Here is a 72,089-nt window from a genome sequence, read left to right on the forward strand (position 1 = left end):
AGGTTGATGAAGGGACTAAGAAAAGTCACCATTGTCAGGAAGGCAGAAGAAGTTGATTGCCAATGATGGAGGTTGATGAAGGACTAAGAAAAGACACCATTGTCAGGAAGGCAGAAGAAGTTGATTGCCAATGATGAAGGTTGATGAAGGGACTAAGAAAATAAAACCAACACTGTAATGAAGGCAGAGTAAGTTGAGTGCCAATGAGGGAGCTTGATCAAGGGAGTCAGAAGAAACGATTGTAAGGAAGGCCAAAAGTTGCTTGCTGATGAAGGAAATTGAAGGGAGTCTGGACTAAGAAGACAATCAAAGGGTGATGAAGGGACTAACAAGAAAGACTGTAAAAGCAGAATTTTATTGCCAATCTTTATGAAGGGACTCGGAATAAACATGACTGTAGGGAAGCCAGAAGTAGCAGTTAACAAAGGGACACAGACGAAACACAACTGCAAGCAAGGCAGATGATGATTGCCTATGAGAGCGACTGATAAAAAGTCAAATGACAATGAGGGAGATTGATGAACTTACTCAGAAAAAGTAAGCAAAGACTGTAAGCAAGGCAGAGGTAGTCAACTGCCTATGAGGCAAATGAACAAAAGGAGTCCAAAGAATCTGATTCCAACATCATTTGAAGGGTGGCAGAAGAAGTTGACTGCCCACAACTTCAATTGTTGATTAGGGAGGTTTGAGATGGTTAGAATGAATGGCAGCCAAAGTCGATTTTCATCTTTGGCTGTGAGAAAAGTATTGGAATAACTTACCAGATATAGTCGATGGCCAATGAGCATGATAAAGGTGGCTGACAAAGAGAACAGATGAATCGCAAGTGGCATCATATCATAAAAAAGGATGAGAGAATAAATGCAACTGGTTGATAAAGTAAAACCTCCAGTGAATATGACATCGTCATTATAAAGAATGATGGCTACAAGAAGTTGATCGCTGATGAAGGAGCTTGGAAGGTGAAGGTATGCCCTAGTTGACTGGCCTGCAGAATGTCTTCAAACAAACGCTTGGTTGATAGTGCAGTCCTGTGAAATAGAGAAGATACTGTGTATTTTTTGAAAAAGTTTGGTTCTTCAAATTACATTGTGTCTCGATACGTATTATGTATTATAACTAAAGATTATTTCTCATCCTATATTCTTTTCCTGCTCCTTCTCCATCATTTTCTTCCTTTTAAAAAGAACTTTGTCTATATCTATTCTTCTATTAAGCATATTGGACTGACACTGTCAATGTGTATTTATTCAACATCAATTATAATCATATTTATGAAACTTCTACAAAATATTTAAGGCAGAAATTAATAATATCACACAGACCCTCAAAATATAATTGAATAGATTGTGAACTTACCCAAAAAATTAATTTGATAGAGTCCGAGCGGAGAATGCTCTATCACCCATGACGAAATATTGTTTTTCATATGCAGCAAGCAGGAAACAATTGCCAAACGAATATAAATGAATGGATGGCCGACTGATGATGGGATGAACGAATGGCTCCAAGACAAACATGATAACACAAACCAATAATGGTTTTCATCATACAGTGCGTCCCACAAAAAACGATACCGAGATTTATCGATGATTTATCATAACTTAATCGCAAATATAATAGACAAATGACCTACCATTTTAAAGCTTAGAATCTCCTCTTTCATCTGAAATTAATTAGATTATTTCTCATTCACGCATGAGTGAACAAAAACAATTTGAAAAGGGGATACCAAAAAGTCACTTGGCGGGCCGTATCTGGGTTTTAAAAAGAAAACCACATTTTTAAAAAGTTCAATATCTGTTCTTTAATTTGATACCTCAATTACAGAAAATGGTCAAGAAATAACAAAGTTCTGGTTATTTGAAATAAGGCTTGAATTTCAATAATTTCATAAAATGAAGAGGTTTTACAGGCAAGCGTTCAAACTCACTCGACACTCCGTTTTGTTGACGCTCAGCCATGCATTAAGTCTTTTGTTACCGTGCGATAGCTTCAGTGGGAAACCGGTGAAAACACGTTTATTTAATGAAATTATGGAAATACAAGCATTGTTTCGAGGGATCATAACTTTTTTACTACTTGACCATTTTTTGTGATTTAGGTATCAAAGAAAAAAGATATTGAACTTTTTAGTCATGTGATTTTCTTTTTGAAATTCAGATACCCCCCGCCAAATGAGTTTTTGGCATCCTTTCTTCAAAATGTTTTTGCTCAATCATGCGTGAATGAGGAATAATCTAAGTAATACCAGATGAAAGAGGAGATTCTAAGCTTTACATTGGTAGGTCATTTGTCTATTTTATTTATGATTAAGTTATGATAAATCATCGCTAAATCTCGGTTTCGTTTTTTCTGGGACGCACTGTATAATGGTACCTGAAACAGTCTCCTTATTACTTACGGCAGAAAAAATGCACTAAGGATCTTAAATTGTCAGTTTACAATCTCTCCTGCTTTTCAATTGAGTCAAATAAAGAAATACCCTCAAGAAAACAATTCAGCAATCCTCCTGATATGAAATAGTAAATTTCACCGAGACAGGCTTAGATCAAGCTTACGGCCAGGCGCCTACCTACTGGGGACCTATATGTGAATTTTTCCTAAGAATCCTGACAATAAACCTAACCTCACAACCTGTCACAATAAAATTAAAAATTTCATTAAGATCATAAGGTGATGTTGCTGTATTGTTCTATGGGTTAGGCTTAATTAATAACTCACATCACCATAAAGGTGGATTGTCATTGAACATGGTGAAGATGGCAGCAAAAGGCAAACAGCTGATCACATCTGACATCATTGTTAGAAAGGATGAGAAGAAGTTGATTGCTGATGAGGACAGATGACAAAATGGAGTCCAAGAAGGAACTTGGGTGGTACTAGGTTGCCATGTTTAGTTGGCTGGCCTGCAGATTGTCTCTATATGAATGCTGGGAATTTGTAGTAGTTCAGACCTGTAAAATAAAGATACTGCATCAACAAAATGTTTGGTTCTTAAAATTGAGTCTTGATGTATAAATTACTAGAACTAGAATTCTTCCTCATCTTTTCTTCTTCTTGTCTTCCTCCTTGGTTTCTTCTTATCTTAAAAGAAATTTTGTCTACATCTACTCCTTTATTATGCATACTATACTGTAAATCTGACTTGTTTCAACATTGTCAATCACAATGACGAAACTTATAACAAATGCTTCAGGCAGAAAGTAATTACATGAAGAACTTTCTAAACAGAACTATTGACAAGATTATGAACTTACCGAAAAAATTCAATCGTATGAGGCCGAGCGAATATGCTGCATTACCCATGATGACGGAATATGCAGCAAGCGACAGGCAGGAAACAGTAGTGAACGAACGGACTGCTGAGAATGATCAAACAGCTGCAGGTCTAACGATTATATGGACGAATATTACAAACCAGCAATGGTTTTATCTGCAAAAAGACTTCTGATTATCATTTAAAAATGTCTAAGTAAATGATTGTTAATCACTAGGTACAACCTCTGCTACTCAAGACTACCCCTTAGAACACAATGCAGCAATCCTCCTGATATGAAATAATAAATCTTACTGAGACAGGCTAAGATCAAGCTTACGGCCAGGTGCCTACCTAGTGGGACCTATATGTGAATTTTTCCTACCAATCCTGACAATAAATCTAACCTCACAACCTGTCACAGTAAATTCAAAATTTCATTAAGATCATAAGGTGATGTTGCTGTATTGTTCCATGAGTTACGCTTAATTAATAACTCACATCACCATAAAGGTTGATTGTCATTGAACATGGTGAAGATGGCAGCAAAAGGCAAACAGTTGATCACATCTGACATAATTTTTAGACAGGATGAGAAGTTGATTGCTGATGAGGGCAGATGACAAAATGGTGTTAAAGAAGGAACTTGGGTGGTACTAGAAGGTTGCCATAGTTAGCTGGCTGGCCTACAGATGGTCTTCATTGGCTGGCCTGCAAATAATTGTCTTCATATGAATGCTGGGAACTTAGTTCAGATCTGCAAAATAAAGATACTGCATCAACAAAGTGTTTGGTTCTTAAAATTGAGTCTTGATGTATAAATTACTAGAACTAGAATTTTTCCTCATCTTCTATTCTTCTTCTCATCTTTCTCCTCGATTTTCTTCTTATCTTAAAAGAAATCTTGTCTCCAGCATCCACTCCTTTATTATACATACTAGACTGTAAATCTGACTTGTTTTTACATTGTCAATCATAATGATGAAACTTATAACGAATGCTTCAGGCAGAAAGTAATTACAGGAAGAACATTGTAAACAGATCAATTGTTGACAAGATTGTTAACTTACCAAAATAATTCAATCGAATGAGGCCGAGCGAATATACTGCATTACCCACGATGACGGAATTTGCAGCAAACGACAGGCAGGAAACGCTGGCGAATGAATGGACTGCTGAGAATGACCTCACAGCTGCAGGTCTAACGATTATATGGACGAATATATTACAAACCAGTAATGGTTTTATCTGCAAAAGACTTCTGATTATCATAAAAAATAATATGATAGTTAATCACAAAGTACATCCTCTGCTACTCAAGACTATCCCTTAGAAAACAATACAGCAATCCTCCTGACATGAAATATTAAATCTTACCGAGACAGGCTAAGATCAAGCTTACGGCCAGGCGCCTACCTAATGGGGACTAGCTATATGGGATTTTTTCCCTACCAATCCTGACAATAAAACTAACCTCATAACCTGTCACAGTAAAATTCAAGATTTAATTAAGATCATAAAGTGATGTTGCTGTATTGTTCTATGGGTTAGGCTTAATTAGTAACTCACATCAACAAGGTCGATTGTCATTGAACATGGTGAAGATGGCAGCAAAAGGCAAACAGCTGATCACATCTGACATCATTTTTAGAAAGGTTGACAGAAGAAGCTAATTGCTGATGAGGGCAGATGACAAAATGGAGTTCAAAAAAGAACTTGGGTGGTACTAGAAGAATGCCATAGTTAGTTGGCTGGCCTGCAGATTGTCTATGAATGCTGGGAGTGTGTTGTAGTTTAGACCTGTGAAATAGAGAAGATACCGTATCAAAAAATTGTTTGCTTCTTAAAATTGTCAGAATCTTGATGTATAAATTACTAGAAATAGAATTCTTCCTCATCTTCTATTCTTGTTGTCTTCCTCCTTTGTTTTCTTTGTATCTTAAAAAGAAATAGTGTCTACATCTACTCCTTTATTACACATACTGGACAGTCAATCTGACTTGTTGCAAGATTATCAATCATAATAAAAAAAATTATACAAAATGTCTCAGGCAGAAAATAATTACATAAAGAACATTGTAAACAGATCAATAAGAGATCAATTTTTGACAAGAGTGTTAACTTACCAAAATAATTCAATCGAATGAGGCCGAGCGAATATGCTGCATTACCCACGATGACGGAATATCCAGCAAGGGACAGGCAGGAAACAGTAGCGAATGGATGGACTACTGAGAATGATCGAACAGCTGCAGGTCCAACGATTATATGGACGAATATTACAAACCAGTAATGGTTTTATCTGCAAAAAGACTTCTGATTATCATTAAAAAATGTCTTAGTAAATGATTGTTAATCCCTAGGTACAACCTCTGTTACTCAAGAATATCCCGTAGAAAACAATGCAGCAATCCTCCTGACATGAAATGATAAATCTTACAGAGACAGGCAAAGATCAAGCTTACGGCCAGGCGCCTACCTAATGGGGACCTATATGTGAGTTTTTTCCTACCAATCCTGACAATAAACCTAACCTCATAACCTGTCACAGTAAAATTCAAGATTTCATTAAGATCATAAAGTGATGTTGCTGTATTGTTCTATGGGTTACGCTTAATTAATAACTCACATCAACAAGGTCGATTGTCATTGAACATGGTGAAGACGGCAGCAAAAGGCAAACAGCCCATCACATCTGACATCATTGCTAGAAAGGATGAGAAGAAGTTGATTGCTGATGAGGGAAGATGACAAAATGGAGTCCAAGAAGGAACTTGGGTGGTACTACGTTGCCATGTTTAGTTGGCTGGCCTGCAGATTGTCTTTATATGAATGCTGGGAATTTGTAGTAGTTCAGACCTGTAAAATAAAGATACTGCATCAACAAAATGTTTGGTTCTTAAAATTGAGTCTTGATGTATAAATTACTAGAACTAGAATTCTTCCTCATCTTCTTTTCTTCTTCTTGTCTTCCTCCTTGGTTTCTTCTTATCTTAAAAGAAATTTTGTCTACATCTACTCCTTTATTATGCATACTAGACTGTAAATCTGACTTGTTTCAACATTGTCAATCATAATGACAAAACTTATAACAAATGTTTCAGGCAGAAATTACATGAAGAACTTTCTAAACAGAACTATTGACAAGATTATGAACTTACCAAAATAATTCAATCGAATGAGGCCGAGCGAATATGCTGCATACCCATGACGACGGAATATCCAGCAAACGACAGGCAGGAAACGGTAGTGAACGAACGGACTGCTGAGAATGATCAAACAGCTGCAGGTCTAACGATTATATGGACGAATATTACAAACCAGCAATGGTTTTATCTGCAAAAAGACTTCTGATTATCATTAAAAAATGTCTAAGTAAATGATTGTTAATCACTAGGTACAACCTCTGCTACTCAAGACTACCCCTTAGAACACAATGCAGCAATCCTCCTGATATGAAATAATAAATCTTACTGAGACAGGCTAAGATCAAGCTTACGGCCAGGTGCCTACCTAGTGGGACCTATATGTGAATTTTTCCTACCAATCCTGACAATAAATCTAACCTCACAACCTGTCACAGTAAATTCAAAATTTCATTAAGATCATAAGGTGATGTTGCTGTATTGTTCCATGAGTTACGCTTAATTAATAACTCACATCACCATAAAGGTTGATTGTCATTGAACATGGTGAAGATGGCAGCAAAAGGCAAACAGTTGATCACATCTGACATCATTTTTAGACAGGATGAGAAGTTGATTGCTGATGAGGGCAGATGACAAAATGGTGTTCAAGAAGGAACTTGGGTGGTACTAGAAGGTTGCCATAGTTAGCTGGCTGGCCTACAGATGGTCTTCATTGGCTGGCCTGCAAATAATTGTCTTCATATGAATGCTGGGAACTTAGTTCAGATCTGCAAAATAAAGATACTGCATCAACAAAGTGTTTGGTTCTTAAAATTGAGTCTTGATGTATAAATTACTAGAACTAGAATTTTTCCTCATCTTCTATTCTTCTTCTCATCTTTCTCCTCGGTTTTCTTCTTATCTTAAAAGAAATCTTGTCTCCAGCATCCACTCCTTTATTATACATACTAGACTGTAAATCTGACTTGTTTTTACATTGTCAATCATAATGATGAAACTTATAACGAATGCTTCAGGCAGAAAGTAATTACAGGAAGAACATTGTAAACAGATCAATTGTTGACAAGATTGTTAACTTACCAAAATAATTCAATCGAATGAGGCCGAGCGAATATACTGCATTACCCACGATGACGGAATTTGCAGCAAACGACAGGCAGGAAACGCTGGCGAATGAATGGACTGCTGAGAATGACCTCACAGCTGCAGGTCTAACGATTATATGGACGAATATATTACAAACCAGTAATGGTTTTATCTGCAAAAGACTTCTGATTATCATAAAAAATAATATGATAGTTAATCACAAAGTACATCCTCTGCTACTCAAGACTATCCCTTAGAAAACAATACAGCAATCCTCCTGACATGAAATATTAAATCTTACCGAGACAGGCTAAGATCAAGCTTACGGCCAGGCGCCTACCTAATGGGGACCTATATGTGAATTTTTTCCTACCAATCCTGACAATAAACCTAACCTCATAACCTGTCACAGTAAAATTCAAGATTTCATTAAGATCATAAGGTGATGTTGCTGTATTGTTCCATGGGTTAGGCTTAATTAATAACTCACATCACCATAAAGCTGGATTGTCATTGAACATGGTGAAGATGGCAGCAGAAGGCAAACAGCCCATCACATCTGACATCATTGTTAGAAAGGAGGAGAAGAAGTTGATTGCTGCTGAGGGAAGATGACAAAATGGAGTCCAAGAAGGAACTTGGGTGGTACTAGGTTGCCATGTTTAGTTGGCTGGCCTGCAGATTGTCTCTATATGAATGCTGGGAATTTGTAGTAGTTCAGACCTGTAAAATAAAGATACTGCATCAACAAAATGTTTGGTTCTTAAAATTTAGTCTTGATGTATAAATTACTAAAACTTGAATTCTTCCTCATCTTCTATTCTTCTTGTCTTCCTCCTTGGTTTCTTCTTATCTTAAAAGATATTTTGTCTACATCTACTCCTTTATTATGCATACTAGACTGTAAATCTGACTTGTTTCAACATTATCAATCATAATGACAAAACTTATAACAAATGTTTCAGGCAGAAATTACATGAAGAACTTTCTAAATGGAACTATTGACAAGATTATGAACTTACCGTAATAATTCAATCGAATGAGGCCGAGCGAATATGTTGCATTACCAATGACGGAATATCCAGCAAGCAACAGGCAGGAAACAGTAGAGAACGAACAGACTGCTGAGAATGATCGAACAGCTGCAGGTCTACCGATTATATGGACGAATATTACAAACCAGTAATAGTTTTATCTGCAAAAGACTTCTGATTATCATAAAAAATGTTGTACTATAATATGATTGTTAATCACTAGGTACAACCTCTGCTACTCAAGAATATCCCTTAGAAAACAATGCAGCAATCCTCCTGACAAGAAATAATAAATCTTACCGTGACAGGCTAAGATCAAGCTTACGGCCAGGTGCCTACCTAATGGGGACCTATCTGTGATTTTTTTCCTACCAATCCTGACAATAAACCTAACCTCATAACCTGTCACAGTAAAATTCAAAATTTCATTAAGATCATAAGGTGATGTTGCTGTATTGTTCCATGGGATAGGCTTAATAACTCACATCAACAAGGTAGATTGTCATTGAACATGGTGAAGATGGCAGCAAAAGGCAAACAAAGGAATCACATCTGACATCATTGTTAGAAAGGTTGACAGAAGAAGTCGATTGCTGATGAAGGCAGATGACAAAATGGAGTTCAAGAAGGAACTTGGGTGGTACTAGAAGGTTAATTGCCACAGTTAGCTGGCTGGCCTACAGATGGTCTTCATTGGCTGGCCTGCAGATAACTGTCTTTATATGAATGCTGGGAATTTGTAGTAGTTCAGATCTGCAAAATAAAGATACTGCATCAACAAAGTGTTTGGTTCTTAAAATTGAGTCTTGATGTATAAATTACTAGAACTAGAATTTTTCCTCATCTTCTATCCTTCTTCTCATCTTTCTTCTTATCTTAAAAGAAATCTTGTCTCCAGCATCCACTCCTTTATTATACATACTAGACTGTAAATCTGACTTGTTTTGACATTGTCAATCATAATAAAAGTAATTACAGGAAGAACATTGTAAACACATCAATTGTTGACAAGATTGTTACCTTACCAAAATAATTCAATCGAATGAGGCCGAGCGAATATGCTGCATTACCCACGATGACGGAATTTGCAGCAATCGACAGGCAGGAAACGCTGGCGAACGAACGGACTGCTGAGAATGACCACACAGCTGCAGGTCTAACGATTATATTGACGAATATTACAATCCAGCAATGGTTTTATCTGCAAAAAGTCTTCTGATTATCATAAAAAAAATTCTTAGTAAATGATTGCTAATCACGAGGTACAACCTCTGCTACTTAAGAATATCCCGTAGAAAACAATGCAGCAATCCTCCTGACATGAAATAGTAAATCTTACCGAGACAGGCAAAGATCAAGCTTACGGCCAGGTGCCTACCTACTGGGGACCTATCTGAATTTTTCCTACCAATCCCGACAATAAACCTAACCTCACAACCTGTCACAATAAAATTTAAAATTTCATTAAGATCATAAGGTGATGTTGCTGTATTGTTCCATGGGTAATTAGGCTTAATTAATAACTCACATCACCATAAAGTTGAATTGTCATTGAACATGGTGAAGATGGCAGCAAAAGGCAAACAGCCCATCACATCTGACATCATTGTTAGAAAGGATGAAAAGTTGATTGCTGATGAAAACAGATGACAAAATGTAGTTCAAGAAGGAACTTGGGTGGTACTAGAAGCTTGCCGCAGTTGCATTAGTTGCGATGGCTGGCCTGCAAATCGTCTTCATAGGAATGCTGGGAATTTGTTTAGTTCAGACCTGTAAAATAAAGATACCGTATTAACAAAATGTTCAATTGCTTCTTAAAATTGTCAGAATCTTGATGTACAAATTACTAGAACTAGAATTCTTTCTCATCTCCTTTTCTTCTTCACGCTTCCTCCTTGGTTATCTTGTATTATCAATCATAAGGAAAATATTATACAAAATGTTTCAAGCAAAAAAAGTTACATAAAGAACATTGTAAACAGATCAATTGTTGTCAAGAGGGTTAACTTACCAAAATAATTCAATCGAATGAGGCCGAGCGAATATGCTGCATTACCCACGACGACAGAATATCCAGCAAGCGATCAACAGGCAGGAAACAGTAGCGAACAAACTAGACTAGCTGCTAAGAATGATTAGACAGCTGCAGGAAAGACTTAATGATATACAGACGAATATTACAAACCAGTAAGAGTTTTATCTGCAAACAGTCTTATGGTCATCATCAAAAAGAAAAAAAAAAGTTTTAGTAAATGATTGTAAATCACTAGGTACAACCTCTGTTACTCAAGACTATATCCCTTAGAAAACAATACAGCAATCCTCCTGACATGAAATAGTAAATCTTACCGAGACAGGCAAAGATCAAGCTTACGGCCAGGCGCCTACCTACTGGGGACCTATGTTAATTTTTCCTACCAATCCTGACAATAAACCTAACCTCACAACCTGTCACAATAAAATTCAAAATTTCATTAAGATCATAAAGTAATATTGCTGTATTGTTCTACTGGGTGAAGGATGACTCACATAAAAAATGTTGAGATCGTTGAGCGTGATGAAAGTGGTTGATGCATGGAGACGAGCGAAACACAATTGACATCGTTGCAAAAGATGACAGAAGAAGTCGATTGCTGATGAGAACAGGTGACAAAAGGGAGTTCAAGGGACTTGGATGGTAGTGGTATTCCTTACTTGGACGGGCTGCAGAATACCTTCATACAAACGCTGCGTAGATATTCAGAGAAGTTCAGACCTGGGAAATAAAGAAGGTACCATGTCAATCAAAAGGTTTAGATTTTAAAATTATCTTTAATCAAGATACCCAAAACATACTAGAACTAGGTAGGATTCTTCTTCTAAACTAGATAGGATTCTTCCTTTTCTTTTCTTCTTCTCCTCCACTTTTGTTTTCTCCCTTTTATTAGAAGCAACCTTGTCTACATCTATTCCTTTATTATTAAACTTATTGAACGATCAATCTGAATAGTTCCAACACTGTCAATCATAATTACGAAACTTATAAAAAAATATCTAAAGCAGAAATAAATAATATTAAATAAAATATGTTTAAAAAATGTAAACTTACCAAAATAATTCAATCGAATGAGGCGGAGAGAATATGCTGTAGGAATCGACCATGATGATGGAACAAAGCGAATGAATAAGTGAACGGACGGCTGACTGACCCAAAAAATGACCGAATGGCTCCATGATGGACTAAATGATTATACCGACAAATATTGAAAACCAATCATGGTTTTTATAGTATAAATGGTACTTTAAAAAATCAATAAGACAAACGCCTTAACAATTGTAGATTGTTAGGAACAACCTTCAATGCTTTTGGAAGGAGTCAATTAGAGGACTATTCTTTAGAAAACAATGCAGCAATCCTCCTGACATGAAATAGTAAATCTTACCGAGACAGGCTAAGATCAAGCTTACGGCCAGGCGCCTACCTACTGGGGACCTATATGTGAGTTTTTCCCTATCAATCCTGACAATAAACCTAACCTCACAACCTGTCACAATAAAATTCAAAATTTCATTAAGATCATCAAGTGATATTGCTGTATTGTTCTAAAGGTTGCAGACTCACATCTAAAAGGCCATTGAAGGTGATGAAGCTCAATGGTAACAGCAGATAGGAGAAAGATGAATGACATTATCGTTACAAAGGACATCAAGGATGGGAGATGAAGTTGATTGTTCCAATGGTTTACAATCCGCGCATTGCTAAAGAATACGAATCGTCTTCCCTTTTCTTGAGGGTTGGTCTGTTCGACAAGCAGCAGTACACACCTGTAAATTCAACAAGATAAAATGCATGTTATTCAAGAGAAATAGTATGGTTCTGAAGTGAAAGTGTACCTATAGATTTTTTTTCTCCCCCCCCCCGCCTACTCCCAGGCACCATCTGCTTCTATTATCACACTTCTACTTTTTCTACACTTCTTTCTTTTCTTTCTTTCATTTTTCTTCTTCTTCTTCTTTACTTCCATCTGCTTCTCCTTACTACTTCTACTACTACTACTATACTACTACTACTTCTACTACTACAACAACTACTACTACTTCTACTACAACAACTACTACTACCACTACTGCTCAAACTACTACAACTACCACTACTACAACCATTATCTATTCCTAATCCTATATTTTCTCTCCTTTCTTTTGTTTTCTTCCTATAATTTCCCCCCCTTCTGAGTATATGATCATGATATAGGCTATTAACACAAGTAGGCTCTACTGCTTAAAATTGCATAGGTCTAAGTGTGGGACTGAGTGTCGAGTATTTGCAATATTTTCATACAATTTTCATACTACTACTGCTGCTGCTACTACTACTACTTCTACTAAATAATACTAGCACTACTTGCACTGCAGCCACATGTTCCCACTGCTACTATCTACTTATATTTTTTTTCTTCTTCCTGTTCTACTACTACTACTACTAATACTACTACTACTACAACAACAACAACTACTATTACTACAATTACTACTACTACTACTACTACAGCAACTACTACTTCTACTACAATACCAAACCTAATTTATTTTCTCCTTTTTCTTCTTCTTTCCTTCTTTTTCTTCATTTCTTCTTATATTCCTCCTGAGTTACAACTTGTATGGCAGCAATCTGTTCCCACTGCTACTAGTCTACTACATGTACCTAAGTACTCTATTCTATTCTTCTTTATGTTCCTCTCTCCATCATCACCTCGTCATTTTTTCTACTACTACTACTACTACTACTACAACTTTTCCTTCTTCCCGCTACTACTTTTACAGTTTTCTTTCTTTTCTTCTTTTCTTTTTCTTCTTCTCTTCCACCTATATTTGTAGTAGTACTACTGCTGCTACTACTACTATCACTATCTTTACTTCTTCTTTGCTTCTTTTTCTTCTTGTTCTGCTTCTTCTTCACCTCCTCCTCCTTATTCAACTACTACCGCCACACACTACTTATATTGTTTTTTCCCTTCTTCTTACTACTACTATCTATTTCTACTGAATGATCACAATCTTTATAGTGCTCTTCATTCTTCATTATTCTTCTTTATCATCATCTTCACCTTCTCCTTAATCTACTTCCACTACTTCTTCTACCACTACTAATTATAATAATAATAATATACCAAACAATTAATTTTCTCCTTTTTCTTTTCTTCTTTTTCTTCATTTCTTCATATATTCCTCCTGAGTTACTATTACTTGTACGACAGTAATCTGTTCCCACTGCTACTATCTAACTACTTACATAATTCTTCTTCTTTTCTTCTTCATGTTCTTTTCTCCTTCATCACCTCATTTTCTACTACTACTACTACTACTACTTCTACTAATATACCAAACATAATTTGTTCATTTTCTTCTTTCCTTCTTTTTCTTCCATTTCTTCTTATATTCCTCCCAAGTTACTACTACTTATACGGCAGCCATCTGTTCCCACTGCTACTATCTAACTACTTATATCATTCTTCTTCTTTTCTTCATGTTCTTCTCTCCTTCACCTAATTTTTCTACTACTACTACTACTACTACTGCTGCTGCTACTACTAATTCTACTTATATATATTTTTTTACTTTTCTTTTATTATTTTCTCCCTACCGCTCCTCCCCTCCTTATTCCAATACTAGTACTACTAGAACTACATTCCTAATATCACACTTTTTTTTCTTCTTCTTTTTTCTTCTCCTTTTTCTTCTTCTTTTCCTTCTCCTCCACATTTTAATTTTCAACTTAATAATAAAGAAAATAAAGTGTGCATTTAATTCTGATAACTAATGTCTACACAAATATACCTACTGTTGACAATGTCATATACAGTAAGGATTTATAACAATGGGACTTATTGTGAATACTTAATTTCAATTTCAAACAATGAATGAAGTATACTGTCTTACAATGCAGAAATATCTTTGGATATCAAAACAAATGATACAAAAATTACAGAAAAGTAAATGTTCTAAAACTCACCATGTTCAATGTACGGAATGGATGCTTCGACGATTTCATGTAGCCGGATTGAAACAGAAACGTTTGAGCGATCGATATCAGTCGTTACAATAATTCTACTTGATTTTCAAATTTGTCGACATTGGCCATTTAGCGATTGTGCGAATAGAACCGAACATTCAACGACGAAATAAGAGTTTTACCACCTTTTTGTATTTAAAAAAGTTGTAAAACTCTTGGCAAACAAAAAAGAATTCAAGGAAAAAATATATTATCCATAGATCACAATGCAGCAACCTTCTTGACATGACACAGTGAATCTTACAGACAAAGGTCAAGTTAAGGCTTAACTTCAGGCCCCTAATGTGTAAATTTTGCCTGACTTAAACTACAAATCCTGTCATTAAACCTGGAACTTTACGACCCTTTTCTGTAAATTTCATAGTTTCATTAAAATCAATAATATTGCTGTATTGTTCTATGAATAAAATGACTCACTCATACAGGAACCTTTTGTTCAGTCGATCTCGGCATTGCCATCTGATCCCATTGACATCCTTGCCATACATTCAGGCTCACTGATGACACAGAAAATGGACCAATCCGGCACCAATCAAAAAATGATCATCAGTTCCAAACAATTGTTCATTGAGATCCATTGGCATTGCAAAAGCTTTACAAACATTCCTTCATCCGCAGGTAAATGTTCAGGAAATATGAAGTTCATATTGATGAGCTATGCATGGAAAGTAACGAGAAATATTCAAATGTTCGGAGCTCCACCATCAAACTTTTCGCGAAGTTCGGATCAAAGTTATAGGACTACTGTAGTTGATTGCGGTAACTCAACAGGTGGAAGAGAGGTCTCCCGGTCAAGCTCTGGCGTGAACATTTTTCCTTACTCGCTGAGCCGGCCCGCTGAACCTGCTGACGATGAATTGTAAAAGTTTCTGTCAATGAAATTTCTCAAACTTATTCCGTTTTTCAAGTTCTCCGTCTGAGTGGATCCCACTGTCGAATAGAAGGCTTCTCAATATGGTAATCATCATAACATTGTCTGCAACACCAATTTTCCCCGCTAAATTTCAGAGATTTTGATGGATGTAAAAGCTCTCTAATCTCAAGCGCCGCGGCTTGGAAGAAAAGGATGCGTCAGTTCGCTCATGTGACGTATTAATTTTGTTCAACACACAGTCGTCTGCCGCAGTCAACACTGGCGCCAATTTACATTGCGATGCACCTGCTGGAACCAATGCAAAAGATGCACACAAGCTCGAAAAGATTGTTGAAGTCCATTCGATGATGTTGATTTTAAATATTTTTTGTCAATCGAAGATTTATTTCAACAAGATATTTGCGAGGCTAATTTCTTGGTGATATAGAGTAGCTGTCCTCCGGCTTTAGTGCGAGTGGGATATGAGAAGGGCGCGGATCCTAGGGGTTGGCGGGCATCCCCTTCACCTCAACAGAACCCTAAACAAAATGGGAAAGATGATAAAAGGGGGGTGGGAGAGAAAATTAAAACGGGAAGAAGAGCCCGCGGTGGAAGGGTGTATTCCCCCTCAAAAATGAAAAAAGTGGCCGGGAAGGGCGGGCTTTTTTTTTGGGGGGGGGGGGGGGTTGTAAGGGTGAAAAAGAGCTGGGCCGAAACGGCCATCCCATATTGTTGCTCAACCTCCCCAGTAAGTGGCGTAATGAGCCAAAATTTTAAGGGGCCGGATATGGCGTATCGGGCTAAAATTTATAAGGAAATTAAATTGCAACATTGAAAAATGCAATTTTATCATAGATTTTGACAGAATATTAAAAAAATAATATATTTCACCATTCTCTCTTTCCTCCTTTTCTTTCCATTTGCTTTTTTTCCTTGGGGGCGACCATCTGTACGCCACTGTCCCCAGCAATAAAGAGATTCAAAGCAAAACGAAAACAAAGGAAACGAAATCAGCTTGTATTGAAAGTTAAAGTTCACATCAAAACACACATAAAATACTATCTAAAATATATCATGTCTTAATTATCAACATGAGCAAAAGTCTCTTTAAATTGTACCCTTTAAAATCCCCTAATCTAAATCCATCCGTGAGAATATAAATCGTATTTTGCAATGACAACCCAGGATTTGTTTTACCAAAAATTATCACCACGAATTCCCATCAATGGATAACTCATCTGACATGAATATCAAGCTAACATTCTCACATCACTTCTTAAAATATCAGCACATTGATAATCCCAATGTAAATATAAAAATAACAAAGACTTACGCTTGGTTTCTTGATTATTCGAAAATTAAACCGCCATTCGACATATTAAACCTGGCCATAAAACAAAACTCGGAGTAACTGTTCTTGTGATGAGGGTCTAATGACGAATGGTCGCAATTTTCTGGGTCGACCGGCCTTCTGCAAGCACATACCCAACATAGCTCCACATGCCAGCTGTGCACTCAAGCAACATGACTAAATGGTGGGGGATAATTTGCATAATAAAAGACCAAGTACAGCTCGCTCCTGACTATCAAACGGAGGAAAAGAATTTAGAGCGGCTGAAAAGGAATGTAAAATACTTCAAGTGATTGTGACAATAGGGAAGAGAGAGGGGGAGAGGGGGTGGGAGAGGAAAAATAAAGAAATGATAAGAAGAAAATAAAAGGATTTGATATGATTTATTTGTTTCACATTCTTTTTATCAATTAACAGCATTAAAAAAATTAGAAATACAAAAATACCAATCAACAAGAGAAAATCCCTGTGAATTCATTGTTATATTTTAGTAATACCGACACAAACAGAATGCATTTATTATTGGGCAATTTTGCCACTCGTAGATGCGCTTCTGATGATGAAGTTAAATACCATTACAACAACAACACAACAACAACAAATACTACTGCTACTACAACTTCTACTACTAAATGATGATGATGATAATGATGGTGATGATGTTGATGATGATGATAATGATGTAGGATTGTAGGAAGGTTAATTGTTCATTTTGGTTTGCTTTTGCTTGACATCTGCACAGTACAGCCAAGCATTTAATTCAGTTCAGTTGGGTTTTTAGTTCACTTTGGTATGTATTTCAGTTAGCTTTCAATAGATACTTGTGCATTGTGTTATTCATCGCATCAGTCACTATCCAATTTCTCTAGTCATCTTCATTCCTTTCCTATTCAGATGTGCTCAAGAATCCCATCCTCATTATCTGGTTCTTTTGTCGAACATTCTTCATTACATGATCACCCTTGTCATTTACCCATCCTCATCCCAGTGCTTTCTCATTGGCTATTTTTTATGAATTGGGTTACTACATTTTAGTTGGGTTCTTCCATTTCATTTTCTTTCATTGGTTATAGCCTTAGGTTAATTTAGATAATGTTATGTTACCGTGGATATACTATTTTGATGTGGGCCAGGAAGGCCAAGTGTATAAGAAGGCATATATTTTTTAACGAAGATACAGATACACAATTCAGATCTTTTCGTTTACTTTATCCTTCGTCTCCGTTATGTTCATGTTGAGTTTCTGTTGTATTATTTTGAACTGATATTATTTCTTTTCATCGACAGTCAAACCTCCCCTACAAGTAGGTGTTTACTTTCAAACCCTACAATAAGAATAAGAAAATTAGTAGAAAAAATATTGAAAATAACAATAAGAGTAATAACAATAACATTATTATCAATTAAAAAAATAATGTGACCCGGTTTCCCCTTTTAATTGGACCTACTTCGACGAGCTCTCTACTGGTTGATTGTGGCTTGATAAATATTGTTCAGAAACTGTGTCCTTATGAACAAATTGTAAATGTCGTTTTCATCTGGGAATTTCCCCCAGTGGCAATAAAAGTTGAGAAACGGCAATTTCATGCTTGTCTGTATTTATTATCGCAATATAATAATAATGATGATGATGATAATAATAATAATAATAATGATAATCAATAATTACTAACAAAAGGGGATCGAGTTTCTAGTCGGGGATGTGGGGGTGGGGTGGTGCATCACCATCAGCACCTGGCCGGCACCCCTCTACTGGGTAACTGAGTTATAAGTGTCCCTAGGGCAGCGCTTCTCAACCTTTTTCCCTCGAGGACCACTTTGACTCTCATATTTTTTTCGAGCCCCACCTACCAAAATTTTAAGAAAACGTCCATTTTGATAAAAACAAATGTTTCGTAAAACTTGAAGGCACAGCTTTGAAGCCCATTCGTAACAAACAGTTTGAGAACTAATCTGCATTCCAAATGTCCGGCGGTAAATGGGCGACAATTAACTATACATACACATTAAGCATGAACATGAGCACCACATCAAAGTTAGATCGAATCCATCATAGCTAATGAAATATCTTGCACAAACAGTGTTGATGTTAAAATCGCGATGATTCGGTTAATCAAAACTTTTATCAAACTAAGATTTGTAACTTGACATTCCGCGCTTTTGGGATAAGGGAATACCTTTCAATTTTTCCTTTGCCATAATATGGTAAATGGTTACCCTGGGTATGCTGGGTAAACAAAATTGTATTTTCTTTAAATATTCTATTCTCATTTTGTCATTTATAACATATAGTTATTACTGATTCGTTATGTATGTGTAAAATGTTATATGTTTGTTAATGATAACCAAAATTAAGCCCAATGATGCAATTAAAGCTAAACCCTGAAAATCATGTAAAAATGCACTCCAGATAACACGATGTCCAAATAGGAAGTGACCAGAAATACCAGATCTTTCTGATAGACTGTTATTGCACTGTAATGGCACCATGCAGAGAATCGCTTACTTGATGGAACTTTTCGACCTTAGATATTTCGATGATAATTCGATTCATAATCATAATCTGGTTATTCATCTTTTATTTTATAATCATACAATTCATTCATTCGAGGGATCAACTTTCGATATTTCTAAGTAGGGCTACATCAGCAAAAATGTGCAAGTTATGATATCTTAGGCGGTTATCTTCTTTAGATCGATGGAAATTGAACAACCTATTGTTTTAACCATGATGGTTAAGGAATGCAAGCTCGAATTCATAGCACGATTTTTTTTTAATACACAAAAAGTTATACCGTATTAACACACAGTAAAACGCTGTTTAAGATTTTATACAACGCTGTTTACTATATGAACCTTACAGTATTTGTTTAACCGTTTAAACAATCATGTTTAATTTATTGAAAATTAGATATTGAAAATTAAACTTTGTTGCTTAAGATTTAAACAGTTGTTTACAGTTGTTTAAACTGTTTAAACAATTGCTGTAAGGTTCATATATTAAACAGCGTTGTATATTTTTTTTTGCTGTGCATAAAAGACACAAATGTACGCACAATGATTAAATGCACGGCAGAAGTAGATCTCTTGACTCTCACCATTTCTCATGCTCATGCATGTTCCCTAAAAAAAGTAATAAGATTAAAGAATATGGGCACACAAGACTAAGAATGTATGATTATGAGAGAGAGAGAAAGAGAGAGAGAGAGGGGGGAGGAGGGGGAGGCATGCAGGGACAGAGGGGAGAGAGAGGAGGAGAGGGGTGCAATTAGAGAATTAGAAATAAAGATGCAGAGGGGGGGGGGGGCGGTAGAGGAATGAATGGGATGGAGTTGTAGAATGGCAGAGATAAAAAAAAAAAAAAAGAATAATAAAAGCTTTTAGGGCCTGCACAGTATAATTTCTTGGTGTAATAACAAATAATCAAATTTATATATATACTCAAATTATATGAATAAAGACAACTCATAAAATATGCCTATACTTGAAACCGACGTAATATGCAAAAATTAAAACATAAAATTAATAATGCCCTATCATAGTTTGACCTTCATCCTCATCGAATTCCAGTCAGTCAGATGGACTCTAAATGAGCTATGCCTCTTCGTTAAGATCTATACAATCGATAACTGTTTTGATTCTTAGTATACAATGATAGAAGGGAAATCACAATACAAGATATCGACTACATTAACTTTGTGGTCGTTCTACAATAGAAATCATTAACGAGAATACTAGATATTATACTTTTTTACCTGGAGGGGGAGTATGGAGTCTTGAGTATTTCGTCTACTTAAGTACCCTTACCCGGGGTAAACCTTTTTAAAGTGTACTTGCGCCATCTAAACTATACAGCAGTCAACTGGTCCTATATCAGGGGCGGATCTAGGATTTTCCAAAGGGGGCCGGGGCACTAGCGTACCTACGGGGGGGGGGGGGCAGGGGGGACAGTCTGCCCCCCTGACGAGGCACAACCCTTGCAAAGGACGTATCCTTGCCCCCCCTGACGAGCTTGAAATACATTTTTTGCCCCCCCCCCCTGACGAGCTTGAAGACCTTTATTGCCCCCCTGACGATCTTGAAGACCTTTTTTTTTTTTTTTTTTTTTTGCTTGTCAATTTTTTTTGTGGTACGAAATCCTTTATTTGTGATTGAAGACCTTTTTTTTTTTTTTTTTTTTTTTGCTTGTCAAATTTTTTGGCGGACGGTTTTGCCCCCCCCCCATTGTGAAAAATCCTAGGTACGCCACTGGGCCGGGGGCACATTTTCGCGAGGAAGATGTAAAAATTTGACAAGCCAAGCAAAAAAAAAAGGGGGGGGGAGGTCACCAAAAATTGAAGATAATTTCGTTCACTTAAAATATGACAAGCCCAAAAACAATTAATTTTGTTTTGTCTACGTAAAATTGGACAAGCAAAAAGACAAACAGGGGCCTCACTTGAGTATGAACAACATATTCCAATTAAAAAATATAATGCTCAGATTACCAGATACCATTGTTGATCTTGTAGTAATCTACATCAAAAAAAAATATCCAAAATAATGCCAATCAATTTCAAAGTAATTTGTTTGGGAAAATCCCATTTTCAGTATCATTTTCAGGCTTACATGGTCAAAAGCTATAGTCAGCGATAATTTTTCATGCAGAGTTTCTAAACTTGAGTAAAAACTTATCAAAGTAGAATTGTCTCAGTTAACCTTCTATGTGACACGTACTCTCTTAAAACACTGAGTAAAATTTTACCTATTATAATGGTATTCCGTTTTTATATAGCGCTTAATACATCGGAACGACGTGTCTTATATTGGTAAAAAGTGTACATGCATGTTTGCTGGGTATTTTTATTACCCCATATTGGGCTATTTCAACGCAATATTGCGTACAATTTACAAAATATCTTTTACCCAATCAACATGCATGCATGTTCCCATTTTACCCAATATTGGGTAAAGCTTTTTTAGAGTGTATTTTGATAACGAGGGTCGTACTGCCCTTTGTCCCCATTAGAAATATATTATCAAAGCCTATCTATCTGTCTCAGACAAATGAACAAATATTTGTAGTCAGACTAGGCATGTATATAGACATGCAATTTCCCGATTGAGAATCAATTATCCATACCCCCATCTCGTGTGATTTCAAGACCCTCTCTCCCTCTCCATGTTCACCAATGGAATAAATTGATTACCGCCGTTATAGAAATAATGTATAACTAACATCAATATTCTTTAAAATTCAGCTCTGGAGAAGTTGAAGAAGACCTCGGTTCAGTTTGATGCATTTTATTTCCATTTAAAACCACATTGTTGAATGTGATAAAATGCAAATCACCTTGAAAAAAACTACAAAGGTGTTCCACATAGAATGTATACATGTAAATATGTTTGAAATCAAAGAGATACAGGAATGAAGTTCGAAAAAAAAATATCCAAATTGCAGAAAGGTGTGTTAATGTGTCTGTATTGATTATTCATGTAACGTATAATAATAATAATAATAATATAGGGTATTTATATTGCGCACATATCCACCTTGTTAGGTGCTCAAGGCGCTCCTATATTACCCGGCTAAGCTAGGCGTTCATAGCGCACACAGCTTTTTAAGGAATTACTTCCTACCGGTACCCATTTACCTCACCTGGGTTGAGTGCAGCACACTGTGGATCAGTTTCTTGCTGAAGGAAATTACGTCATGGCTGGGATTCGAACCCACGACCCTCTGTTTCAAAGTCCGAAGACTAATCCACTGGGCCACAACGCTCCACATATAATATAACACATGATAACATAATCAAATGGAGACCGTTTGTACATTTTTTGTTTGTATCTATTATGTAAATAAATGTTTACATTCACTGTATATAATTTTGAATTTAATAAGAGTTTTATATATTATACTGTTTTTGGTTTTTTGTGTTTTATACTGTTTTCTGTTTTTTAATTTTACGAATTAAGAATGCTCGTCTGTAAAATTGTATTGTTTTGAATGGAAATGGTATAAAGAATTGAATCGAATTGAAATATATACTTTAATTTGGTATAAGGATGTTCTTTCTCGAAGATGCAAACGAAACAAATTTCCGATTTGGACACCGTCGCTTTAAAACATGAGTATATACAATTACAGAGCTTTATTCAATGTTATCATTTCTTTGACATAATGATGGCAAATTATGCCCTTCGGGATATTCCCATTATAACATTTCAGCATAATTACCACGCTTGGAAGGAGATATAGCGGAACAAAGTAGACAGTATCTATCGATTTTTTTTTCTTGCAACCAAACGATAATCCTTTGAGCAAAGCTAGCCGGCATATATCAATTATTGACTCTCCCCCGTCGCGTCTTCGGCGTATAATACACTCTCGAACTTATCGGCGCGTAGCAACCAAAGACGCTATGATATTATACTGGCATGCAAGGAATTTTTTATAATATACAATCATCGCAGACGAGATATTCCATAAGTTCAGGGATCAGAAGTTTTTGAACTTTTTAAAACGTTTAACCCGGGCCCCGAGCTCTCGTTTTTCACAGCAATGTAGGCCTAGAGCATGCCAAACTTTACTACCGTTCAGCGATCTTGTGCAGTAATTTTGTACGGTTTCGAGGCGGTTGACGATTAAAAGCTTCAGTCTTCATTCGTAAATCCAAAGAGTTGGCCGTGGTATATCAATGGTAATATCATGGTATAATACACACTGTCGAGATGGATATCTACGGCTGAGTTGTATGAAGGAGATATAAACCGGGAGATAGTAAAAAATAACACACGGACGCCACAATGTGCCGCTGGGGATGCCCTACTGTCGACACGGTAAGTTTATTTATATCATGCTTTTGTTTGATGGTATGATAATTAAATCATTGCAACTGTCTTATTGTAGAGCATACGGTTGCACCATGCAATTGTATATGTTAATCGTGAGGGGTAAACGGTTCAGTGTTTGATAACATTGTAATTCTAAATACCTGTACGTTTGTCAACACCGAATAATACGGCGTTTGTTTGATTCAATTCACGAGCCTGTGTTATAATATAGGAGCGCCTTGAGCAGTATTTTCAAGGTGAATATGTGCGCAATATTCTTCTTCTCCTTCTTTTCCTTTTCATTCTTCTTCTTCTTCTTCCTCTTCTTCTTCTCCTTCTCATCCTCCTTCGTCTTCTTCTTCTTCTTCTCCTTCTTCTTTTTTTCTTCTTCTTCTAACTCCTCCTAGCATTGGCGGCGGAAGCCAAAAATTTTAGGGGGGACCACAAATTTTTTTTGACAAGCAAAAAAAAAAAAGTTATCAACAACAACACATTTTAGGGGGGACGCAAGAAAAAAATTTGACAAGCAAAAAAAAAAAAAAAAAAAAAAAAAAGTTATCAACAAAAAATTTAGGGGGGGGGGGACCGTCCCCCCACCTAAAATTTAGGGGGGACACGTCCCCCCCGCTTCCGCCGCCTATGCCTCCTAGTGTCTATTTTCTTTGCAGCTTGGAATTATTCTTTTATATTCAACAAGAAACATGTGTCACCATGGTCTTAAATCACTCCAAATTGACGTCTTGATTATGAAGTGAAGATTGGACACATCCTTTGAAATACAGGGACACTGGGGTGGTTTATTCAACATTGAAATGAAACGAGAACGGGGCTGCCATTAATTTTATGGGAACGTCCAGCATGGAATTTGCAATATTTTGGGTAAAATCAGAGGAATCCTTACAAAATAACACAAAAATATGGTTTAGATAACAGAGGCGTCTTCAGAATGTTGAAGTAATATGAGATGGCCATTGTGTTCGTTGATGCAAAATAGAACCACACATAAGACCGAGGTCCGTCTTATATAGAACTGCTTAAGATTATGAGAAGAGAAAGTGACACTTCACACGCTTTTGTTGACTTTCCGTAGCAACATAATCAGATTTTTCTCTATAGTTTAATTCAAACATGGAGCTATAAATATTTATAGCTCCATGATTCAAGTATTACCGGGATCCAAATATTGTCCATCTCTAGGGTAGCAGGCCTATTCAATAGGATAAAAGCGTTTTATGACCCGAATCTGATTGGGCAACTTTCTTTCTTTTTTTTTGTAAGGAGAAATCCGAAAGCTTTGAGAATGAAGTTAATAGATCTAATGTATACCATCAGAAGGCGTGTTAATAATTATTCTTTCAAAATTAATGTTCATGGTAAAGGGCACATTTACCCGCAAAAGGACATGATTTCGGCACATTATATCTGGATATATCCAGGGGATATATTAATATGCTTGGATCTACTTACCAATCCCTTCCTTGAATTCAATTTTTTTTTAAATTATATGTTGTTTATACATCCTTTTATTTTACAGTAGGGTATCATGATTTTATACCATCTGTTATATCAACTCGTTCAGTCGTCACATTCCAATGCAGTACGTAATATTTTTTTCAAGCATCCTTGGGCGCGTTTTACGAAGCAAATAGTCCTGAGCCAATCAGATGCGAGGATTTCGGTAGCTTATAACAGTTGTCAGCGAGAATCGCAAACTATTTGTTACATGAAAGTGCTACGCTGTCTACACTGTTAAACAAAAACTGATTTTACAGAAAAAAGAAGATTTTGCAGAAAGCAATAATAGAATCACTCTGTAATTTCATAAAACAGGAAGTTTTCTGCAATTTAACAGAACAGGTCTGTTTAAAAGGGGGAAAATGGTTTTTATTAAAGGAAATTGTAAGGTTTCTATTCATACATGTACACCAAATACCAATTTCCTGTAAGATTACGCAATCTGGTAAGATTACAGGTGTTCTCGAGACTCTGCTGCAGGAACTTCTTTTATTTTAAGGATAAATTTTCTAACAGTGTATATGCAGATATGTATCATTTGTAGGCCATACGTCTTGCTTTTATTTTCCATGTGATTTTTTTTTTGGACCCTCATTGCAGACCTACATGTGTAAATGGTGTGGGACGAGATACTGCCGGGCCTGTCTTCGCGGGGATTTCACAGGGGTCATGCCCGAGCCCTCACGATGTCGAAAGTGCAATCAGGTAAATTCTATGAAAATCCTCAGGGGGGAGGGGGCATTCAGACTGTCCTGCTGAAACTAATGAATCCAGTACATTGTAGGGGCAAGTTTAGTAGAAAATTGTATTTTTATGTTGCGTGTTTAACAACGTTTCGTGCACTTTAGAAACAAAATTGGTAGAAATATTTACACTAAAATATCACGAAATCATATAGGCCGCCTTAGAGACCTCTATTTGCCTTACTGGCCGAACATCCTTTCCCTTACAGCGGCGTCGTGAGCCAAAATTTTTGATACATTGTGTATGGGGAAGAGTTTCTCAAAAGCAGAGAGCGAGCGAGGCAAGCGAACAAAACTTTTGCAAGTTTCGAGTTAAAAAAATATTTTGTGATAGATTTTAACATAATTTTTTGAAAAATTGTATCATATTTCACCCCCTTCCCTTTCCTTTCTTTCTTTATCTACGTTCTTTTCTTGGTCGTGAAACTTTTTGGAGTCTATGGCCCCCATGCCCTTCCCCCTTATCTGTGCGCCAGTGTCTCCTTCCTTGAAGGTAAAAATTCTCGATTCGACAGAATGAAAATAATGTTGTTGCTTTTATTTTGATCATGAAATTGTCTTTCTAGCAAATCAATCGCACTATATTATATTGTGAATTGTAACAATTGTAATTTAATAGTAGGCACATGGTGATACTAATCTTTAGTAGTATCTGCTCGACTAAATAAATTGACAAGAGAAGAAGCAACTCGACTCTCTGTCTTCTCTTAACTGCGGCAGAATTACCAAAGACGAAATAACGTTGTTGGATTCATCTGAAAAGAAAAATATTAACACTAATTTGTGATCAAGGTTTCGCATAGGCCCATGAAAAGAAAATGGCACCCCCATAAAAAAATGACAACAGAAAAACCCATGTGAAAACATATTTCATTTAGCAGTACAATGGGATGTCTTTATACGACAAAGAATGTGTCAACATTTTAATGGCCTACTCTTTTCTTTTTGAAATGCTTTACTGATTATATTCCTAATGAGGAAATATACATAAGTGGTATTTGGTCATCTTATCTCATGTCTTTATCACCCACTGGTGTATATATATGGGGGGGGGGGGGATCTTTGGGGAACTCCCCAAAGTTCTGTATCAAAGAAAACAAGAGAAAAGGGAAAGAAAATGGAAAAGGCAAGGATGGAATATGATTATTTGTTGAATATTATTGAAAGCTATCACAAAATTGTATTTTTCAGTTCAAAATATTCAAAATTTTCGCTCGCTCGCTACTTCCTAACCCTCCCCTAAATTTCTCATATACGACATGCTGCTCCCCCCTCAAAATTGTTGGCTCATTACGTACTGACTTGACCACTTAAAAGGCACCTTAAATTAATATAATATTAAATTGATATATTAATTTTATCTACTGTTTATTCATTTATAGAAAAAATGCCAGGGTGAACGCGTGGAGTATGTGGAGCCTAAACACCCGGTCAGCACGGACAAGAAAGGACGAGGACTCTCTTCTAAATCCTCAAGATCATCGAAATCAGCCAAATCAACAAAGTCTATAAAGAAATCTGCCAAAAGGAAATCGGGCAAGAAGCGGAAGAAATGAAGCGAGACGGAAGACCTGTCACGTGACCAGTGCGGCAGAGCCAATCAGGATCTGAGTTTAATGCGATCTCAAGCTTTTATCACCTCTTATAATGATGACCGAAAGCGAGCTATCGCGCGATTGCATCGAGGACGGATCCTGCAACATTGTAAATCTACCGAACTTGCCCGTCATATCCCAATGAATAGGTGAGAGGTCTTTGTCGAAGAACTGATCGTCGTAAAAAAAACTCTGAGCTGACGAAAAAAGTGCAAATCTGTCGCTTGTCCAGAGTCACGGACGACACTGCTGTTTCGATTCAACGACCCTCGACAAAGACTTCATTGTCATGAAAGGCATTAGACAATAGATTCTCTACGTTCCAGAAAGCGTCTGCGTAGTGTTTCCGATAAACTTCCTAATGACAAACGGCATCGCCGTGTCGGGACGCGAACCCTGTGGGTGTGTTGGTGTCCTTTACCCACCACGGCAACAATTTACTTTCGTCACTCTCAACCCAGGTATACAACACTGCAGGCATATAATTGACACAGACAGGAAATGAACTTTTGAAGACAGGTGGGACTTCACAAAAAACTAGCACAAATACAATTTGCTGTACACAAGTCAATGCCGAGGATTTTACATTGCTTTCCTCGAGTGAAGGGTTTGCACAGCAAACTACAGCGGCAAAGCCCCATCTGAGTTCTAAAATTGTTGGACATTATTGCGCTGCATATATTGCAATGATAAGTACTATACTGTATTATGACAGTTATACCTCTTGTCTTGCTTGTGATAACAATTACGAAACAGGTTCGAAATAATGGCCATAATTTACAGGAGCTCGGCCAAACTCTTGAGGAAGATAATGTCATTTAATTTCGACATTATTTTTTTACATAAAGAAGAACAAATAGAAGAGATGGCTTAAGACTCCTCTGAATATATTGAAACACAATGTTCAGAATGTTTCATTCGAACATTATGTATTCAAACGTGTAACCAAGTTTAATAAAACTCAAGATACGCTTGGAGAATCTGTTTTGCTGACTTGATAGGCCTAATTTATCTGTTTAACTTGCTCTGAGAAATGGAAAATGGACGTATGGAAATTCCTTGAGATAATTGTGCCAATATTATATTTTTAGCCAAATTTGTGTATATGAGTGAACCGAATTTAAAAAAAAAATGTTGGTACCGTTATTTTTTCGACCATGTTATTTCACCGCCATTTTGCATAAAGGACTTTTTAAAATCTTTAGTCCTATCAACGTTTTAAGCATTGTGTAAGGTTCAAAATTTGAGGAAAATCACTTAATTGATATGATAGTCTAACACTCTCAATAAATCTTTATATTAGCTGAAATGTCGGATCATTTTGATTGGCGCCATCTTGAAATTCAAAATGGCCGTCATCATTTAAATTCATTTGACTTCGATATATACGGTTGCATCAAAAAGATTAAAATTTGTTGTAATGGAACCATAACACGTGGAGCGTTGTGGCCCAGTGGATTAGTCTTCCGACTTTGAAACAGAGGGTTGGTCGTGGGTTCGAATCCCAGCCATGGCGTAATTTCCTTCGGCAAGATTTTTATCACATTGTGCTGCACTCGACCCAGGTGAGGTAAATGGGTACCTGGCAGGAATATATTCCTTGAAATGCCACCGCGCTGTAAAAGGCTCCGGGGCTAAGCCAGGGTAAAAATATCCAATTAAGCGTATAGGGACGCATTTGGCAGTGATATGCGCTATATATTAAAGCATGTTGGTATTATTATTATTATTATTATACCATCTATTCTTCGGATGTAAAAATGTGCCTACCACTTCTCTTATTCAACTATTTCGTATAATATACGTAAACACCGCATAATTCAGGTGGAATCGCCTTCACAAAATGCCCCAACCCCCAATTTATCTATTTTTTCAAATAGTGCAATAAACGAGTATCATTGAAATACTTATCATTGTCCATTATGTTTTTAATTGGATTGTTTCTATTTTATTAATTGCAACAATTCAGTTAGTAATTGCAAATATGTTATTTTACGTTAGTTTTAATCGTAAACTGTCTTCTTTTAAAGGGGAATCCAACCCAAATAAAAACTTGTTTTTAGAGGAAAAAGAAAATTTATACAAGTTGATATCATGGAGGTAGATGTTGATATTAAGTGAAAATTTGAACAATGTCGGACAAACAATAAGAAAGTTATGAATTCAATGAGGTAAGGCAAGGACTACTCTTCCATGTAATCCAATACATCAAATGGCTAAAATGTCTTATTTTTTCAAAAGTTTTAATTAAAATTATATGTTGTCTTTCATAAGGACATAAAACAATATGCTTTCTGTGTTATATTTAGAAAACCCCATATCCCTGATAATTAAGTACATGGCGTAAGGGAAAGTTGTCTTTGCCCCTTGTCATATTAATTCACTTACCCAGTTGCAAATTTGAAATCTATGTAATCTTCGGGATCACAATTATACAGCAGCCATAACTTTCTTATTGCTTGTCCGATTTCATTCAAACTTTCACCATTCTGTTTGATTTATTTTTTTCTCCTTTCCAACACAACATTATGGCCAAGGTTGGATTCCCCTTTAAACATTGAATTGTTGAATTTACCCAGTATTTTATCACTGTAATGTATTGCAAGTGTAAAAAACATAGCAGTTCCATTGTTCTGAAGTGTATCTTAGTATTTCAGCACTCTAAATGATATTTTGATTTTTTAATATATTTTTTATGTTGTAATATGTATTTTGTCATATGTGAGAAAGCCACATAGTATATGCACTGTGAACAAGTAAAGAAAAGAAATGAATTGAAATTTAATGGAATTGACTGGACCAAGTAAATTCAAAGTTGGAAAAAGGATTATACATTATGATTATTTGAATAGGAGAGACAATTCAAAGGAAAAGAGGGGAGGGGAAGAGAGAGGGGGAAAAGGAGGGGAAAGGGGGGAGTGTGTTAGAAAGAGAGAGAGGGAGAGAGAGTGAGGGAGATGGGGGAAAAAGAAGGCAAAAGGGATAGAAAGGAGAAGGAAAAAAGGGAGAGGGAAAGGAAAAGGGAGAGTGAAAGGAAAAGGAAGGAGGAATACAAAGAGTGAAAGAAAGTACAAGCAAGAAGGGAAAGGATGAGGCAACAGAAAAGGAAGGACAAAAACTCCTATGTTTGAAAACATTTACAATCATCACCCCAATGCCTGTCAGATTCCTATAATCATTGCTTCAAAATTTTCGATGCTGCCCTAACAGACTTTCAGATTAAAATAAAAGAAGGGCTCTTCATCAAATGGAAAAATCCTCAACTAAATCAACAGATATTATCAAATAATGCTTTCTGTTTAATCTACCTACCCAAACTGACCTAACTGACACATTGTAAATAAATATTGGGTAAAATATTAACCAGCACGAGGGTAATTATGTTTCCAACCAATTTGGGGCAGTATTTTACCCATTGCGGGAAGCATATTGTCTAGTAAGGCTAAAAAATAAGCAGCAATTACTTTAGAATGGGTAACATTTTCATCACACTGGATAAATAAAAATGCCAAAAAGGCCAAATGTTGGTTGGACACATATGGAGCATTTTAGCCCAATATTTTTAGAGTGCATAATCTTTACTTTTACTCCTTTTAAATTCACCCTGTTCCACAGTTATATTCTGTACCTATATTCTTGAAATTACCTTGATATCCCAAATGTATAAATACCAGTTACTCTGTTTTATGATTTTAGGCTAATGATGAGGTGTGAACCCCGAAACCGTTTCCGTTTTTAATAAAATATAATATTCTTTTCTTTTTATTCGTCTTTAAAAAAGGAAGGGGAAAATGTAAAAAAAAAGGGAAATGGAATGGAAAAGAAAAGGAAGGGAAAATAAAGAAAAGAATGAAAATGAGGAAAAAGGAGAGGAAGGGAGAGAATAAAGAGAGAGAGAGAGAGAAAGAATGAGAAGCAAAATAAGGGAAACTTTACAACCTATTGCTTGCAATCGAGCTTCCTCTTCTCTCTTTCAATGAATGTTTCTGTTTCGCCTTGGGAATACAATTTTCGAAAGAAAAAAATTACTAAAAGTAAATTTAAATGGAATATCTTTTTTTTTTTTTTTTTTTTTTTTTTTTTTGGGGGGGGGGTGGTCTTTTACTTTCGGTGACTGAACTGCTCACAATCAACGCCGACAGATTGTCACTTGTATCTTGTCTGCTCTTTAATGTGAAAGAGCGCCATCTTGTGGTAAGGTTTTAGAATTTGTGCGCGCTTGACTTTTCATACAAATTCAATTCAATTCAATTCAATTTATTTTTCATTCTTCAACATAATACAAGTAAGTACAATATAAATTAATTCAATTTGAATAAAAGCATGAACAAAATTCAACATTGAATAAATGATATACATATTCAATAAGTGATTCAAATATAAATTAACATGCATGTCAAATTTAAATCAATATAATCAATATAATTAAATATAATTAAATCAATATAATGATATATCATGAGAAGAATGGAGGGGTCCACTGAAAAGCAAAGCTTGTAAAATGTGGACCCCTCAAAAGTTAGGATAGAAAGAATGTTGTAATATACGTAAAGGAAAAAGGAAATCTTGAGTTGGGCTCGAGTCATGGCACGTTTGAGATAAAACTCTTGAATCTGGTTTATAGGTCAACTAAAGTGAGAGAAAACAAAGAAGAAGTTTATTGTACTTTTAACCAGAGTGATCATAGATATAGTGGGTTGGAATGAGTAAACGTCCAGTTAATTTGCTTCAAGGGCAACCTAAAAAACATACTTTTATAAGAGTGTTTTTTGATAGACATTGACTTATTGTTCAGACATGTATTATATGTAAATAGTTTTTGTTGTTCTGCTCTGGAGCGCCTTGAGCATCTAATGAAGATGGAACAAATTTCATGTATTATTATTATTATGACTATTCACAGTAAAAAAATATATATATTGTCCATCTACATGTGTGAAATAGCGCCATCTCATGGTAGACCAAGATCAATGACCTTTCAGGACAGAACCACGAATACAGAAGTCCAATGGGGCTGAATAACGAATGGTGTCTGTCAGTGTCGGTTCAATAGATCTATCTGCTCGTTGATCTCTTAAATCCAAAACTTTTCTGATTGGCCAAAATAAACGCCCGCTACTTCTCTTATTCCTAGAATTTTAGAACCTCCCCCCATACAACTTTTGCCCCGATATGCTTTCTTTGCTGTACTCAAGAGAAAACGCCGATATGCTCTAGTCAGATCCATGCCATCGGGCATTGCGATGAAATGAGCCTTTCCATTGTAATTGTGATGTTCTTTTTCTTTTCATGGTTTCGGAAAGACATTAAAATTGTCATTTTCTATTTCCTTTCATGATTTCGGATCGAAATCAAGATTGTGAATTTCTTTTTCGTGTCATGGTTTCGGATAGACATTAAAATTGTGATTTTCTTTTTTTCTTTTCATGATTTCGGATAGAAACCAAATTGCAATTTTCTTTATTTTTTTACATCGTTATTATCACCTTTCTCCCTCGTCTTATGTCTTTCACCTTTCTCTCTTTTCCCCGTTCTTTTTAAAAGAAAATACTGTTCTCTGTTTTATTTTCTCCGTTCACATCAATTTCTCGCTCTTATACTTTTGTCCTTTTTTCGCATTTGAATGCTCTTTCGTAACATTTTCTTTGTTCTCTTTTTATGTTGTCATGTTCTCCTGTAGCTTGTTCAACAAAAGCTCATGCTTGACACACAGCAGTCGATCGATTACTCACTCACTCACTTACTGCACTCACTCACTCACTCACTCACTCACTCACTCACTCACTCACTCACTCACTCACTCACTCACTCAATCAATCAATCAATCAATCAATCAATCAATCAATCAATCAATCAATCAATCATTATCAAATCAGTCAATTATTCAATCAATTATCAATCAGTAAATCAATCAATCAATCAATCAATCAACCATTCCTTTCATCAAATTAGCCAGGTATAAGCTTACTGAATTCGATCAACTTCATCTCCACTGAAAAAAAAACATGCTCACAGCACCTCACAATCATCTTAATAATACAAAATAAACGATACCATAAACATGCAATTAATTTGTAAGGCGATATAAATATATATTCTCTTTTCAATAATTTACACAATCATAAGATATCGATGTTTATATGACCAATGCGGTGTCCAGCACGACCACTCAGTGAAATTAGCACATTATAAGGCATCATAAATATGAATTTTCACGATAAAGCGGTGATTCGTTTACAGTATTTTTGTGCGTGGCATTTGAGATCAAAGAGTACATAATCAATATTCATTATAAAGCAACATCTTCAAACATATTTGATTTGCATCCCCCCTTGATTATCGTTTCGCCACTTGTCAAAGGAACCCTTATTCAATTTTGATGAATAGATAATGCAATTAATCGACAGATGAATTTATGAATTCGTTTGAACTCCTTTCAGTTTGTGTCATTTTTAGACATGATAATATTGCACAATAGTACTTAACCGACCATGAGGATAAACAAAAACTTAGAAGAAAAGTTCTGAAATTCGAAATTTCTCTTCAATCCAAAGTTTGGGACAAACCAATTTCTCCTTCGATTTTGAAATACGAGAAATGATTATCAGTATCCACAGAGTGATTATACTACGATGATACACAAATTGCACTTCTTTCACGGCGTTGATAAATGTGGTGCAGCAGATTTAGTGTTCAAAGTTCAGAAAATGTTCGTATTCTTTTCACCTGAAGAGGTAGGACGGCACGGTGTTGGAGGGCCTACCTTCCCACGAGTGTGAGATTCTAAGGGAAGGTCGCTTGTGAGAGGACATGCTGGCGATAGAAGCATCGTGCGGGCACCTCCTGGCTTGGACACTGCAGTTGGAAGGGAGTACGCGGATGGATTTCATAGTGGAGCTCATGGTCGGACTCTCCGATCTGATCTTGGAGGAGCCACCGTTTGACTTTGAGCTTGAAGTAGGAGGCATCTTTTCGGTGGTTGATGATTCCTCAACGATAGGCTCGGACGGAGATGGGCTGCGAGAAAGGGAAGTCGTCTCGGGAACGGGCGGGAGCTTCAGCCAGGTTGGGGTTCCCTTGCCACGGGCAAGTCTTGGTGATCCGGAGGCGGTCTGGTTGTGGAAAGGCGTGATCCTGTGGACTTTGTTGGGGCCGCCACCATAGACGCAGTGGCGAGCGGACGGCAGGGAATACCTTCTCCTGATCGGTGCACGCTTCCTCTCCTCCTCCATCTCGGCCTCCTCCTTGATTTCACCCTCGCTGTCTTCAGACAGCCTCTGGAGCCGTTTGCTAACTTGGAACACCATGCTGTTGGCTTGCTGCGCGTATTCCTTTGGGAGTGGGTATGCCTCGTACTTCGAAGCCACCGACAGTTTCGTGGGTTTAAGCCTTTCACTCCTCGGGCAATGCAGGTTGGAGTTCTCGATGACCTCTTTGAGCGTCTTGTGTCCCACAGCCTGACGGTGTTGCCTGGCGTTCAGCTTCCTCTGCGCCACTGGTGACAGGAGCAGGAGCTCGGGAGTGGAACAGCGCCCGCTCTCGATGGCGAAATCGAACGCTGTGCAGTAGGACGTTGACTCACGAATGTTGACATCTGCACGACCTTCTTGAACGAGGGCTCGACAGATTTCGGTGTTTCCTGCACGAGCAGCCTCCATTAGTGGTGTGACACCTGCACGGGAAATAAAAACAGGAACTTACTGGTTAATCTCCAAGGTTCTTCTTGTTTACTCAACAATACATCAACAAGATAACACGATAAATTACAAAATGTATCATATCCAAACTAGCAATAATCGGTATATCATCGAAGTCCCATATACGATGAAACATACGATGAGCAATGCATCTAACCTAAAGGATATCTATGCTAAGTAAGTAATTACAGAACAAGAGGAGAATTTCGTTAAGCCACCAGAGAGTCAATAATGTGGACTCTCACGTGGCAATACGTACAATTACTGTTTTCTTAAGATATTTAGCTCCTTGTTGCTTTATGGGGTAGAACCATGGTAAACATCAGTTACGGAAGGAATTTAAAGATTATAATGACGTAACATTACATTTTAGTGTTAAGACTAACACATTTACAACTGAAACCCTAACATCAACTTCTAACTGCAACAATTAATTGAAAACTAAACAAGATACTCGTATCTGATGTGGGCGTAACAGACCTAATTAATGAAATATCAAGTTTCAATGAGTCAGTGACAACTTGAGGCATGTAGCAGTCAGAATGCAAATTTGAGCCTCAGGGAATTTGTGCATTGCCTTCGAGTTTCTCTTCAGTACTTCTATGCTTTTTTAAATTATACATTTCAGAGATTATTTTTTTCTTAATACACATTAGTTACAAAAATATATATATAGTCTTACCTTTGTTGTTTGTGTCGTCAATTTTAAGTCCCAATCTCCCAAAGATGGTTAGAAGTGCAGTGACGACTTCGGGATGACCAGCTCGGCAGGCAAGCATGAGAGGTGTGTTTCCGTCGACATCGGCCACGTTGGGATCGACGCTGCTGTCTTCGGCGAGCAACCTGACCATTCCGACGTCGCCACAGCTGCAGGCGATGGCAAGAGCCGTCAAGCCGTCATTATCGGCGACGTTGACGTCGGCGTTCTTGGCGAGGAGCAGTTTGACTAGATCACGGCGAGCGGTGGCGGATGGCTCGCTCGAAGCGCAGACCTTCATGAGCGGTGTGCGGCAGCTGTCCTCGACGTCGCAGTGGTTGACGTCCACACAGGGCATCTTGATGGCGGAACGGATTTTGGAGAAGCTGTTCGACTTCAGCGCCGTCATCAGGTTCTGTGTAGGATCCATGACGATCTCACGAAAAGCTGTCTTGGAGAGCAGAGTGGAGGTACCACTACAGTTGGGTAAAGAGCGCATACTATGACTGAATATCCTCGCGTGATAGCAGACGGTTTTATCACGCTGATCAGACGATACGATAGCACACGAACATGTGACGATCACAGGTGTCGTCTGCTCTTGGAGAAGGTTGATAACTGATAAGCTGTGGTAGACCACGGGATGGAGTTCCACTGGAATAGAGTCCAAAGTCAATTACCTGTATTGGAAATACAAACAAAAGTATAATGATTAGTTAGTGAATATTAAGTTCATATGCAGTAATGATCTTGAGTGGAAATATACACCCGATAAGCAAGTAACAATTAATCAAAATACAGATATGCCTAACCTAAGTTCAGAGACAGTTCAGTGTCCATCCTTATACTATGAAAGTTAAATCTCCATGAAAATTGGAATATCTAGAAATATACATCAATAAAAATGATGATTTACAGTAGGTCCTATATTGATTAAGATAAATCAGACACAAAACGATACTTACAATTTTACCAGCAAGAACAATTAATTCCACAAAGTTGTAGGAAAACTCAAGTGAGCAGTTTGATGAATGTAGTAGTATATATTCAGTATCAATATTGAAGTATATCAAACAAATTATTTTATCCTTAGTCAGAGCGGTTTTGGTAGGTGTGTTCCGAATGAAATAAGGCGAAGTTCTGACTCACAGATGATCGTGCCAGCGTATTTATTGTACCGCGCCAGCGAATTACTTATTCCTCAGAATCGAAGTGCTTTGTGTTGTTACTGTGAACCGTTCGATATTCAACTTCATCGAAGGTGTGTAACCGGGCGTTGATGTGCTGTTCACCCGAGTGTGTGTTTTGTGTGTCATTCGTCATGTATGAGCTATGGGTGAATGGAGGCACGCCAAACCATGACGTCACTAGGTTTCGCGTTGCTCAGTGGCCAGTCACGAGACCAACCAACGGAGAGTAAACAAAGCCCGTGTCGTCTGCTAGTTACCTGCGATTTCTAGAAATCTCGACACTAACAGCACTTCATCACTGCGACAAAAACGCCAGTAAACAGTTACTCCAACAAGCAGGGACCTTCAGTGCAGTCGGATCATGGGTGAATCAGAAAAGTGTAATGGTTTGTTTTTTAATTCTCGTTGATGAACGCCGAGACATACAACAAAACTAAAGCTAGGGCATTGTATTGTGTGCCTCGATGAATAGGTATTGCGTTGAATGTTACGTATCGAACAGTGACGTGGGGCACGTGAAGATGAGATCCGAAACAAAAACCCCCAAAAACCTCGATGGCACGGAGCCAAAAAGGTGTCCGGTCCCACCTGCTTTTTCCGCCCACTTTCCATTTCCTCTTCTTTCGTCAAATCTTCTTCAAATTCAATTCCCATCAGATCTCAAATTATTACCCCAGCCCTCCTCTCTCCATCCCACCCCACCCCTCTCTCTAGATTTCCCTCTTCTCCCCTCCCCTCTCCATTCCCCCTCCCTCTTGGTACATATCAACCCCTTCCCCCAGTCTCCTTTCCATGTTTCCTGTATTTCTTTCCTGATTCCTCTTCCTTTCTCATTCTCTTAATTCTCTTGGCTCTTTATTTCCTTCCCCTCCAACTGTGACATCCCGTTTCTAATCTTTATTTGTAGCGGTATTTTCTTCCCCGGCCTATACTTCATCATGTTCACGCCATTTAGGGACTTGGGGTTTGCGGATGCTGTGAAGATTCACACACAAAAAAAATTGTACCATCGTTCATCCCATACTTCCCGGAGAAACATCTTAGATCAAGCTCTACACATCATAACAACATTTTTATGTCCATAGTCATGTATAAAGGTAGTACAACATTCACCTTGGCACTATACGTGTATACAACCTGCAAGGATTGTTTAGTCTTGCGTCATATTTGTTATGCATCCCGGTTCCTGATAATGAATAATGAGACAAAAATACCACTCAAGCACCAATCATGATGCAATAGGTAGATAGAGAAAAAAATATCGATCATATTTATATCAACACATTTGTGTAAATACACGCATCTTACGTTGTGTTGTGTCTCCTCTTTGACACGGTGCCAAAGGTCTTAACCCTCTTCGTGGCACAGGCGCGATGGGGAGGGATAAGGGGTGGGGGAGGGGGAGGGGGGGGGGGGGCTAAAGGGAACCATGGACACCAAAAGTTTTATTACCAAGAAGAGAGATAGATGATACAATCTGATATATAACATGATGTCGAAATATATTACAAAGCTAGATTTCTGAAATAAAAAAAGGTCAAAACTTCTGCTCGCTTGAAGCCATGTTAACAGAAATCATGCCCCATATACGCCATGTCTGGTCTGACCCCCTTTAAAATATTTGACTCATTACGCCACTGCTTCGGGGGTGATAAAAATATAAATTCCATTAAAGTTTCACCGTTTTCAAATGATCGATCGAGCGATGCGAACATGCTTTTCTCCACGAACTCGGTCTTGCATGCAATACAGAGAAAAATCCTGTTTGGATTACCAAATAACGGCACACCGTGAGCTCAGGTGATAACAAAGAGACAATAGACGATGCTCGGCTATATCCATTGTAAAACAAAGCGTAAGAGATCAATGATTTGAGGTTTAGGCGTTTTGCACTGCACTTTTGTTACTTGTTTTATACATGGAGCTATGTGTTAATAGCTCCATGATTTATATTACCCCTAACACTCAATCATCTGGATCTTTGCCAATTTAAAAATGAATAATCAAAAGAGAGAAAATACCAATGACTTAACTTACTGCAACAACGATTTCTTTTGAGCCATTTGAAAAGCTAAGTAATTACAACTATATAGGATTTGTCCAATTTCGTCAAATGGTTACAATCGGCTCTCTGTTGCTTTTAAGTAGCACTTAAGACGTATCTCTTCCGTAAATAGTAATCAAATATCTGATTTTCACAGTTAATTTGTGCGTCGCTAAGTTGGTAATTAAGTTATTTGAGGTAGTTTCGTTAATTGTTAAGTTATCTGAGGTAGTTAAGTAAGATAAGTAATTGAGTTTAGTTAGAAGTATTTAGATTTTGTAATTTAAAGCGCTTTGGTAGATATTAACAGGCGCTGTGAATATTGAATTATTAGTATTATTAATATTATTATTATTCTTATACTATTCTTATTATTATACTGTTCTTCTGGATTCCCCCCTCCCCCACCCTGCCTTTATTTCGCTTCTTTTCCCGTCTCCTTTCTTCCGCTCTACCTGTTTTTTTTTTGGTTTTTTTCTTTCCTTCTTCTTTCTTTCTTTTACTCGTTTTTGTCCTTTGTTTTGTTGTTGTCTTTGTCTTTTTTTTCAATTTGTCTGTTCTTGTAATACTTCGTCTGTCTTGTTTTGGTATAACTTTTTGTCATGTCTTGATCTTGTACCGTTTTGTCACGTCCTGTTTTCGTAACGTTTTGTCTTGTGTGTCCTTTTCACTTTTTCTTCATATCTTGTAAGATAATCCAGCCTTGTTTATTTTTTACTTGGGAGAATATGTAAAAAAAAAAAAATATATACATTTAACAAGGATTTACATATAATTTTTACATATAATTTTTACAAGAAAGATATGATGACTTGTTTATTGTATCTATTTTGAACTTCAACAAGAACGATATGATAAGTATATTATATATATATATTGTTTTTTGCATTAAGTCTTATTTATTAAAGGAAACCTTCAATAACAAGCTTTGCTTTCCAGAAGGTTCCTATTTCATTTCAAAATGTTATATTATATTTTGCTTTACTTTATAACTTTGTTGAAATTTTGGAATGAATAAATTCGTTGTCAATCAATCAATCAATCAATTATTATCATCATTATTATTATTGCTTTTGATTCATTGTGTGCATTAAAGCAATTACATCAAGATTAGATTGTAGTTGTACAGTACATTTTCATTTCAATCATTTATCCCGTATATTTCCCCGTTGAATTGTCCAATAGTTAAAGTCTTCATATTTTCACATTCCGAGGGCTTAATCAAACACGATTATAAATATTTACCATATGATATTGATACGCCCGATGCTTGCTATAAATGAGATAATGATCACTTAAATTATTTACTTTACTGGTATGTTGCTTTTGCCAACACCACGTGAAACACAATCACGTTTGAGTGACAACAATTATTGTTTGTGAATGAATAAAGCTTTGTGAATTAATAAAATTTTGTGACTTTAACAAAGATTTTACGAATTAATAAAATCAATAAAATTATATGATAATTAGCTCAGATAGGACGAACCGATAGCTCTATCACACTGCAGGCCATTACTTATAAGCTATATACAGACACCATAAAAATAGACCTCAGCGAATGCAATGAAAAGAGCCCAAACATCTTATAGAGTACATTTCTGGCTAAGTATGTGTTGAATTATTGATTTGAGGTGGGCACGTGTAGTAAAGGGCCATAAAAAGAAAAAGATGCGGGGTACTGCCTCTTGGAAAATACAAAAAGGGGGCATTATTCGTCTTTAATCACCTGAGTGCATGTGGTATGATATAGACTTGAAACATTGCCAAAATAGGGTCAAAACACGTGAGACATTGATTCCTTCTACCAGGGAAGTAGTATCTATATTGATTGAATTCGTTATTGCTTACTATTGTGTTTGACATGCATGCAAACAATTATTATGTTTATAAAAACGGATGAACACCTCGACATGATAAACATGTGTATCACTATGAATAAATTTCAATTCGAAGTTCAAGGTTCAATTCATATCTACATTCATTGGCGTATAGAGGGGGGGGGGCTTGGGACCGCCATTGACCCCTCCCCCAAATTTCGCGACCAAGGAAAACAAAAAGAGAAAGAGAGAGAAAAGGAAAGGCAAAAGAGTAAAATATATGATTTTCTGAATAGTATGTAAAAATCTATCACACAATTATAATTTTTGGATTAAAAGGGTCAAAATGTTTCCTCACTCGCTTAGCTTTCTCGCAGATTTCTGGAAAATGTCTTCCATACGACATACGACATGTCTGCACCCCTCAAAGTTTTTTTTTTTATTTTGCTTCTAATTGATATTGTATTTTCAGAAAACTACATCATCTATTCAAACTAAAGCTGAATAGTAAATTTCATTTGTCAATGTCCTATCATTTAATCATTATGTTTTCATCAATGTCTTCATAATGTCATATTTCAAGGACCTAATCGAACACGATTTACATGTTTGCCTTCAGTTATGGTATTGATAATTATAATCCCGTCCTTGTCATAAATGAGACAGTGATCATTTAAGAGATTGACACTACTGGTATATTGTCTTTTACCAACATCACGTGAAAGCAGAATCACGTTTGGATACCAATAACGTCCAGACATTATTTCGTGAATCAATAAAATTTTGTGAATTCAATAAAATTTTGTGAATTAATAAAACCAATAAAATTAATGATAATTAATTCAGATAGGACGAACAGGAGCCCTATCACGTACAATGCCGACCGTTATAGGCGCCATAAAAATAGCCCTACACGAATACAATGAAAAGAGCCCAAACATCTTATAGAGTATACATTTCGGGCTAAGTTTGTGTTGAAATATTGATTTGAGGCGGGCACGTGCATTAAAGGGCCATAAAAAAAAAGATGCGGGATACTGCGTCTGCCTCTTGGAAGATAATTATTCAAAGGGGCATTATTCGTCTTAAATTACCTACATGCAAGGGGTATAATAGGCTTGAAACACTGCCAAGTAGGGTAAAAACACGTGAGATATGATTGTTTTCATGAGGGGTGTGTCTCCGTTGATGGTATACTTACAGTACTGTACATGCTGTATCGCTCAGTCAAAGGTTGAAGAATCATATTTACATTTCGCATGAATCGAAAACTAAATTACAATCAATACCATTAGGAATGACACAGACTTTTCATTTAGACATGTAACATGGAAACAAATTCGTAATGTGAATGAGAAAAATGTATTCAGAAATAAATATACTCGCTAATTATTGAATATTAATTATTAATTTTATTCACACAATGCACTAAAGAAAGTAGATAACATGTGGTATGTGATTGTATTTTTGCAGAAATTGGTAGACTCGTTTGATAAGAATAACATCTCCACACTATCATAGTGACAATATGGTTGTTTGATAAAAACAAAAATCATCATCCCTTTTCGGTTAAAAAAATATAGCTCGTATTACCTGCAAAGTTGGTTGAGAAACGTTATCGTTTGCCTTGATATATAGGTTATTCGCCCCCAAAATCCTTCTGGATTCGGGACCAGCATTAACCTGGAGAGAGTTCCGTTATTTAGAAATTCATACAACCTGTTTGACTTTAAACAAGTTCCTTGCAATATGGATTTATAACCGCACAGATCAGTCAGCATAATCTCTCGGTATCATTTAGCTAAATGAAATGATTTCGATTACAAGTAGACAAATTATACATGCATGGTTGTCATCATCATTTAAATAACTGCTAAAAATATGTTTCATAATCTGTCATTTATTACAAGGGTTGAATTGCTCTCCTGATATGTATGTATCTACCCCACTTTTCATCATCATATCTAGGGCCTAAAGTTATTTCTTTTTCCATTTGAAGGAAGATATCCTGAGTATTTGCTTGAAGAAAAAAAAACCCCGTATTTTCTTAAGCTCTCATTTCCTACCATATTTCAAGTAGTTTATTTCTCGACAAAGTATTTAGACGGAGGGATAATTTTTCAATATATATTCATCGGTTGAGGCCAATTATAAGAAGATATGCGTTTCATTCTGAGCGCAATAGCTTCCCCGTATTATCCGCGAAAGATGAAAGTGATCAAGCAATATTTCGAAGCTTTTATTGCTATAAAGTTGTCCAGGAGATCTTCGGGGAGGGGGCATGACAAACAGCCCCTGAACATTTTTTCTTGATAGTAATATCTCTAATTATTCCCTTGATAAAAATGAATCGTAATAAATGAGTAGTTTTGTCTTTCTCTATCACAATACCTTGGCCCCACCCCAAAATATGCGATCCGATAATGTCTATTTCGATATTATATTTTGTTAGTTTTCACTTCAATATAATACGCAAACGCATTAGGTCTGCATCATATTCAAACCCATACACGTTTATTGTTTGTAATGTTTTTTTTTAAATCCCAAAATAGAATCCACTCTCTGGAAATATATATAACCTCAAACAAAATAAACATTACGTTTAATCCCTACTTTTTTAATCAAACAAAAAATATTCGTAAATTTCTTGTCCATTATTACATGCAATTGTCCATGGAATGGTAATACAAACATGTATGTATCATATTTTGGATATCATAAAATTTTGCATTATAAGTTTACTTGGTCACGTTGATTAATATTCTATCACCAACCAGTCAACCACATCATATGTGATTTGATACTCCACAAATATCCACACTACTTCAATTGTCAAAATCTCCGGAAGTTTTCACGGAATTTTGATTTGATTTGTCAACATGCATGCTGCTCACAGACATTTGATTTCGCGAGGTACGTCTCACATACATTCGATACGCAATAAACATTAGTGTCCAAAACCACATATCTCATTCTCTTTGTAACCGGATGTCAGCGATACGTTGTTTGCTCGATGTTTTGGTGTCTCTTACCAAGCTCCTCAAGCTGTTATGCTTAGGTTTGTTTGTCACCCATTTACTCGGAACTAGGAGTTACCTTTGACTCTTTGCAGGATAAGAAGGAAGAATGAACTCTTCTTCGCCCTGGTACCGATTAACTTTGTCCAGAGTTATAAAAAGCGGCATGTTTGTGAGGTGAAAAACTTCTGTCATGATATAACCAAACCATGGAGATCCTGTTATATTAGCTGGCCCATATTATAGAGGGACTTCTGAACAGGTGAAGGGGGGGGGGGGCGGATTGGCTTATACGGTAAAAAACATAAAAGTGATCATCGAATTCATAGATGTCCAGCTCGTCAACCAACTTTTTGATCAGTCCACCCACGTCCCGTACCGTATACTGAGTGAACCCTGGTTTAAGTCATACCATGGTCCATGGCATGACGGTGTATGTCGTGTGACGTATATGGGTAGTCAGAACGTGACATGTCTCGCAAGTTTGACCTTATTACAGTTTTGTATTAGAGGAAAAAAAAACATCATAAAGAACCTTTCGAGGAACAATTGGATGAATGTGATCTTTGATCATCACAGCCGGTGTGTTGGTTCAGTTGGTATCGCGTCCGTCTCACAAGCGGGAGGTCGGGAGTTCAAAACCCCGGCCGCGTCAGACCAAAAGACGTAAAACAAAAACAATGGGAGTGGCAGCTGCCCTGTTTGGCGTTCAACAATTTAAGGGACATGAAAGTGGGGGCTCGTATGAGTGTATGGTATTGGTCTGAGACCGAAGCGAGTCGTTTCCGTTTGATACACAGTACGGAGTTTTTGCAACACTACGCAGACGCCTTCTGAAACGTAGATAATATTTTACAGTCTTTGTCGAGAATCGGTGGATCCAAACGACAGTGTCGTCCTGGGGAGCGTTTCATGAAAGGACTTGTCAGAAGTTTTATCCGACAGTTACCATAAGAACAATGCCTCTCAGCCAATCAAAATCAAGGAAAGCTGTCAGATCTGACAACTTGTCGGATGAAAAATGTTGATGAAACACTCCCCTGGACTCCGAACTTTGCCATTTTTCATCCGGTCCGAATCCTCGGACGTTCTGCCGTCCCGGTCCACCAACTTTCGACAAAGACTTCTTAGCTGTCCATTGTGATTTGACTTATATGTTCAATAGATTTACCACTTTCAAGAATAATGTCGCCGTTCTAATTGCTAAAGTTCCCTATTGTCTGCAATGTTGAGGTCGATTTCTTTTTTACTCACACCTCTTCAAGTGACGCCTTTTCCTCACCCCCGGTATTAAAGTTTTGGATTGGCACTTGTATGGATTCCCATATTGGACTCTTGTATGTTTAATTTCCTGTCATGATATACCTCCACCAACTTCCCAATAAGTATATGATACCATATGAAAATAGCTTCTGTCAGATGTACTAATTAATTAGCATGCACACCAAAAGGAAGTTTTAATACATTTTAAGGTATTAACATAGTCCAATGCCTTTGTATGGCATCCAATCTATGTCCGCATAGGTGTAACAGTTCGTTGAACATGCCTAAAAAATAGGTGAATCCATAAAATAATATCCACAAGACATACGAATTAGTACGACCCTAAAGATTGGTCAATTGATATCATTCGAGATTTACGCCCTCCCTAGAAATCCTGAATTAAAAACAAATATGAGTCATTTTCTTTTTTAAATGGATTGTCTGTATTAATAATGTCTCTTGTTGATTCTTTTCACCGAACCCCTGTTAAAAGAATCAATGACACCACCTAAACTTCTCTACGATACACTGCAAAAGACCGGTGTTGACTTAACACCAGCCCGGTATCGGTCCACCAGAGAAGTGTTAAAACAACACCAGTTAAGAATCAAAATGAGATTGGTTTTATAGGTCCATGGTATGACACTAATTCGTGTTGCTTAAATGATAAAGTGGTGTTAGCCTAACGCCAAACCGTTGTTGTTTCAACACCTCTCTGGTGTGGACTGATATAGATACCAGGCTGGTGTTAAACTAACACCGGAGTTTTTGGCAGTGTATCATGGGATGATGTTTGACGGTTTGCATGGTGGTGTGACAATTGCGTTAGTATGATTATCATGGAGGTAGAAAGAAACTCCACGGTACACTGCAAAAACTCCGGTGTTGATTTAAAGATACTAATGCCAGTTGTGGTAACGATCTCAAAATGACTTTTTACAGAATCCAATATAATGACCACGCACGTGTCTGTTTGGATGAATAAAAAATATGTGCCAAAGGATTCTGGAAGAAATTGTGTAATTGCTGAGAAATAAGCGCGGATTCGGGCACTTCCGTCGGGTCTTTATTCCAGCCATACTAATCATGATAATATACACTGTCCCACGTGTGCCTATCTGTGTTGGCGATCTTAAGTGTGATCGTTTTTCAGCTTAGATTTTATGATTTCACGAAGTTTAGTTTATGTAACTGTACCAGATCTAGATCTACGATGATATGGTAATACTTAACTTTGGTCTTAAAGACTTTCTCACGAAATCAGTGTTTTACTGCAACTACTTTCATTTAGCTTTAACACCAGCCCGGAATCTATATAATTATGTCCACACCAGAGAAGTATTGACACAACACCATTTTGGAATCAAACCGATGCTGTTTTAAAACTAATTGGTGTTGTATAAACACCTATCTGGTGTTAGACTAATACCAAAACCGGTGTTGTTTAACACTTCTCTATAGAGTGGACATATATACATTCCGGGCTGGTGTTAAATCAACACCGGAGTTTTTGCAGTGTGCTTCTTACAATAGTAGTAAAAATAAATTTGGTATAGTTACAATATCAATTGTAGATTAGCAGCACTGAGAAATTTACAATTGATTACAAATGTTTTCTAGCAGCACCCCCATGACTATGAGAGAACGGATAGAGGTAAAATCGGTTTACAATTTAAGGACTACACTCATTTAAAAAAAAGATAGGTCTACTCTACTTTCTTACATCTACTTTCTTGGCTCTCTAGTTCAATTCTACCCCTATCCCACTTTCTCTTTGTCCCTTTCATCATGTTCATAGTGTACCGTATACGCACGTCCATGTTTCTTACGTATTTTCCCCCGAGGTTTTGACCATTTTTTTTTTACTGTTGAAACATTTGATATGGCTTCCAATCTAGGCTTACACTGGAATTAATTAGACTATAATGTATGGATTATTCTATGACGTTACCGCCGATGATATTTTCTTCCCCTCAGTTATACAAAGTCAGAAAAAAATAAAAATATGAAACAACTAACCTATACTAATAAGTATAAGATGGGGGCAATTCGGGGGGGGGGGGGCAATTTACCTTGTATATGGTATCATTCTACATTGACGTATCTCCCTAGAACTTCTGGTTAGTTAAACATTAGTCGTTTCACTTCGATAATATTCTCTTTCGGAAACCGTTAAAAAACAGATGGATGAAGAAATAAATAAAAATACAGAATGAAACTGAAGAAAATATTTGATTTTTATACACACGGCATAATATTTTAGACCAAATGCATGGGGTGTGGCCCATTTATTTTACACCCTTTAGAATATCAACTCTTTTTTGTTCAATATTATTAAATATTCCTGAAAATGATGTAAAATTATGTGGAAGATATACAACATAAGAACCATGAAAGTCAACATGAGTCCTCTAGTTAAATGGCTCATTTTCTGGTCAGTTTATCACAAATTTCAACCTTCTTTTTGCGCTTGCATTATTGATCTAGCAGTCCTTACGAACTGCAAAGAAATCTCACACGATCAACACCAATGACTGCACGCACCCTAAAACAGTGGCGGATCGTTCAGTGGGACTCAGTTGGATTTATTTCGCGACTTCACCATGTTTAACGAGACTGATATTTTTCCCTGTACAATAAGAAAGAGAAACCCCTGAAAATATTGACAATATTTGGCGCGTCTTTTAAAGCGTGGCTCTCCATTTTCTCAGATCTTTGTATAATGTTTATGATAATTTGCTTTTATATAATACTTTCTTTGTTATTCATGTAACACATATTGCTTGTATAAGTTTCATTTGCAAAAGCCATTGTAATAATATACGACTATTTTATTTTCTTCAGTTAAAAATGATGTAAAAAAAAAATGAATTTCTACTTTGTATGGGTTCATTCGAGATTTACGTTACATAAGGTATTTTCATTAGATTGTTAATACTCCTATCTCAATTTATATTGTTTGTATAAGATCCATTTGCAAATGTCATCGTAATTATGACAAAAAGAAAACTGCGAGTAGGGCCATAATTCTTGCAGAGTTCAAATTTTCGACCTTTTATTTTTTAGATCATCGCCAGGAACTGAATTATTTACAGCAAAACAGGTTTTATATATATACACACTCTAAAAAAGGGTTTACCAAATATTGGGTAAAATGGGAACATTAATGTTGGTTGGGTAAAAAAATAATACTAAATGGGGGGGGGGGGGGTGGCTTGTCACTCTCCTTTAAAGGGGATGTTCACACTGATGACATAATAGTTTTGATAAATTAAAGCAAAAAAAAAATCAAGAAGAATATTGGTAAAGGTTTGATGAAAACCAATCAAACAATAGATTTAGGAATGTTTTATTTTATTTTTATTTTGTAAAGTCGTATGCGAGCAGCTCCCTCAAAATAAATCCCATACCTTCACATTTTTTTAAATATAAAAATGATGTGTGTGATGAGATATCCACAGTACATATAAAATCGTAATGCTTTTCTTACCAGACGATTACATTTTTAAAGACTTAAAAATTGCTTTTACTTAAATGCATATATATTCATTTACCTATTCATGTTTTCTATTTATGTATCATTTATTTATTTATTTACTTTCTTATTTATTTATTAATTTGATTGATTAATTAATTACATTGTTAATTCATCCATTTACTCCACTGACTCATAACAAGTTTGCTTTACTCTTGGGCCTATTTGTCATCAAAGTGGAGACAATGGCAGAGTGGGGATTCGAACTCACAACCTTGCGATTATGAGTCCAATGTTCTAACCACTGGACCACACGACCCGTGGTGTAAGTCGTGTAAGGGGCCTTCAGATTCAGAAGCCCATTGTCTGTTAAGTAAGAAGCCCCCATGAATGTCATGCAATTAATATTAGTTGGATAATACTTGCGTAAAACGATACTGAAATTGCATCAGATTTTTTTTAACGAGCAATTTACCTTATATATCATACAAGGAAAAAGTTATTAAATATTCCTGAAAATGATGTAAAATTATGTGGAAGATATACAACATAAGAACCATGAAAGTCAACATGAGTCCTCTAGTTAAATGGCTCATTTTCTGGTCAGTTTATCACAAATTTCAACCTTCTTTTTGCGCTTGCATTATTGATCTAGCAGTCCTTACGAACTGCAAAGAAATCTCACACGATCAACACCAATGACTGCACGCACCCTAAAACAGTGGCGGATCGTTCAGTGGGACTCAGTTGGATTTATTTCGCGACTTCACCATGTTTAACGAGACTGATATTTTTCCCTGTACAATAAGAAAGAGAAACCCCTGAAAATATTGACAATATTTGGCGCGTCTTTTAAAGCGTGGCTCTCCATTTCCTCAGATCTTTGTATAATGTTTATGATAATTTGCTTTTATATAATACTTTCTTTGTTATTCATGTAACACATATTGTTTGTATAAGTTTCATTTGCAAATGCCATTGTAATAATATACGACTATTTTTTTTTCTTCAGTTGAAAATGATGTAAAAATAAAATTGAATTTCTACTTTGTATGGTATCATTCGAGATTTACGTTACATAAGGTATTTTCATTAGATTGTTAATACTCCTATCTCAATTTATGTTGTTTGTATAAGATTCATTTGCAAATGTGATCGTAATTATGACAAAAAGAAAACTGCGAGTAGGGCCATATTTCTTGCAGAGTTCAGATTTTCGACCTTTTATTTTTTAGATCATCGCCAAAGAACTGAATTATTTACAGCAAAACAGGTTCTATATATATACACACTCTTACAAAAGGTTTACCCAATATTGGGTAAAATGGGAACATTCATGTTGGTTGGGTAAAAAAAAACTAAATGGGGGGGGGGTGGCTTATCTCTCTGCTTTAAAGGGGATGTTCACCCTGATGACATAATAGTTTTGATAAAAGCAAAAAAAAATCAAGAAGAATATTGGTAAATGATTGATGAAAACCCATCAAACAATATATTTAGGAATGTTTTATTTTAATTTTATTTTGTAAAGTCGTATGCGAGCAGCTCCCTCAAAATAAATCCCATACCTTCATATTTTTTAAATATAAAAAATGATGTGTGTGATGATATATCCACGGTACATATAAAATCGTAATGCTTTCCAAACCAGACGATTACATTTTTAAAGACTTGAAGATTGCTTTTACTTAAATGCATATATATTCATTTACCTATTCATGTTTTCTATTTATGTATCATTTATTTATTTATTTACTTTCTTATTTATTTATTGATTTGATTGATTAATTAATTACATTGTTAATTCATCCATTTACACCACTGACTCATAACAAGTTTGCTTTACTCTTGGGCCTATTTGTCATCAAAGTGGAGACAATGGCAGAGTGGGGATTCGAACTCACAACCTTGCGATTATGAGTCCAATGTTCTAACCACTGGACCACACGACCCGTGGTGTAAGTCGTGTAAGGGGCCTTCAGATTCAGAAGCCCATTGTCTGTTAAGTAAGAAGTCCCCATGAATGTCATGCAATTAATATTAGTTGGATAATACTTGCGTAAAACGATACTGAAATTGCATCAGATTTTTTTTAACGAGCAATTTACCTTATATATCATACAAGGAAAAAGTTGCAAAACCACTTGAATGCGTTACATGACTGCACAGTGAAAGAAGGCTTCCACACAATTGCATAATGCGATGACGTAGATTGAGCACTGGCGTATACAATTCTAGCGCGTAATTCACAGAAGTCCACCCCATCTACAAACATATCCAGGGATTTACGATCGATATTCCATTTCATTGTTCTGTGAGTGTCATTTGTTTAGCAGTTGATACATCTAGAAAGTCCACTGTTGGCCTTGTCATGCTTGTGGGTGTTTCATAAAGTTGTTCGAGAGTGTTCCTTTCTTGTGGTAAACGGTAAACACCAAAATGTTCATTGGCGATGGTAAAGTTAAGTCAAGTAAAGAAGATGGTTTAGCGAGTAAGGAAGGATCACCAGTCGATCTTAAAGTCGCTCTTAACTTACAAACAGCTTTATGAAACACCCACCAGGAATGAAGGATCGGAAAATGGAAGTAAAAAGGTGAAAATCTCCCGCCCCCTCCCCATCTCCCCTCTCTCCCGTTTGTTGAAAACCCTCCTTGAACAAACAACCCCCTAAAAACGTAATGTGAACCTCAATCAACCCCTCCAAAAATGAAAAACAAGAACAACAAGAAACACGATATATCCATACGATACTTTAAAGTCTAATATTTCTCAAACAAGGAGATAAAAAACCCAAGCACATACAAATCGTATCCAGGGTCCCATTGGATGGCAAAGTTACCATCATGGTAACTTTGCTATCCAATGGACAACTACCACGGTAACGGTGCTAAGTAGCCAATCAGAATCAAGGATTTTAAGAGAGTTACCATTGGATGGCAAAGTTGCCATATAATAGTAACTTATATGCAACGGGGCTCAGAAATTTTATTTTTCAGTTCATGATTTCAAAAGTGTGTAGTGTTAAATTATAGGGCGAAACAATGATGGCGGATCGGATAGTGGTACTCTTCGCGGCATGGTAACAGTGCTAAGTAGCCAATCAGAATCAAGGATTTTAGGGAAGTTACCATTGGAGGGCAAAGTTGCCATATAATAGTAACTTATATGCAACGGGGCTCAGACATTTTATTTTTCAGTTCATGATATTTCAAAAGTGTAGTATTAAATTAGGGCGAAACAATTATGGCGGATCGGATAGTGGTACTATATTCACGGCATGGCATTACTACTAGTAACCGCTGCAGTGTATGTTATACCTTGGTCACATTTGTTCTACGGCGGCCGTACGGCGAGTCGAAAACAGCCGTTTTAACATTTTTTGTACCAACTACATATAGGTGGTTTGAATTGAAATTAATAAAACGGCTGTTTTCGACTCGCCATACGGCCGCCGTAGAGCAAATGTGACCAAGGTATAATCACACAGGACAAAACACAAATCTCGAATCGTGTCCATGAATGTTCAATTATCTTATGGACTGTTTGAAGTCTGAGCGTGATTCATTTCTCTTCTTACCTCTCATCATATTTCCCTTTCCCCTGTCTAGTGATAATTGGGTCTCATCACACTCACTTTCCGCGTCTCGTGATGGGCGCCCCCCTGTTGCACAGTGACTTGTAATCAAAACGCAACTAAAGAAATGAATTGCAACTCGATTTTCAACCAACCAGAAGCGCGCGTTTTGGAGCTGCACGTGATTTTGTTTAAATTGAGTTTAAACGCATCTGTCGTTGCATCGGCCCCTCCTGGTGAATGTACAACTACTATGTTTATCTCACACCAATCAAGGGCTATAAAAATATAGATTCCAAACCCAAGGTAAAATCTAACTACATAAATAGAATAAACAAATAATTGTTAAATAAATAAATATAATAAATTAATAAAGAAACAAAACAAAATAGGCCCTAAATAAAAGTAATGATTTAATAGATAAGAAAGAATAAACATAAATGAATAAATAAACAAAAAATGAATGAAAAATAGATAAATGAATGAATAAATAAATAGATAAATAAATGAGTGAATAAATAAATAAATAATAAAATGAATTAAAAGCTAAAACTACACTAGGAGGGAAAACACATAATTAGTGAAGCAAGCTCGGACGCTAGATTTCATATTTTCATTTTCACTTATTCATTCTCTGGGTATACTGTCGACCGGCGTTCTACGTTCCTCAAGTGTCCAAGTACATTGACCTTACCCCCAGGCTCAATATGATTCATTTTAATAGCAGTCTTTTAGACATTTGAATTACTGTATGATGGGGGTTTTTTTCTTTCTTTCATTCATTCATTTATTTTCTTTGAATAAATAGTAAAACAGTGGTGCTCCAAAAGCTACTGAACCCTACGAGAAAATGGCCATATTCAAATGGTTGCCATGTTTTAGATATTCAATTGTGAAGTCAGGTTATACAAATATTACATTCATTAAAGTTTATTTCTCTGGGCTCGACGAATAATTATTGTGGTCTTGTTGTTATTCAATAACTGCAGACCAATGTAAGGCTTTCGAAATGACGTTGGAATCGTTTTTTAACCTGTGGAATAAATAAATGGAGTCCTCCTGAGTGACTCTTCAATCTGTGGAATAAAATAGCCACCACTGCGATTGTCTTTTTCTTGTTATAGGAGCCAGAACGAAAACGATCAATATAGGGCCTCAAACATGACCCGAGAGGTGTTTTAACCTGTGATCATAGAGCTCTATGCTGTGATGGTATAAAACAGAATTGCGTATTCGACAGATTCCTCAACAATAATAACAAAGTAAATTGAGCATAAAAAAAAAGACAATGCAAATAAATATAAATTTATAAAAAAATATAAATCGTGTGTTTAAACAATTATGAAGATTTACTGGATCTAAAACAAGAAGTACCTTAGCGAGCGCGTACAATGTATAAAACATATAGCAATCGCATTTACATTGATAATCCAATACATAACCAAAAAAATAAATCATGCAGGAAATAGGCTACAAAATAAGAGAAAACATACAAGACATGTAAGCATTATGGATAGAACCAGGACAGGAACGACGTTTCTTCTCCAAAATCATTAATGAGATTAGTGAGAAAGGCATCACAACGCCTTTTTCGAATTCGAAAATAATAAATGATGAAGGCATCATGCTACATTCTTATGTTTCCCTTTATGTATTATCTGATTCTCTGGGGTGGACTGTATACCAAATGCTCTTTTCTTCTTCAAATAATTGATTCAAACCTGATGAATATGGCAAGGCATGCCTTCATCTTCACGTTTCAATGTTGCTCAAAGTTCATATTAAATTCATTTTAAATATTGCAAACATAGTAAATAGCTGCTTTCTTAATCGCCACTGGGTCTAAACCCGCTTTGTCTCCTAATAACTTGCTTTGCCTGACATTTTGCCCATTTTCTGTTTTGTCTAATTCCCTGTTTGGTTGTATACCAGTTTCGCAGAACTGTTCATGAACCAAATTTGCATGATAAAAAATACAAAACAATAGGAAGACGAAGAGGTCATTAGACTGTGAAAAATCAGACATTTGGGGGGCATTAGACTAAATGATATTTAGACAAATAAATATTAGACCAAGTTCAGAATACAAGCCTATATCTCTCGAATGGACTGTACCAAATGTATTTTAAAATCATTGTTTCAAACTTGATGAAGAGGGCAAGGTTGCCTTCGTCTTTACATTTCATTGTTATTAAAAGTTCATGTAAATTGGAGCAGTTTTAAATACGGAAAAACATGGTAAAAAGCTGCTTTGTTAATTTCCATTTGTTCTACACCTACATTGTCTACTAATTATTTGCTTTTGCCTGACATTTTGTTCATTTACCATTTTGTCTAATTTTCTGTTAGGTAATACCCATTTCGCAGAACTGTTTATGAACCAAATTTTCATGAGAAAAAATACAAAACAATAGGAAGGCGAAGAGGTCATTAGACTGTGAAAAATCAGACATTTGGGGGGCATTAGACTAAATGATAGTTAGACAAATAAATATTAGACCAAGTTCAGAATACAAGCCTATATCTCTCGAATGGACTGTACCAAATGTATTTTAAAATAATTGTGTCAAACTTGATGAAGAGGGCAAGGTTGCCTTCGTCTTTACATTTCATTGTTATTAAAAGTTCATGTAAATTGGAGCAGTTTTAAATACGGAAAAACATGGTAAAAAGCTGCTTTGTTAATTTCCATTTGTTCTCCACCTACATTGTCTACTAATTATTTGCTTTGCCTGACATTTTGTTAATTTACCATTTTGTCTAATTTCCTGTTAGGTAATACCCATTTTGCAGAACTGTTTGTGAATCAAATTTTCATGAGAAAAATACAAAACAATTAGTAGATGAAGAGGTCATCAGACTGTGAAAAATCAGACATTTGGGGGGCATTAGACTAAATGATATTTCGACAAAGAAATATTAGACCAAGTTCAGAATACAAGCCTATATCTCTCAAATGGACTGTACCAAATGCATTTTAAAATAATTGTTTCAAACTTGATGAAGAGGGCAAGGTTGCCTTCGTCTTTACATTTCATTGTTATTAAAAGTTCATGTAAATTGGAGCAGTTTTAAATACGGAAAAACATGGTAAAAAGCTGCTTTGTTAATTTCCATTTGTTCTCCACCTACATTGTCTACTAATTATTGGCTTTGCCTGACATTTTGTTCATTTACCATTTTGTCTAATTTCCTGTTAGGCAATACCCATTTCACAGAACTGTTTATGAACCAAATGTTCATGTAATGAGAAAAAATACAAAACAATAAGTAAATGAAGAGGTCATCAGACTGTTATAAAATTAGACCATTTTGGGGTACTGGACTAAAGGACAGTTTTTGTCCAAGAAATATTAGACCAAGTGATAATTGGACCGGTATTCAGAGGGGGGGGGGGGCAATATGACTTAAATAGTGACGTACGTGGGCTCACAGGCCTAATTCATTTCCCATAGACTCGTGTGTTAAAGTGGCACTTAAAAATAATTCATAAAAAATAAGGAGGAAATTCGAGGGTGGAATGTTTACTACCAGTGGATAGGATAAATGTCTGACATTCCATATCTGACCAGAAAAGGGTACCTCGACCGGCTCATTTTAAAAATAAATCAGCATTTATGAAGACTACACCTGCCGGGACCAAATTCATCACTTGAGAGAGTAAAATGACCCTAATTCTTCCGCCAGTAAAAATATAGTTCCATAATGGTGATATATCTTTCCAATTTGGAAAAAGTAAGTTCAGTAGGTACCCTCCCTAGAATCAGTGTTAGATTGTCAGTCATATTCATTCATTTTTGTCAATCAGCAATATCAAATTTAAAAATTGAGCAATGGGTTGGCTCGAATGAATATCTATGGCCTGCCAGTTGTGATTAGGCCCGTGCGACCACGTGGTTTTTTCTCATTTCAATAAAAGGGATATCATGTGTATACACTGCTCTTCCTTCCTTCTCGATTCTTTCCTTTTCTTCTTTCTTTGTTTGCTTTTTATTACATTTTCTGTACTTCTGTAAAAAAAAAAAAAAATCATGAGGAACAATTGCTACCTCCACCCCCCCCCCGAAAACGCCCCTGAAAACAACAAGAGATTTATGCCTATATCGAAAGTAGCTGATTCAATTAACGTTCACAGAATGTCTGAAGTGCTCTTTATAGAGACGAGAGAATAGCGGTTCTAATCAATCAATTAACGAACTTCTTTTGAAATGCTTTATCGCAATAATCATGTGAGGAAAAATGTTCAGGTCACGGCGCAGGCCTGTTTCTAAAAATAGTTGTCCGTCTAATGCATTGTAATTACCTGTGGACAATAGTGAACGATCAAACAACCGGTTATGTTAATCAAGGGTTAATTAAGAAGACGGGGAGAAGTCGTCTTGAGAAGGGTAAACACCGATTAAAGACAGTTGCCTCTCACTTGCATGCACTGGCGCTGACCGGACTTCAAATATAGGAGAGGGCTAAGGGGGCAAGGTCACGCCTTCGTAGTGAAGAGGGGGCAAGTCCGATTTTGGTATTTTCTATAACCTCCAATGGTTATTCAAGCACGTATTTGACAGTGGCGCGGGAGGGTGGTGTTTCCTCTTACCGCCTTACCCCACCTCTCTGCGCTGTCACAAGACACTTCTTATTCCTTGGGAGGGGCGCGGGGTCGTTTGTCCCCCCTACCCCTAAATTGGCCAAATATCTCACACCTTGGAAGCACCCAGCACCTGCCTATAACGCTCTTCAACCCTGGTAACTCTCTATCACGATAACAAGGGGAAAATAAATGTGTAGAGTCGAGACGTGCTTATGAAAATATCAAAAGGATTTCAGGTAGATGAATATTTTTTTTTATATTTGTATGCTTTATTAAATCATAAAATCATAATCAAGGTAAAATTACAATATTTACATCTTATTAAAACAGATCAGAGTTATTGTAACAAATTTATAGAAATCACTTTAATATGGAGACCGGTAAATTCTTATGGATAGCTAGGGTTGATGTATTTCTAAGACATAACTGTTCAGATAAAGGAAAAACAAAACTATGTAACACCGACGCATTTAAACAAAAATAATATTCGAGACGGCGCCTATTTACTCTAAGTCATTTCATAATTGTTAAACTTTAATATATTTTCAGTTTCTATTCTGATTATTTTCAAAGCATTTTGAAACGTTGGTAATCGTCATCATGTTATTGCTTTATGACTCCTCTATACTTCATTCATGAATGGAAACAATCTTAGCTTTCACATCGGGCGTCAATAGTTATATATAAAGTTTCACTCTGAGTGCGATAATATCTTTACATCACTTTCTATAAATAGTATGAAAACCTTTTATAAGTAAAACGACGATATCGAATCCTGAAGATGGATAAAACATAATAATTGGCATTGCATAATCAAAAAGTACCTTCATAATCTAGAGTGCTGCTATAATTAGCATTTTTACAAAGCAACGGTTAGACAATAAAAATGATCGTTGCATTGCATAAACCAAACGATTCGTTATAGAGATTATAAACAATTGTGATGTAACTGTTTGATGTCGGGTTTAAGCCCGTCATTTCAACAACAAGTTGTTTAGACTTTTAAACAATTTACTGAAATGTTTTAACTTGTTTAAAGTAAAAAAAAAGTTAAAAACTTTGAAAAATATTTGTTAGAGTGACAAGCTATTAAAACAGCGTGCTTTAAAAATTAAACAGGGCTTCTACTGTGAGATGAACGTATATAGATTGATAAAAATCATAATGTATAAGCATGGACCCTGCCATGGTATAATATGCGGTGTTGGTCTATTTGTTGACGAAAGTTGCTGACGAATGTCTTTCAAAAAGCAGTCAACCCCCGACACTTTCTCTCCGCCGTTTTGTCCATTTAATCGGGGCGAGGGGGGGGGGGGGGGCGGCGGCTAACAAAACATAGCTGCGATTCATGGTCCGGGGATGCTAGGCGTGCTAGGGAATAAAAGCAACCCCAATTTTTTTTAGGGCTGTTGAAAATTGGTTTGCAAGAATTAATATCATTAGACCTCTTTTACCCCCCCAAAAACCCACATAGGTCAGAATCACTTTTGTAACCAAAACCACCTTCATTAGGAAATGAACACTTTTATGTTATGTTGCTTAATTGTTTCGTTTGTTTGGTGTTTTTTTTGTTGCTTGACATTTTTTTTCAACAAACCAGCATCGCTTTTGAAAGAATCGTTCCCAGGCAATAATAGGGATTCTTTCACAACTGCAACGTTTGTCCAGAGTCCAGGACGAAACTGCTGCTTTTATTCACTAATTTTCGAGAAAAAAAAAACTTTTTGGTTGTACTCTGTCTTGAAGTTCATCTGACAATACATTTTCTATGTTCTTAAATCCGGCGTGGAAACTAACACTCCCTCTTATAAAAATATGACCAGATTACCACATCTATAATTATAAAGATGTGTGATTCTTTGTTTTCACCTAATCCACCTGTTGGGAACGACTGGCAAGTGTAATCAGCGTAGTTAATATAGGCGTACTTCACAGTCACCTTGGATGGGAAACTGAAAGCGCGCGAACGAACGTGTTTCGGTCAGGTGACAACAATGTGACGATGATGAATGGACGCATTGAGAGAGCTTCTGATAAAAAATAAGCTGATATTTTCCCGCCTTATTTACGTTTCCCCTTCATTACTTAATAAGTTTTTCTTTTCAAGCCTTTTTTGTATATATTATGAAAGTTTTATAACAACACACCATGTGTTTTGAGAGGTGATCGCTCAGCGAGATAATTTACCCGTACTTTAAGAAAGTTGTGTAATGCACTGACTATAAATAAACTTTATCGGACGTTATACCTCCACGGTTTCCATGAATCATATAGTTTTTTATTTCCAATTTGTTTTTGGATATTATGAAATGGTTTTATAACAATACACCTTGTGTTTTAAGAGGTAGTCGCTCAGCGAGATAATTTACCCGTAATTTAAGAAAGTTGTGTACTAAATGTTGTGTAATGCACTGACTATAAATAAACTTTATTGGACGTTATACCTCCACGGTGACAATGAATCATAAAGTATTCGATTTCCCATTTTGTATAATTATCAAATCAGAGTTTTATAATAACCCACCATGTGTTTTGCAAGGTAGTCGCTCATCGAAATGATTTACCCATAATTTTGCTCATGCCTGAGTAATAATTTTACCCGTATTTTTTTAAATAAAAATGTGTTACAAACATTGTGTAACGATCTGACTATAAATAAACTTTATTGGACGTTATACCTCCACGGTGACAATGAATCATAAAGTATTCGATTTCCCATTTTGTATAATTATGAAATTAGAGTTTTATAATAACCCACCATGTGTTTTGCAAGGTAGTCGCTCGTCGAAATGATTTACCCATAATTTTGCTCATGCCTGAGTAATAATTTTACCCGTATTTTTTAAAATAAAAATGTGTTACAAACATTGTTTAACGATCTGACTAGAAATAAACTTTATTGGACGTTATACCTCCACGGTGACAATGAATCATAAAATATTCGATTTCCCATTTTGTATAATTATGAAATTAGAGTTTTATAATAACCCACCATGTGTTTTACAAGGTAGTCGCTCGTCGAAATGATTTACCCATAATTTTGCTCATGCCTGAGTAACAATTTTACCCGTATTTTTTAAAAATAAAAATGTGTAACAAATATTGTGTAACGATCTGACTATAAATAAACTTTATTGGACGTTATACCTCCAAGGTGACAATGAATCATAAAGTATTCGATTTCCCATTTTGTATAATTATGAAATCAGAGTTTTATAATAACCCACCATGTGTTTTGCAAGGTAGTCGGTCATCGAGATAATTTACCCATAATTTTGTTCACGCCTGAGTAACAATTTTACCCGTATTTTGTTTTAAATAAAAATGTGTAACAAACATTGTGTAACGACTATAAATAAACTTTATTGGACGTTATACCCCACTGTTTCAATCAGTCATTACGTTTTCGAATTCCCATTTTGTATAATTATGAAAGAGTTTCATAATCAAACACCCTGGCCCGCATTCTGAACTCAGGTTTAAATGAAACCCTGGTTTAAAGTTGTGGTTTAAGTATGGAGAGCCAATTGGGGCACAAATCCTTCACAGTACACATCCAATTGATTAACTCATTTGACACTCAAATTGTTTATAATTGTCTGAGAATGATAACTGAAGGATTTTTCTTCATTATGAAAGCAAAGGGAAGCAAAAGAGTATACATAAGAAATATACACAGCAAAAACTGTGGTGTTAACCGGTGTACATAGAGGACCACACCAGTTATTTTACACCGGTGTTGAATTGGTGGTGTTAGTTTTACATCTATATGTGTCATTACAACACCTTTGGTTGTTACATTTACACGCTTTGGTGTTATTTTTAATCTCTAGGGTGTAATTTTAACACATCACGGTGTGGTCCTCTATTAACACCAACTGGTGTCAGTTTTAACACCGCAGTTTTTACAGTGTACAATATAAACGGAATTTTTTGAATTTTTGGCTCCCCATAATTTTAGCACAGAGTTAGACCGTGGTGTAAGTTAAACCCGACTTCAGAATACGGGCCCCTGTGTTTTGTAAAGTAGTTCCTCAGCGAGACAATATATTTTTTATTTGAATATAACGGACTGTGACAATCATGACTATAAATAGACTTTGCTGGATGTTATACATCCACGGTTTCAATTCTTCATACATTTCTCTTTCTCTTTGTTTTATTATGAAAGAGTCTTATAATAACGTATCACGCACAGGGAGACATTTTATCTATTTTCATATGAATTTATCTGAATGTGTCAACATTTATTCGACATTATGCCTCCAATGTTTCATAATCAAGATCAAGTTTCTACCCCTCCTTTTTATTTTTAGTAAAGATTTTCATAATAACATACCACGTGTATAAGGTAGCTGCACAGGCCTAATGGACCTTTTTTGTCTTTGTTTTTTATAACTGTCACGCATTCTAAAATTTGTCGCCAAACGATCAACAATTAAGTTACGTCATACTGAATTTTTAAATGAAAATTTGATTTGGTGAACAAAATTGATAATCATTAAAATGAGTATTTCAGACAGAATTCTTAAGGGATCTTGCAACCAATGCTTGCCCCCCTGTTCTATTCTTCTTAACTGTCAGTGATATTAATTATTTCAAACCCATACAAGTAAGGTTCCTATTTAGTCTGCAAGCGCAGACTCATATTTGACACTTTAACCCAATAACAGGTCTAGAGTTAAGACTAGACGCCAAAGGCCCTGTCTATCGGTGCCTTGGTAGATCCAGCCACAGTACTAGGTCTACATAGTGAATCTATAGTCTCACTACTTCAGACTCTGCATTACGCACTATATGTGAATTGCGTAAACAAAGGGTCTGCGCCTGGAGACTAGTTCCTATTTGGCACAAAATGTTATACATTCTCGTTTGTAGTATACATGGATCTGTCTCAACTACATGAATACCACATTTCTCATATCACATGTGATGGAAACTTTCCTTTACAAAACTTTACCAGACCTACTCTCGATTAATGATATTGAAGTAATGCTCTCGCTAAAACAAGATTCATAACGTTCTTATGCCTACTTGTAGTGAAAGGAGTGACTGTATTTCCCTTCATTCAGGTGGCGAATGCTATTTGTAATGATCGTTATGTATTTTTTCTTGTTAATCGTTCTTTTTTATTTCATCACACTTTAGAATCGTAGTCATATTGGTATAGAGGCAATACTTGTTTAAATGTTCGCAATCTGTGTGAACTTTTATACATGAAACATACCTAATATTTCACAACAAAAAAATGAATTTTACACAAAGTTGTGAAATGTCTTTAGTCAACCTATTATAGAAGAGTGCAATTTTGTGCACCTCCTTGGTATAGCGCCTCGTCATACGTGTTTAATCACAGAAGAGCAGTTCCTTATTGGTAACAAAAAGCGCAGCAATGCGTTTGGGTTACAAGATTGTTCAATAATTGTTAAAAGCAGTATTTCGGGATTGATCAATTGTAGGTACAGTTGACCAATCAAAATAATTGAACAAAAATACTCGTGAAGCGAATAACTGAATGGTAAACAAGGCCGATTTGCCATCTTGCCTTGATATAATCGGAGATAATCAGTGTCGGAGGTCCCATCTTACGCACTTTCCCCATTAAACCAAAGCTAATGAATTGAAAAAAAAAATTAAAGGTGTTTAAAAAAGTTATATTTAGGAAAAAATAAACCGGATCGAAAGGCTGTACTCAAGACTTGTGACGTAATGAGCCAGAAAAGGGAGAGGGGCGGATAGCGGGGAACAATTAGAAAAAAAGAAAGAAAATGAAAAGCGAGCGAACGAGAGAAAATTATGACCTTTTAAAAAATAAATTCTATTATTATGATTTAGTTAGACATGACTGAGTGGGAAATTTACACCATATTTGGGAGGGGGAAGGGGGGGGGGGGCGGCAAGTGCGGCCAAATCATTTTTTTACGCCAGTGCCAAGGACATTAAAGGTAAAGGCTTTTGAATACCGCATGCGTCTACTATGCGTGTAATCCATTTTTTATGAATATTTCCCGGACTGAGACTAGCACGAAGGAGAGTGTGTTTCTTGTGAAATTAAAAATGAACGATTGGCGATGACAGGCGGGCCGCGCCAACTGAATATTACATTTCGATTGATGAGTATTGGATTGCGGGGAAAACAATGTTGACTATTGGGAGAGTTGAAATGATGAATAGTTTTGTAGAAACGTGAAGAGCTACCCTTTCTTCTGTTCTGAGAAATATCTGGTTAAATGTGAAAATGGCTCTCTTATCACCAAAAAGACGAAGTTGATGACTGATTGGCATACTCGATGACTTTTCTTAGAAATGGAGACAGTTCCAAATAAAAAGGAGGAGAGAAAGATAGAGTAAAAGAGAAAGAGGGGGGGGGGGAGAAATAGAGGGAAAAAAAGATTGAAAGAGGGGGGAAAGGAAAACGGGGGGGGGGGGTAGGTGGGCTTTAGCCCCCCCCCCCCACTTTTCAAAGGAAGCAATTCAGAAGAACAAACTGAACGAAATTATCGAGAATGATATTGATCATTGTAGCATGAACGTCATTCACCTATAGTTGGTTTGCATTTCAAACGCATCTAAATGGAAAGCGCATCATGCGAAAGGATAAAACAGTATGTTTTTTTTTCTTTGAGTAGTAGGCTACATATAAATTACTTTTTGACTCCAAAGGAAATGAAATACATCCATCTCATTTGAGAACGAGAGAAAAACAGATCAATACGAAATAGTGGCGGTGGCTAAAATTCTAGGTACTCCAATACACACTCTACTACCAAGGAGATCAAACATCACCAAATCAGATTAGCTAATCATGCTTATTGACGATGACCTTTAAATTCTCTCACATCTCCGCCTCTCTCCATCTCCCATCTCTCTCTTTCCACTTCTCCCTTTCTCTCCCCTCTTTCTACTCCTCTCTCCCCCTCCCCTTTCTTTTTCATCTACTCTCTTGGTTCCTCTCACTCCCTTTACCCTCGATGCGCTTGAGGGGAGGCATACGTCATTTCTCATGAAGCTATGACTGAATTGCGTGATAATATTTACCTTTCCTCGACACCAAACATTTCCCTTTGTCAGGAGCGGGGTCGCTAAACATTACCATCGATTGGTTAATTATACGAGGAAACTGGACCTCGTAACTGACAGCCAGTTTAGACCGGCCATGTGAAATATTTTATCTATTGCATTATCTCTGGTGTCATCCGTGATGTAGCTGTTTCAGTTGGATTTATCTATTATTCGTCGGAAAGATGACGTGCGCATATCCACGCGATCGAAAAGGGTCCGGTGACCCGATGACCTGCCGGCTGAACTTGGGTCTCACTCTTCCACCCCAACAACGTGCGTAGAAGCATTAAGCGTCTGTGGCCGAATAAATTAGTTAAAAGAAGTTTCCCAAATGCACGTACTTCTCTTATTATTTATCTAAAAACAAAAATAAAACACAGAGATGGTTTTTAAGAGGAGATGTCCAAATTCATAATTCATGTCAAGCTAGAAACAGATAAATGGACTAATGGATCATTGACCTAGGTCCATGCTTGGATAGCGGTTCGAGCGGCGCCTATGTTTTGGCGTATTCTTAAAAAAAATCGCCCAAAACACGATTATAATCATAACATATCGGAAAATCAGGGAAAGAGATCGATAGATAGATGGTTATTAATAAACATAAAAGTTATGATTTAAAGGCCGAATTAATTTCGATGTGTTTTAATGGTAAATAATGACACGAAGACCGTTCAAACATAAACACCGAGATATGGTTGATTAAAAAAGAAAAAAAAATACAATATGGTATTAAAACTGCCTATTATTGTAGAATTGTGGAATTGAATGTATTAACGAAAAAGAAAATAAAGGGCTAGGAGAATGGGTTATGAGTCAAACATGAATCAATGTTTTGCTCAAGTCCCTCCAAAATATATCTGGATCTGTTAAGTCTAAATTATTGTCGTCAGGTATGAGCAGCTTCAACTAATATTAGATATTTTATATTAAACGAATTTCGAATGTTTAATTGTTTATGATGATTAAATATCATTTCACCATAGAGGTTTGTACACAACTAATGTGTCTGCTTATATGTGCTGAATTCACAGTTCTCAAATTAAGAAAATACCACATAATTATAATCCGCTATCTCTATACAAATATTTAAATATCGCTATGTAAAATGTGTTTTGTGAATTGTCGTCTATTAAAAAAGTGACGTCATATACTTCGTTATTCTTTGATGCACGTCAGCTGCCAAATTTTCACTGATCTTCCCCCAATTTGCCGCTTCTCAACTCGATTTCCCCGTCGACGTTCCCGTTAAACATTTTCTTTAAGTCAAGACGAACGCTTGGATTTTGTGTAACTCCTACATTCATTGCAGGATTCAATACATTTATTTTATTTATTTATTCATTAGTTATTTTATGACCGGATATAGGTGTTTCATAAAGCTGTTCGTAAGTTAAGAGCGACTTTAAGAACGGCTGGTGATCCTTTCTTGTGGTAAATGGTAGATTCATTGGCGATGGTTAAGAGCGTAAAAATGATCACCAGTCGTTCTTAAAGTCGCTCTTAACTCATGAACAACTTTATGAAACGGACCCCAGGGTGTTTTTCGAGTGCATTCTACACTAAATAAACATAATGAGCCCCACACGTGTTTAAAGCTTCACCGCTTGAACTCCGCCCTCCACGTCACTTTGAAAGGTTGAGCGATTTGGCAGTCCCAAATTGAAAAAAAAAACGATTTAATTTCCCACTTTCTTCATATTTAGCCTTGTAATGTAGAAAAAAGGATAAAATACAGAAAAGACTTACAAGAAATTGAGATCCACCCGGATGTAACCTTTGACCCTGTGAAATATACTGGTTGAACACATTCTGTGATTTGTGTGGGTGTGTGTGCTGTTTTCCATGCATGGGCATGCCCGCCTATTCTCAAGATCCTCGTCATTGGTTTATGATCTAGCTCTTCCGACTGCTGTAAGATGGACATGCTTTTAAGAAAAATAAAAATTTATCGAGCGGAAAGCGATTCCAATCACATGACAAGACACTCGGTCCATGTGCACGGCACAGTAGTATCACGACTTGTACACATTGGTAAAAGCTTTTTAAAATGTCTGTACAACGCTGTTCACTATACGTATTAAATTTACAGTTGTTGTTTAAACAAGTGGTTCAAATCTTAAACAAGAAATTAATATTAATTTTTAACATCTTATCTTCAATAAATTAAGCATGGTTGTTTAAATTGTTAAATAACTACTGTTAAGTCCATATAGTAAACGTCGTTGTATAGATTTTAAACTGCGTTTTTACTACACACGACGTTTTTGCTGTTAAGTATTTTTTTTGTCAGAACACTCTGCTCAAGTTAGAGACGTTGTTTTTAGAACAAAAACTAGATATATCAACGCTGTGTTGAATGAATAAAAAAAAAAACTTAAAAAAAAAAACAATATTTAAAAACGTGCAAGTTTTGAATATTTTTTTTTTTGGTGCAGAAAGTTAACGTCTCTACAAAGCGTCTTTAATTTTTGAAAAATTGGAACTACACGTAGTAAGAGATCTAAGATCAAGTTATGGAATTGATGACGTCATGTAATGTGGAGCTTGTGGTAAACTTTGCGTAAATTAGCCACGGCTAATCGCCTTTTTATTGGGCCTACTGTGATGTGGTCATCTCGTAACCTCGATAATGTCTATGTGGAGAGGTGCGGAAAATTGGGTTTTAATTAGATTTTTGTGTCCTTTACGTAGTTATTTTCAATGCAAGACGTGTTTGCAAGTTAGTTTTCATTTAACACCATTAAGCCTACGCTTCATCACTTCTTACAGCGAAAACGCTCTCTATACTTAGTGATTATCCTATATTATTCTGTTATTTGCGTAATCGTCAATGGTTTAATCAAGGGCGGTCCCTGAAAGGGTTCTCTCTAATTTGAAATATGACCTCCAAATATTTGGAATATCAACGTATGTTATATAATTGAGGGCACTCAAACTAAGAAATTCATTACAAACGTACAATCGGTATAGAGTATAGACCAAATTAATTTTTAAGAAATAAATACATTATTTTCTGGTATTGTATATAAAGGAGTGACATATTCGTCAATTAAAAAAATCCAACTTCCTGCTGAATTAAAAACATTATAAAATGTTGATTGCCATAACCTCGTTCTGTACATATTTTATGAACTTTCTTTTCTTCATTTCTTTTCTTCCCTATGAAATATTTTAAACAATCAATACTGCTATATATCGCATTTGCTACTCTCATGTCGTCTGCATTAACTCCCTCATTCACAACCGCAGTCACCATGGTCAATCACCCTTCCCTCTCTCTCCCCCTCCCCCCTCTCTATCTTTCATTACTTCATGTTACGCTCCCCCTTTCTCCCAAAGCCTTTCTTTTATTCTATTTTTTCTTTCTTTCTTTTTCTTTCTTTCCTGCCTTCTTTCTTTCTTTCTTTCTTTCTTTCTCTATTTATTTATATATCCTCTATCTATCTATATATCTATCTATCTATCTATCTATCTATCTATCTATCTATCTATCTATCTATCTATCTAGCCTGTCTCATATTCTCCCTCTGCCAGTTACCCAGGCACGTTTGCCCCCTTTTAAACCCCTTCTCTATCTTTCTTAATTTCTCTTTCCCCCTCCTTTTCTATAACAATTTGACTGCTTTTATTTCTCTCTCTATATATTTAATTCATTTTCCCTCTCCTACCCCTTGTCTTTCCCTCCCTGTCTATTGTCTCCATAACCTCTCACTTTCTCTCCTTTTCACCTCTGCGTAAATAACGCCCTTTTAACCCCCTCCCTCTCTTGAGCACACTTCAGTTGCAGTAAATCTCGTCGCGACGTGCCTTCCGAGGCATCGCGTCCAAAACGACATTTATGTATCCCAAATCGGGCATGTAAGTCCACGTGGTTTCCATATATTTCATTCCAGCAGAAATAAAATGATTATACTGTAATACCTCAGATTATTCCGAGGTTTCCACCCATAGACCCCTCTAATAACTGTGATTTACACCTTGATTATCACAGCAGCACTAATGATATCTAAAACCACCCCGAGATCCAGAAAATTGCATAAAAACGAGTACCGCCGTAGGGATTTAGCATCTCCACTTACCGGGTTCGTATACCTGTCAAACACACACACACACACACCCTCACACACGTACCCTCACACACACCCACACCGCACACGCAAATACACACCCCCAAACATAATAAATACATACAGACAGACATCAGGTTGAAACTTCCATGCTTTTTTTTCAACAAAATTTAATGAAATCGACAAGTGATTTTCAATAAATTTTGCTTGGAAATATGCATGAAAGTTTCAACCCTATTTTTCTAAATCTACCGTATATATATATATATAATGACACGAGCTGACAAATTCGTGACTTATTAAGAAAATATTAACACGTCTATCGTTTAGTAATTAATGCCAGCGTTGCGTTTAATGTTATCGCTATATCACAGACACACGCAACAACATATTTCATAGGGCGATGATGACATGACTCATAGCACTTTTAATCCATTAAAAACAACCTCCTGGTTTAGAAAATAACAAGACAGTTAATTCCAAATCTGACAAACATGACCTGATTCGAATTACTGATTGGTGAAATGCCAGGAAAATTTGAAAACAGATTCTAGTTTGTTTGGCGATATATAGGGGTGGCTCTCAGTGGAGTTCGTTTAAAACGGGCGTAGACGAGCGAGAGAGAAAAACAAAATAGGAAAGAAGACACAAATAAAGTGAATATACTTGATAAGTATAAAGGATATGTAATACCAAGATAACATAGAATATAATATAGTGTACGACGAGATATTATGAAACAGAGTATAGAATCGAATGGTCTCCAGAAAATAGAGAAGAATCTCATCCAGATGAAAAAAATATGCACAAAGTAATCCCCTTTTTTCTTTTTTTTTCAGTCGGACAAACATTTTGACCAATGTAGTGTACATTGATTACCAATTTGTTTTTGACTTGTTTTGTATTAATTATGCTATACATGTGGATATTTTTTAAAGAAAATGAGAAGGATGATAAACGGAAGTAATGTAGAATGGCAGAAAAGTACAGAATATTGCAAATGGTTAAAACTAGGGGGGGGGGGGGGGGGGCACGGATCGGAATCCTGGGAATGAGGGGGGGGGGTACGATCCTCTCAACCCACGCATTATCCCCATGTCCCGATACATTGCCACATCAGGGCCCCGTAACGCAAAGGTTAGCGATTAATCGTACGCTTGATTTTCACGATTGATTGTGCGTTGTAGTCAATGGAATCAATCATAGAAAAATGTTTCTACGATCATTGCTAAGCTTGTGTTACGGACCCCAGGACTCATGCATGGATCGTTATTGAAACAATTAAGTTAAAAGCGTCATTAGGGATAATCAATGCCAGTCATTGCATTCCTTTGTTTTCTGAACTTTCGGGCCTTTTTCATCATCAATTTTAATCACAGTATACCCTAGCTACCCCCCATAATGTCACATGTTTCTGCACATGCACATGTGGGGAAAAGAACGAGAGTGAGAGAGAGGGAGGGAGAGAGAGAATATCGTGACTAGAGACATTAATGGGGCAGCCTTAAAGGACAAGTCCACCCTAATAAAAAGTTGATGTGAATAAAAAGAGAACATTCCAACAGGAGTAACACTGAAAATTTCATCCAAATCGGATATAAAATAAGAAAGTTATGACGTTCGCTTAGTTTCACGAAACAGTTACATGCACATCCCGGTCGGTATGCAAATGAGGGAACTGACAACATCACTCACTCACTATTTCTTTTGTATTTTGTTATATGAAATATGAAATATTCTAATTTTCTCCTCATTGTCCTGTGAAACAAAATTTCATTTCTCCCTGGACATGTAGAATTACCATTGTTTAACACTTTATGGTCCAGTCAAGTTGGTCCTTATCGTCAAATCTGTAAAAATTGAAATATTGTATAAAAACAAAAGAAATAGTGAGTGAGGGACGCCATCGCTTCTCTCATTTGCATATGACTAAATTGTGCACATAACTATTTTGTGAAAAATAAGCGAAAACTTCAAAATGCCATAACTTTCTTATTTTACATCCGAATTTGATGAATTTTCAGCATTATGCTTGTCTGATTTTTCTCTGTTGATTCAAATCAACATTTTTCTGAAGTGGATTTGACCTTTAAGGAGCAAGAGGCATGGGTTGACTAATATTGACTCGCATGGCACCTCACCGCGCGCTCACGGTTAATATCATCAAGTCATTTTAACGACCCAGACTAATTGGGAGTCCAACAAGCACTGTGACCTTTAAACAAGGGAAACGAATGCCGAGACGTACCCCTCTATCAATATTGGCCGATTAATAAAACTGACAAAATATAAGGAAAATGCTGCAGATCGATTATTGACGCTTCAGAAATTTGAAATAGGAAAGTAACGAAGAAGCGCAAAAACTTTCGATGCCCAATCAGGCTTATGCGCATGCGTATATGTGCCTCCTCCATTTTCAATCTGTTTCCGTGATTATCTTTTTTTCAATATTTTTATTGTTCGTAAAAAATTCTTTTTTTAGTGCTTATTATATCAAGATGTATGGGACAAAACATTTTGTAAATGTTGATATGGAAATAAAGGAAATGAAAATGAATGAATGAATTAATTTTGCTTAAAAGACAAATCGATACTTGGATTTTATACTTATGATAAAAAACGGGTGACGGGGCTTATTGTATTATTATTATACGGAGCCTATTATGTAGACATAATATTACTGGTTGAAAAAAAAAACCAATACACTTGTTGATGCCATGCATGAAATGAAATATATCAATCATTCTCCGACTTGTTTTAAATCTGTTAATTTCCTTATTTTTTTACAATGATGTTCCTTTAATTATTAGTGATACTAGTAAATTATTTATCTTCAATTTAGACATTATACATCCACAATCGAAGTATTACCTATCATTATGCTGTACTCTGAGTCAATGCTATAAATAGATTTCCAGAATGAATTTCAGGTGTGTTTAATGCCTATAAAAATCATTTGAAGTAGGCCTATTTTTCAAACGTCGATCTATAAAAAATAAATGTATAAATCATTAGTCATCTTTTAGAAATAGATCCAGCAAATAGATATATATTTCCAAGGCGCTCTAATAATGGTGATGCACGCAAGGACGTTATTGATCATAACATTTTAGTGCTATGACGAATGCGTCTATTGATCATCGTATATACGGACATGGCCATGAGCGTATGATATCTCAGTCATGACTATCATGACTAACAAGGCGGGAAAATGCTGGTATACTGTACCTACCAAATGGGTGACTCACGTTTGTATTCTGTCTGCCTGATTTGAAATAAATATAACCGTTGTTGTGATGACGAGTTATGTTTCATACACCTGGTCATGTAGAATGTGATGATTTCAACATTACTCATGAATACCTCTTCGTTGGTGAGGTTCAAGGGTGGATCCAGATTTTCATTATGTAATCACTACAATACTTATATGACTGTATGGTTTTATTATATGTATTTTTTTACAAATATTTTCACTCTGATTGTATTTGGATGTGTAAGTTGAAAACACCAGTACGTGCTGTCGCGGTCAATACTGTTTTGTTTTATTTGTTTGATTTTATATGATTGGTTTTATTTTTGTTTAGACTCGTTCATTTATTTTTATGTGAATAAAGACGAAATTAAATTGGATTGGTAACGTGTAGTACTTGTCTCAGCACCTTGATTCGTTTTTTTTGTTTAAGTATGTGGTTTGTAAATTATGTAAATTCTGTAAATGTAAATATATAGGAATTATACTTTGATAACTCACTTGGAAGCTTCATTTTAAAACTTATATTTCAGTTTTGGGTTCCTATAATAACTTTATGTACAATATTCATGAAAAAACTGTAAACTGTGTTTTAGAGGGTGAGAACGTGAAACAGCCCAACCAGCAAATGTAGTAAAAACTGTTGCCTGCATGGTAATGTATCATTTTTCAATTCATTCATGACAGTCGTGTAATTGGTCCTGTTTCGGTGATTCATTCATGATATTTCTCGGAAATGCAAGATATATCGAGACGTCACATCCTGAGAAAAGTCAAAACAAAACAACCAACTGAAAACATCAGCAGCTACAAATAATTCTGACCTGTGGAGCAATCTATTGTTATTTCCGAGTACGGTGATTACATCGCAATAATTAATTGATAAAATTAACATATG

General features: G+C 36.3%; 2 protein-coding genes and 1 long non-coding RNA gene across 3 annotated transcripts; 1 reads left to right on the forward strand and 2 right to left on the reverse strand.

The window, feature by feature from the left end:
• Nucleotides 1–9,044: 9,044 nt before the first annotated feature.
• Nucleotides 9,045–16,928, reverse strand: LOC135153519 (uncharacterized). The gene is made up of 6 exons (XR_010292911.1): nt 16,764–16,928; nt 14,995–15,969; nt 12,130–12,332; nt 11,058–11,283; nt 10,057–10,298; nt 9,045–9,281 (listed from the first exon to the last, which is right to left on the reverse strand). It is a non-coding gene; the product is annotated as an uncharacterized LOC135153519 (long non-coding RNA).
• Nucleotides 16,929–23,096: 6,168 nt separating this feature from the next.
• LOC129256542 (uncharacterized) lies at nt 23,097–29,351 on the forward strand. The gene is made up of 3 exons (XM_054894719.2): nt 23,097–23,600; nt 25,710–25,814; nt 27,235–29,351. Exons 1-3 carry the CDS (start codon nt 23,568–23,570, stop codon nt 27,406–27,408), a joined length of 312 nt encoding a protein of 103 aa, XP_054750694.2. The 5' UTR covers nt 23,097–23,567; the 3' UTR covers nt 27,409–29,351.
• Nucleotides 29,352–33,514: 4,163 nt separating this feature from the next.
• Nucleotides 33,515–37,643, reverse strand: LOC129257839 (ankyrin repeat domain-containing protein 27-like). The gene is made up of 3 exons (XM_054896251.2): nt 36,807–37,643; nt 35,827–36,521; nt 33,515–35,119 (listed from the first exon to the last, which is right to left on the reverse strand). The coding sequence occupies exons 2-3, from the start codon at nt 36,338–36,340 to the stop codon at nt 34,170–34,172; spliced, it is 1,464 nt and encodes a 487-aa protein (XP_054752226.2). The 5' UTR covers nt 36,341–36,521; nt 36,807–37,643; the 3' UTR covers nt 33,515–34,169.
• Between the last annotated feature and the right edge of the window lie 34,446 nt (nt 37,644–72,089).

This window comes from Lytechinus pictus, chromosome 3 (assembly GCF_037042905.1).
Source record: "Lytechinus pictus isolate F3 Inbred chromosome 3, Lp3.0, whole genome shotgun sequence".
Classification (NCBI taxonomy): domain Eukaryota; kingdom Metazoa; phylum Echinodermata; class Echinoidea; order Temnopleuroida; family Toxopneustidae; genus Lytechinus; species Lytechinus pictus.

Excerpts from the sequence above, each read along its gene's own strand:
- LOC129256542 (XM_054894719.2), top strand. The coding sequence starts at position 23,568 with ATGTGCCGCTGGGGATGCCCTACTGTCGACACG. Across the intron at positions 23,601-25,709 it reads GATGCCCTACTGTCGACACG|ACCTACATGTGTAAATGGTG; the intron begins GTAAGTTTATTT and ends CCCTCATTGCAG. Across the intron at positions 25,815-27,234 it reads GATGTCGAAAGTGCAATCAG|AAAAAATGCCAGGGTGAACG; the intron begins GTAAATTCTATG and ends ATTCATTTATAG.
- LOC129257839 (XM_054896251.2), bottom strand. The coding sequence starts at position 36,340 with ATGCGCTCTTTACCCAACTGTAGTGGTACCTCCACTCTGCTCTCCAAG. Across the intron at positions 35,120-35,826 it reads TGACGACACAAACAACAAAG|GTGTCACACCACTAATGGAG; the intron begins GTAAGACTATAT and ends TTTCCCGTGCAG.